Source organism: Sitophilus oryzae, unplaced genomic scaffold, assembly GCF_002938485.1.
Source record: "Sitophilus oryzae breed Bouriz unplaced genomic scaffold, Soryzae_2.0 scaffold_494_pilon_pilon, whole genome shotgun sequence".
Lineage (NCBI taxonomy): Eukaryota > Metazoa > Arthropoda > Insecta > Coleoptera > Curculionidae > Sitophilus > Sitophilus oryzae.
In genome coordinates, this window is record NW_022147078.1 from 16,404 (window position 1) to 88,492 (window position 72,089).

The 72,089-nt window shown below is 33.1% G+C and overlaps 2 protein-coding genes across 2 annotated transcripts; both read left to right on the plus strand.

Annotated features, from left to right (window-relative positions):
* Positions 1 to 9,835: 9,835 nt before the first annotated feature.
* LOC115886581 (serine/threonine-protein kinase tricorner-like) lies at positions 9,836 to 56,349 on the plus strand. Its single transcript, XM_030905814.1, is given in 8 exon segments — positions 9,836 to 9,993; positions 19,380 to 19,476; positions 19,479 to 19,572; positions 19,575 to 19,713; positions 41,552 to 41,859; positions 47,290 to 47,599; positions 48,937 to 49,124; positions 55,174 to 56,349. Coding segments are annotated over 8 exon segments (1,377 nt in total). The 5' UTR covers positions 9,836 to 9,868; the 3' UTR covers positions 55,290 to 56,349.
* A 4,560-nt stretch (positions 56,350 to 60,909) lies between these two features.
* LOC115886595 (integrin-linked protein kinase) lies at positions 60,910 to 71,217 on the plus strand. The gene is made up of 6 exons (XM_030905830.1): positions 60,910 to 61,132; positions 61,363 to 61,528; positions 61,582 to 61,837; positions 61,897 to 62,199; positions 62,259 to 62,541; positions 70,835 to 71,217. Exons 1-6 carry the CDS (start codon positions 61,044 to 61,046, stop codon positions 71,085 to 71,087), a joined length of 1,350 nt encoding a protein of 449 aa, XP_030761690.1. The 5' UTR covers positions 60,910 to 61,043; the 3' UTR covers positions 71,088 to 71,217.
* Positions 71,218 to 72,089: the final 872 nt, after the last annotated feature.

Below are 72,089 nucleotides of genomic sequence, written 5' to 3' on the forward strand. Positions count from 1 at the left end.
ACTCGTTAACCCATCATATCAGATCAGGGCTTTAACAAAAGCCAGTATCTAAGACGACTCCACAGAGGCCAGCTCGTGTATCCTCGACATCAGCCGTACCAAAGTTCATGGCACGAACGGTCGTCGTCTTGACGCACTCAGTGATAAGGTGTTCTGGTGTTTCCCCATTTTCCCCACAAAATCTGCATTTATCGTTGTTTCTCAGCTTCAGCCTACTGAGGTGTTCGTTGAGGAGACAGTGTCCTGTTATGTTTAGTTAACTTAACGCCAACTAAACTAAATTTTTGAAGTTGACGAGTCAGTAGAAAAATGGAATTAAGCCGAGAAAATTTTCGTGCAATATTTTTTTATATTTTTCGAAGACAGTTTTTCAGCAAGAATGTTTTCAGCACCACATCAGTCAAAAATTTTTCGCCGGTATGACGGTATAAAAATATAGTGGCGACATTTGTCTTAAAAGCGGGCCATGTAGCCACAATTCCTCTGCAAGATGAAAGAACTGTTGCTGCTGAACATATCTTCATCATATTTATTTGTTTGCCGGAAATAATTGCTGAGTTATCTACTGTTTTTTCTACCTGTATATGCAAAATATAAAATATATCATAAGCTTTATTATAAACCATATAATCATATACCAATACAATAGTTCATTAGTAGTCGTCCAAAAATCGGTTTACTCAAAAAATTTTAAAAAAGGCGAATAAATATGTAAAAATCTGTTTTATTTCTATTCTATTATTTTATAAAAAAAACAACTGCAGATTATTTTAGAATGAAGTAGCCAGTTTCTGTTGCAGTTAGACGAAGAAATGCTCCTTTATTTAGATAGTTCTCTTTGTATTCCATCAGATAGGTATTTTAAAGAGCATTCCTATTAAGATCGCCGATGCTAGTAATTCTCTATATCCCTGCTATTCGCAGTATGCACTTGCTTTGAGATAACTTATAGTTTCTAAGCAGCAGAATAACTGGAGTAGGACTTCAGTTAAGGGCCTTTTGAAGATGTGTTGCGCAGTGGAATCGATTGGAATGTTTTACATTTCTGTTAAATACTTTGCATTTTCGTGTACAGGGTGGGTCAAATTGGACGCTTTTAAAGGGAAACACCTTTTTCTATAGGAGATAGATGAAAACTAATATCGGTGTCTGGAGCTCAATTTTTATCAAAGACATTATGGTGAAAACCGCACATTGATATATGTTACCGTTTTCGGAGTAATTTTTTTAAAATTAATAATTTAAAAATTATCAACAGAAAATTTGATTTTTTATATGGGATACCCTGTATATTTTTAATTATTAATCATTGAATGAAATGATTCTTTGAAAAAAATAATTCATTGAAAAGAATTTAAAATTACCTTTCCAAAAATATAGCATGCGTGATATTTTTATATATTTTTATTTAAATATATCACGCGTGATATTTTTCTCGATTCCTCTTCGAGATATAGAGTTTTTAAAAATTCGCCCACTTTGAATAAGTATGCTTTGAACGGCACAGGCTGTAATGCAAAAAAAAATCTAGCTGTGAGCAGCAATTAAAACGAAAATAATATTTGCAATGATACATTGCGAGATGCAGAATTTCATAACTATTTAAACTATATTTAACAACATCAACACGTTTAAACTATATCTACTAACAATAAAAATTAATAGCAAACCAAGACATGAGATTTTGCAGACGTGACCGTTTTTGAACATTTCTCGCAAAATTCATTAACTCAGTGGGATGAAAGATACCATCGCATAGTCGCTAAGTACTTCTAATTCTTGTCTAGATTATGCGGGCAATTTATAAATAAGAACCTTTATTCTTCAGCAAATATAAAAATCCATAAGCACTAAGTCCGGCGGCCTCGACGGCCAACGACTGGGATCTTGGTTAGCTATTTAATTATTCTCGAAATTGACTGTGTTTTATTTTATATTTAAATTTAAATGGGTTGGTAAATCCATTGGGGCTGGTTCTGGTGTTTTATTTAGTTTAAGAAAGTAAGAAGTAATATTTAGGTAAATTAAAAGTTAATTGAAATTAAAGTAACAAAAAGAATTATTGTGGATGTTCGCCTACCTTATTTCCAAGTCAGTTCCTGGAACGTTCTTGCACTTTCTCGTGGATAAAAAGTCTTTTAATTTCTTCAGATATCGCGATACAGAAAATGACCAGTTGAGTCTGCGGCGGACTATATCGAAGTTACACTCGGAGTCGTAGTTTCCTGCCGGAGGCGCAATGACGCAGCGGACGAACATTTATTATGAACAAAAAAAAAATATGCGCGAAATTAAATTTATTAAATGAATACTAATAAAATACCGAACAAACTGCAAAAATTTGTCGCTAACTTCAGCTTTCTGAGGCGGTGCTTTATCTTGCTGGAAAAATATGTTTTCGAGTTCCATTAGGGGCAGATCATCAATAAGGCTACGACCTAGCCTAGTTAAAAGTGGCGAACATTTATAATTCTGTATTTTGAGGACTATAACAAAATATCAAGTGTGCTATATTTTTGGAAAGGCAATTTTAAGTTCTTTTCAGTTAATTAAAAATAATATACAGGGTGTCCCAAATAAATCAATTTTTCTGTTGATAATCCTTAAATTATTAATTTAAAAAAAAATATACTTAAATCATTAAATTCTATTTAAAAAAATGCTTTGAAAATGTTTACAAAAAAATACAAAAATTTTCATTGCAGAAAGTTACAGCGATTTGTTAAAAATGCACATTTTTGAAAAACAACTCGGGAAATGGTAACATATATTGATGTGCGGTTATCACCATCATGTTTTTGATAAAAATTGATTTCCAGACACCGACATTAGTTTTCGAGTATCTCCTATAGAAAAGGGTGTTTCCGTTTAAAAACGTCCAATTTGACCCACCTTGTACAGGGTGGGTCAAATTCACGCTTTTAAATGAAACACCCTTTTCTATAGAGATAGACAAAACAATATCGGTGTCTGGAGCTAATTTTCATCAAAATATGATGGTGAAAACCGCACATCATATCTGTTACCGTTCCGAGTTACGGGGTGTTTTCAAAAATGTGCATTTCTAACAAATCGCTGTAACTTTTGCTATGGAAAATTTTTGTATTTCTAAAACATTTCCAAAGCATCTTTTTACGTAGAATTTAATGGTTTAACTATAATTTTTTTAAAATTAATAATTTAAGAGTTAACAACAGAAAAATTGATTTTTTATTTGGGACACCCTGTATATTTTTCATTAACTGAAAAGAATTTAAAATTACCTTTCCAAAAATATAGCACACTTGATGTTTTGTTATAATCCCCTTCGAAATACAGAATTATTAAAAGTTCGCCACTTTTAACTGGTATAGGCTTTGGACCCCTTATTGATGAAATGCCCTTAATGGAACTCGAAAATATATTTTTCCAGCAAGACGACGCACCGCCTCTGAACGCTGAAGTTGTTAGCAAATTTTTGCAGCCAATTTCAAGAATAATTCAATAGCTAACCAAGATCCCAGCCGTTGGCCGTCGAGCCCTTAGTGCTCATGGATCTAATCCTATGGATATATTTGCGGAAGAATAAAGGTTCCTTATTCATCCGTATAATCGAGACAAGAATTAGAAATACTTAGCAGTTATGAGAGGGTATCTTTCACCCCCACTGAGTTAATGAGTTCCGCGAGAAATTTTCAAAACTGCCTATGTCGAACACTTGTAGCAAAATCTCATGTCTTGGTTTGCTATTTATTTTTATTGTTATTAGATATAGTTTAAATGTGTTAATGTCGGTTAAATATATTTTAAATTGTTCTGCATCTCTCATAACAAATATTATTTTCGTTTTAATTGATGTTCACAGCTAGACTTTTTTTGCATTACAGCCGGTGCCGTTCAAAGCCTACTTATTTAAAGCGGGCGAATTTTTATATACTCTATATCTCGAAGAGGAATCGAGCAAAATATCAAGTGTGTTATATTTTTGAAAGGTAATTTTAAATTCTTTCAATAAATTAAAAATATACAGGGTGTCCCATATAAAAATCACATTTTCTGTTGATAATTCTTAAATTATTAATTTTAAAAAATTATACTTAAACCATTAAATTCTACGTAAAAAGGTGCTTTGGAAATGTTTTCATAAAAATACAAAATTTTCTATAGCAAAAAAGTTACAGCGATTTGTTAAAAATACACATTTTTGAAAAACACCCCGTAACTCCGAAACGGTAACAGATATTGATGTGCGGTTTTCACCATCATGTTTTTGATGAAAATTGAGCTCCAGACACCAATATTAGTTTTCGTCTATCTCCTATAGAAAAGGGTGTTTCCATTTAAAAGCGTCGAATTTGACCCACCCTGTACATTTAAGGTTATATTTAAAGACAGTGTTTATGAAAGATAGATTAACCATATAACATTTGTTGTGACCCAACAAGCCCAACATACCATAATATAATCAGTATCTAATAATCATATACTTATATATACTTCTTGTTAAGATTTATTAGATATTAGATTCTCTCTCTCTTGTTAATAATTCTTTTAATAAATGATGGTCATTCTAGTGCATTCCTCTGTTTACATTTTGTTTTTTAAATCTTGGGTACATTCGTTATGTAGACTAAAATTTGTCTATATTGTCTCTGTTTCTATCTCATGTGATGTTATTATTTGTTTGTTTAAACCTACGAATTCATATAATCATATACCTAACTGAGAACTACTAATAAACCATTATTAACCGTACCTACATTAATTACGAAACTGGTTATGTAATACCGGAGAAAATCAAACAAAATCGACCTTACGCTCAGTACGTATTAGTCGAAAATTCTCCATTCGTCGATTTTCCATCGTGTTAACATCAATTTCAAACATTTTCGATTCTTCGTGTCGATGCCCACGCTCGCTGCCTCTCGCTCACGTATCCATTCTTGACATTTTGTGTGTCTGTTTACACATGACGTCTGTTTACCGAATCCGCCTTCAAGGGTAATAACGAGCATAATATTAAAATCCTGTCGATATTATATCACGGTTACGTAACTGAACAATATGGGTTTTCAGATTTATTTGAAAATTATTAAAATGGACGAAGGAAACGTTCATATGTTGTTACTAGCGTGTACCCGCGACTTCGTTCGCGTCGAATTAATCATTTATATGGTGATGATAAAGCAAAGCAAGAATTTCCATTAACATACAAACTGGATAAAATTTTCTCACATTTATGTCAGCATAAGATAAAACAATATGGCGATATTATTTGGTAATTTTTGAGGGGTAGTTTCATCTCGTTGGAATTTGACTTTCGAAAAATCCGTTTACCAAAAATAAGCTTTTTACTTCCAGCAGTTTAAGCGGAATCGTGGTTAATCAATTACCCAAATTTTTGGATCACCCTGTATGATTTTTTAAAAAAATTCAAAATATGTAAAAATACAAAATAAATTATGCGTGTCCAAGCGTTTTCCCGAAAGACTACCCTTTTTGTAAATAACAAATATTATAATATTCGAGGGGCATTTTCACCCTCTTGGAATTTGAAATTCGTGAAACCCCTCCTTATCAAACCTCTACACCCCACAGTCAATCCCGTTTACCAAAAATCAGCTTTAAACGTCAAGCAGTTTAAGCAGAATCGTGATTACTCAATGGTCATATTTTATGAAACACCCTGTATAAATTTTTAAAAAATCTTAAAATATGTAAAACAACAAAATAAAATATAACTACTAACTATACTAAGAGTTTTTCCGAAAAACTCACTGGTTTTCAAATAAAAAATATTCTAATATATGAGGGGTGGTTTCACCCCCTTAGAATTCGAGTTTCGAAAAATCCCTTATCGAACCTCTATACCCTAAAGTCAATCCGTTTTCCAAAAAGCAGCTTTTTACGTCAAGCCCTGTATGATTTTTTAAAAAAATTCAAAATATGTAAAAATACAAAATAAATTATGCGTGTCCAAGCGTTTTCCCGAAAGACTACCCTTTTTGTAAATAACAAATATTATAATATTTGAGGGGCATTTTCACCCTCTTGGAATTTGAAATTCGTGAAACCCCTCCTTATCAAACCTCTACACCCCACAGTCAATCCCGTTTACCAAAAATCAGCTTTAAACGTCAAGCAGTTTAAGCAGAATCGTGATTACTCAATGGTCATATTTTATGAAACACCCTGTATAAATTTTTAAAAAATCTTAAAATATGTAAAACAACAAAATAAAATATAACTACTAACTATACTAAGAGTTTTTCCGAAAAACTCACTGGTTTTCAAATAAAAAATATTCTAATATATGAGGGGTGGTTTCACCCCCTTAGAATTCGAGTTTCGAAAAATCCCTTATCGAACCTCTATACCCTAAAGTCAATCCGTTTTCCAAAAAGCAGCTTTTTACGTCAAGCGCTTTAAGCAGGATCGTGATTAATCAATGACCAGCTTTTTCGAAACACCCTGTATACATTTTTAAACAATCTTAAAATATGTAAAAAAACAAAATAAAATATAAGCGTTTTTTCGGAAACTTGACCGTTTTTTAAATAGAAAATATTGTAATATTTGAGGGGTGGTTTTACCCCCTTGGAACTGGAATTTCGAAAAATCCCTTCTTATCAAACCTGTACACGTACACCCTAGAATCAACCTGTATGCCAAAATTGAGCTTCTTAGGGTACGTTTATGTTGGAGCTGCGATAAACGATAAAAGCAGTGAATTAGCGCTGCTCTTATCGTTGCTCAACTGCCAAGCGTGTCTCCACGCGTTGCTCCAATATAAACACCTACATATATAATAATATTCTTTGATTCGCTACTATCGCTGCTCTTATCGTTTATCGCCGCTCCAACATAAACGCACCCTTACGTTGAGTGGTTTGAACAGGATCGTGATTGATCAGTGAGTCACTTAAAGATTTTATATATTAGTATAGATTTTACGTTTAAAATATTGAAAACCAAAATTGTTAATGAATCATTTTGAGGTGGGGAAATAATATTAGTCTATAATTTGCAATGCCTCAAGTCTATTTTTAAATATTCCGCCTTTAAATGGAGTTAACATAGAGGTAATCGAAGTACTCTACTTGTGTATAACGCCGAATCAGCCAGAGATACGAGACGTAGCAGGGTATGAAGTGGTGGAAATCATTTCAACTATTTGGGTTTTGTTTCCACAACCAGCCCATGGTGTGCAGAAGAAATTTTCAATGCTTTACAATGGCCAAATCAGCAACAGTGAAGCTAAAATCTTCTAAGACCACTAGCTCTTCTAAGACCACAAATCTCTTCTAAGACCACTAGCGCTGCAGAAACTTGGACCATTAAAAAAGGACTCGCAACGTGGAAAAACTTATAAATACTTTCAGGATTTGGATTTATTTTATTGCATAATTTCAATATGAATAGACAGTTACATTGCGGTTGAATAAATCAGTACATTGCAAATACTAAAATTTTTGTAAACAACTACTAAACTGAAAATTAAATGTTTATCCAATTTTAACGTAATCCTCATTTGCAAATGTATATTTATTATTTTATTTGGCTGTTTGAACGCTCCCATATTAGAACTAATCGTTTCTTCTTTTTTATTTTATTTTCCTAGTTGAACCCACCTTAAGTTGACAAAATCCTATAAAATATGCGTACAAACACAGAGCATAATCTCACTCTTAAATTGCAAGGTTTTAGTTCGTAAACTAGCCAAGAATCGTGCTATTATTGGGTGACTAAAACTAATGGAGTTATCATATTAGCCAAAATTATAAATGATTATTATACAAACTAACTAAAATAACTCGTTAGTATGAAAACAAAGCCTTAAGCCATTGAGATGTGGGCTGATTGTAGAATGCTACGCATACCCTGGAAAACACACCACATAAATATCTCAGCAAATAGAATTCAGCATCACAATTAGGCTCATTACAATTGTCAACGAAAGCATGCTGAGTGTTTTGGACCTATGGGTTCATGCAGAACATTATTCTTCAGTTAAAAAATATTTTACCGAAATTCAATTACCTCGGCAGTTTGATTTTGGAAAAGGCCAATATCGACTCTGAAATTCAGCACAGAATTAGCAGCGTCTCAAGAGAATTCTGGAAATTAAAAGATAGGGTTTTCTACAATCATGATTTGAGTACAAAAACGAAACTTGCAGTGTACCGAGCAATAATAATGCCCACCATGTTATATGGTAGTGAAATCTGGATACCGTACTGTCGGAACATGAACGCATTAAACAAGTTGCAACAGAGACATCTTAGACAACTGTTAAGAATCATGGTACCATGTCTCAAACGTATCGGTCCTTGAAAAAGCTAGCTGTGAGAGCGCTGAAGTCATGATTACTAAATCCCGCTTAAGATGGGCTGGTCACGTATGCAGGATGCAAGAAAACCGTTCACAAACCGAAATCCCTTCTCTACGGTGAGCTTATAGAGGGCAAGAGGAAACCGGGTAGACAACTCAAAAGGTACAATGATATTTTCCATGAAAACTTAAAGGGGATAAGCATGCAAAATCAGTGGGAGGAAGCAACGCACAATACAACGCAATGGACAAGAGTTGTAAACTCAGTTAACAACGACAACCAAAAAGTAAAGAGGCAACAGAGTAACGAGATTTTTGAACGTCCGGAGTGCGGAAGAGAGATAACATCACGTATCGGGCTTTTCAGTTACAGAAAAGCTCGTGAAAGAAAACGCCTTGCGTAACAATCTTCTGATGCTTGTCAAATACTCATCAGCGAGTAATGACAATATTATGTATGTAATAATATGGAATGGAGATGGGCAAAAGATTAAACGAGTCGCTCATTTGAAGGAGTATTAAAAATGAATCGTGCGATTCTATTCACCGCTTGGAATATGGTTCGTTCAATTAAATCGTGGCCAGCACGGATCCATAAAATTTGAACGAACGAGTCGTAAGAATTGAATCGGATCACACGGTTCGTTTGTTTCTACGGCTCATTCGTTCAAAGAATCGGAGAATTGATTCATAGCTTACAATACAGTTCGTTTAAAAAATAAATACTAAAATTATCTACTATGAGTTTGGGTACCCAAACGTTTTTAATATATTTAATATAGGTAATAGCAATGATATAAATAATAGATAATTATTATCTTAGTAATAAAATGTTATGTTCTATTATACCAATTTTATATATTAGTAATAAAATAAACTGTATTTTAACCCGTCTTCATAATTTTAAAGTTGCGTATTTAGTAGTAGGGTATCATCAAACAAAAGCACTAAACAAACATCATGAATATAAAATTCAAGCGATGTGAAAGTTATTTACAAAAAAAATATCTGTTTATACTGTGATACGCAAACTATGTTTGTAGTTTGTTCAAATGAACGGATCGTAAGAGTCAATTCATTATGAGAAACTGAATCGCGTGATTCGATCCAATAAAAAGCATCGTAATACCCATCACTAATACGGAATTTGCTGTTAATTCCTTAATCGTACCATCGACGCACGTGTTTTTTTTTTCTTTTGAATATTTCATTTGATTATTTGAATAGTGCAACTTTACAGTAAAAATCGATAATCGATATGTTTGACTATAATAAAACACTGGATTATCTTATTTCACAAAACAAATGAGTGGAGAAATAACAAACCAAAATTATGTCGAAAATTAATTTCATGACTTGTTTAATTTTGCAGTAGATTTAATACAATACTGTATACTGTGTTAAAGGTTAAAGCATTATACTACAACTCAGAATATCGGCCGATGTTTAAGGTTTATTTAGTTACTTTGTGCATGTTAACATTTAAAATGTGCTCGACATTAACCATTAGACGATTTTAATTAATTTTTTCCGTTCTTTTTTTGCAGGGGTCTTGGACATGACCGCGACGGAGAACACGATCCGTTTCAGCGTCCACACCCTGGACAAAGCCACCAAGGCCAAGGTCACCCTAGAAAACTACTACAGTAATCTCATAGCGCAGCATGTCGAGCGGAAACAAAGGTAAGCTACATTTCATTGTATTCATGAAAATTATCGAAGCGTTAATTCTTTTAAAAATAAGGACTGGCTAAACAGATTTTTATTTATATTTCCTATTATTTAATATCATCGTAATTTCCTGCTTTCTTAAGTCAATCAAAACTGTTAATCGAGATGATGAAGAATGTGGACAGATACAAAATTCCTTCTGGACGGACTAATCTAGCATGTAGAATATAGAATGAGTGGGAGGGGAGTTAATCACCGCGATATTACAGATCTATTGTGTCCCCCTTTCTTGAGTTATAACGAGTTATAACTCTTCATACAGTCCCAGGATCCTGACAAAAGCCATTACTATCTGAGACGGTTTTACAGAGGGTAGTACCAATATTTATGACACGAATGGTTGTCGTCTCGGTGCACTCAGTGGTGAGGTGTTCTGGTGTTTCCCCATTCTTCCCAGAGAATCTGCATTCGCCGTTTTTTCTTAGCTTCAACCTAGTCATTGAGGAGACATTGTCCCTTCCTATGAAGAAACTGCACTAGCTGGTACAGGGTACAAGGATAGGAGACTAGGTGCAGACATAGAAAGAGAACAAACACAATAGGTCCTACAGATTGCAGTGATTCCGGTATAGGACGGCTCCTTAATATTGAGAAAAAAAACTGTTGTAATGTTATAGGTCTCTCTCTCTCGGTCTTTCTATATGTCATAGGAAGCTTTTCTTAAATGCTATACCTTTTGATTTCCTAATGTGTTTTTATAATTATTATTCTGCCATCGATGTGAAATATATTAATATTAATGATAATAATAATAATTTCCTTAAATATTCTGTCATAAAATTTCTATTATTTTTAAATATTTTCTGCGATGATGGAACACATTAAATTTGTATATATCGTTTTCAATTTTTATCGAATCTCGGTTTTATAACTTCATGGCGATGAGTAATATCAAGTCCACATTGTTTACCGCAACATCTGCTGACCAGTTCTCCGAATGTTCTGTTTCTCTTGGCATTCGTCCATCAATTTACTGTTATTGGTTATAGACGTATTTATCTATTGCAAGCGGTACGTTCCACATCGTCCGCCAATCTGACGACCTTACAGTTTTATAGGTTAACAACATAACATCTCTTTTTATTTTTTTGTCGTATAAAAAATCATAAACTGGCCATATTTCAAGCACATATGCTTTTTTTCATTTTGATTTAATAATAATAGTCTTCAATATACCGGATGGCCAGACCGTCATTTAAGAATGCATTCGGTTCTGACGAAGCATGTTGCGTGCAAGATCTAGAGACTGAGCTATACAACACTGAAATATAGAAGAATGGGAGTCTATAGTATAAACCTTGTGTTGCGTGTATCTCGAAGTAACAGTTTATTTTATTTATAATATCCCTTCATATTATATCATTATAAAAATAAAATTATTAGTGATGAGCAAATGCAAGTCCAAAACAAAGATTCCGTTGGTCTTTGTCTTGCAGTCTAATAAGTAATCTTGAGCTCTTGCATGGTCCAGTCTTGCTGTAAGACTCCGACAAGTACAATTTTTTAATGTCTTTTTACTAGAGGCGCTTTCTATTCTACATAGAAAATCTTTATTAGATATTTACGATACAAGTGAGTTAACAGCTTTTTTGCGAGAGCTACCGGCGCTGCGTTAATAAAGAGATGGCTATGTACCTCAATCGAAAGACAGTATTTGCGATAGTCTTTTGTTTACACGGAGTATAGAAAATTTTTGCCGCAGCTTGTTTACTACCAGTAGTATTTCTGCGTTTTTTTAAATTATTATTAAATAGAGGGAAATGCGACCGAAAAGAAAGGTCAAAATTTAGTAGAAATCCGGATAAATGGAAGTGCAATATTTCCAAAAAATCTCGTGACGAGGTAAAATTACAGTCTACTGTGGCTATGATTGACGTACATACTTTATTAACGCAGCTCCGGTAGCTCTCGCAAAAAAAGCCGCATAATTCAAGTTTTTTTTAAGCTAAAACAATGCAATATTTTGAAAAAAGAACTACATTATAACCAGGGGATATCGGCAATGATAATGTTCTTGTCATTTGATTAAACTTCAGAATTTATTTTCTGTAAAAATAGCGCTAAAACTAAAACCAAAGCTGAACGTGCGCTAAAAACGCCGAGCGTTGTACTGACCATTTTTTTATTTATACTCGTTATTACTGCTAGCATAAACCGATAGGACCTAAATTTTGAATATGTTGTAACTAAATGTATAACTAATTAAATGATAGTAGTCATATCTGTCAGTTTTAAAATTTATAACAGAGATTTTTATCTCAAAGTTATAATATGCTCGGGCAGTGTAAACAAATCGAAAATATTAAAAATAATCCAGTTATTTAGGCTTGTCGGAAGCGCTAAAGACTCATGAGTATTTCTATGCAAAAATCAACACGATACGATAATTATTAACGAAATGACGGCAGGTTTAAAATTATTTATTTTGTTAAATCGGCGCGTCGCTGTCTCGCTTGCCTACTGGCCCGCCAGTAGCCACGCGCTAAGGTCGTTGTGCAATCTGGACGCTCAATTGTTATCAATAGAACAGTTTACTTGTATTTAGCAGGTATTTAATGCAAAATAAATGTTTTACAAAATATTTTTTTCTCTTTGGTAGTCATCTAATCAAGGAGTGCGGTAATGAAAATGCGTGAGTTAAGAAGCTTTTAACTCACTCAAAATGCGTGAGTTAAGAGCTTCTTAACTCACTGACGTAGATAAATAAGTATTATTTTGAGTAATTTAATTCAAATGAAACTTGGCAAAAAAAGAAACAAAGCAAATTAAAATGTCACCTTTTCATGGTTTAATAAAATTCATAGATTATTAATGTTTCCACCGAGCCCAAAGAATTTTCAATAAAAGATTAATATTATTAAACAAATTGCCTTCAACAATAGTAACTTCCAGTAATAAGAGACACAAAAAGCATCTCAAAACCTCTGCTTAATTCGTCGACCTTGGCTTTTCTTTTGTGGCGGATTGTGGACCTTTTGGGGAGCTCCGTCACGTTGGAACCCGCTTACAAGTAAAGATTTTCGATTTTGGCTTGTGTTATTAACTTTACAAACGCTGCAATTGATTGTAGTAAATTCAATTTTTTTGTGGCAACTAATAATTAGCCAGAAAAAGTAATCAATTGTGCGCAATGTAATAAAGAGAAAAATATTGTTTTAACAAAGGTCTAAAAACCTTCAAAATCGCTTGTAGTTTTATGTAGTAGCAAAAACATTCAGTTAAAGATCCTGTGGAATTAGTAAATTATAGTAAAATATGAAAATTAACATGGTTTGATTATAGCTTTTTGTTTTCTGTTATACCGATTCTGAATCGTCCTAGAACTCTGCAGCGCATGCGCAAATGAAATAATGTCTTCATATTTCCTTCTGCGCATACGCCCTCAATTCTAGGACGGTTCAGAATCGATATTAACAGGAAAAACGAAAAAGCTAATGTCTTTAGTTGTACCAACAAACCAAACGATTGCAATTGATTGTAGTAAATTCAGTTTTTTAGGACTAATAATTAGCCAGAAAAAATAAACAATTGAGCGCAATGTAATAAAGAGAAAAAATATTGTTTTAACAAATGTCTAAAAACCTTCAAAATCGTTTGTAGTTTTATGTAGTAGCAAAAAAATTCAATAGAAGATTCTTGGAATTAGTGAACTGTAGTAAAATTTGAAAATTAACATAGTTTGACATAATGTCTTTAGTTGTACACAAACTACAAACGATGCAATTGATTTTAGTAAATTCAATTTTTTTGTAGTACTAATAATTAGCCAGAAAAAGTAAACAATTGTGCGCAATGTAATAAAGAGAAAAAATATTGTTTTAACAAAGGTCTAAAAACCTTCAAAATCGTTTTTAGTTTTATGTAGTAGCAAAAAAATTGAATAAAAGATTCTTGGAATTAGTGAATTATAGTAAAATTTGAAAATTAACATAGTTTGACATAATGTCTTTAGTTGTACCCAAACTACAAACGATTTGAAGGTTTTTAGACCTTTGTTAAAACAATATTTTTTCTCTTTATTACATTCGCACAATTGTTTACTTTTTTCTGGCTAATTATTAGCAATTACAAAAATTGAATTCACATCACCTGTATCGTTTGTAGTTAATAATCCAAAAAAAAATAAGCCAAAAATCGAAAACTTTACTTGAAAGCGGGTTCCAACGTGACGGAGCTCCTTTTGGGGAGTAGTTTTAGGAGAAAAAAATGTAACAATGCACTCGACCGGCTTTGGCTTAAAAATGGTCCCAAATGGCCGAAAATTAGTTTTTCGCAAATATCTGTCAAAATATGCAATTTACAAAATTTTTCCTGAAACAAAAAATGAATCTTCAGTCATTATCTACGAAAAAAGTTCTAACACTTTTTTTCGTAAAATCGCAAGAAACCGGTTAAAAACGGCCCTAGAGTGTCAAAGAACGGGTTTTCCGCCAATATTGCCCGAATATGGCATGTAGATGATTTTCATGATCGCCAAATGGAAGATTGGGTCTTTAGCTGAAAATGATTCTGACACTTTATTTCGTAAAATTGTTCGTGAAACGAAACCAATTCGACTGATCGTAATTATGCAATTTTCTTTTGTTTATGACACTTTCCGGAAATCCCCAAAAAAGCGGAAAAGGCCACTCACGAATACTTGTTTTTTTTATTAAAATGTGATTAAACAAATACTTTAAACTTTTTGAGTTGCTTAAAGAGACTCTAAGAACAACTGTTAACTTAATAAGCTATTGTTAGTAAAAATATAAATAAGTTCGTAAAAATCTGAAAATTTTTGGGTTAAGGAATGGTTTGCCCGGGTTTTTAATTATCATAAAAATGAGATAAATTTCAAACAAGTTCCTATGTGATAGCTGTTGATTCTACCTTTTAAACGAACTTTGAATCATTTTTGTAGGTAATTACTTAATCTTAATTTTTTATTTCAAGAAAAATTTTGTAAATTGCATATTTTGATCATTAACTTTTTGACATGTAGTTTAAAGGAAGTAAACAAAAGCTGTCCTCCCTAGTCATAACTCTTTGGAGATTTGTGTTTGTGAAACAGATACATCAAAACTCGATTAGACATTTCCCCGCGGCTTAGTCCAACTTCGTATTGTATTCAAAGTTTAATTTTCAAGTTAACATTGCACGTATAAGGTTGAGATTTCCGTTAGTTAATATTAGGGTGTATTTGCAAGTGTGATTCAAAATAACTTTAGCAATGTACAGGGTGGGTCAAATTCGATGCTTTTAAATGGAAACACCCTTTTCTATAGGAGATAGACAAAAACTAATATCGGTGTCTGGAGCTCAATTTTTGTCAAAAACATGATGGTGAAAACCGCATATCGATATCTGTTGCCGTTTCGGAGTTACGGGGTGTTTTTCAAAAATATGCATTTTTAACAAATCGGTGTAACTTTTTTGCTATGGAAAATTTTGTATTTTTATGAAAACATTTCCAAAGCACCTTTTTACGTAGAGTTTAATAATGGTTTAAGTATAATTTTTTTAAAATTAATAATTTGAAAATTATCAACAGAAAATTTGATTTTTTATATGGGACACCCTGTATACTTTTAATTTGTTGAAAAGAATTTAAAATTACCTTTCCAAAAATATATCACGCTTGATATTTTGCTCGATTCCTCTTCGAGATATAGAGTATATAAAAATTCGCCCGCTTTAAATAAGTATAGGCTTTAAACGGCACCGGCTGTAATGCAAAAAAATTCTAGCTGTGAGCATCAATTAAAACGAAAATAATATTTGCTATGAGAGAATTTTATAACAATTTAAAATATATTTAACCTACATCAACACATTTAAACTATATCTAATAACAATAAAAATAAATAGCAAACCAAGACATGAGATTTTGCTACAGGTGTTCGACATATTGACGGTCTTAGGATTATGGACAGATGGGGCAGTTTTTGAACATTTCCCGCGAAATTCATTAACTCAGTGGGGGTGAAAGATACCCTCTCATAACTGCTAAGTATTTCTAATTCTTGTCTAGATTATTCGGAAGAATAAGGAACCTTTATTCTTCCGCAAATATATCCATAGGATTAGATCCATGGGCATTAAGTCAGGCGGCCTCGACGGCCAACGGCTGGGATCTTGGTTAACTATTTAATTATTCATTATTCTTGAAATTGGCCGCAAAAATTTGCTAACTTCAGCGTTCAGAGGCGGTGCGTCGCGTCGTCTTGCTGGAAAAATATGTTTTTGAGTTCCATTAAGGGCATATCATCAATAAGGGGTCCAAAGCCTACTAGTTAAAAGTGGCGAACTTTTAAAAATTCTGTATTTCGAAGGGGATTATAACAAAATATCAAGTGTGCGATATTTTTGGAAAGGTAATTTTAAATTCTTTTCAGTTAATTAAAAATATAGAGGGTGTCCCAAATAAAAAATCAATTTTCCTGTTGATAACTCTTAAATTATTAATTTTAAAAAAATTATACTTAAACCATTAAATTCGACGTAAAAAGGTGCTTTGGGAATGTTTTCATAGAAATACAAAATTTGCCATAGCAAAAAAGTTACAGCGATTTGTTAAAAATGCACATTTTTGAAAAACACCCCGTAACTCCGAAACGGTAACAGATATTGATGTGCGGTTTTCACCATTATGTTCTTGATGAAAATTGAGCTCCAGACACCGATATTAGTTTTCGTCTATCTCCATAGAAAAGGGTGTTGCCATTTAAAAGCGTCGAATTTGACCCACCCTGTACAATGTACGTTAGAATTTTAGTGGCGAAGTTTCGTAGTAAAGGTAATGGTTTGTAAGGGAGATACTAAATAAAGCCACAAATTGTTTAACTGTGAATACAGCGGCGCCGGCGTAGCGTGGCCTCAATACAAGGGGATGTAATAAGTAACTGCAATTGACATTTTACCGACACAATAAAGTTTTTTTCCTTTTTTATTAATCTTTAATTTTTTAAGTTAAACAAAAATAAAACAGTACAACCGGAAGTACCGCCATCTTGAAAATATTTTAGCCCAAGATTCCTCTGCGATATTTATACACTCTCTAATGTTCAGACTTCCTATAAATGTATTCTTTGCTATATCAATGTGTTGGTATTTCGTGACGAAACGCCCTGTGTACGTGCCAGATATACACCTCACACAATCATTCGCCATAAATGTATTTAAAAGTTTAAATATAAACACTGTTTCTGTTTGCCGCTTGAAAAAATACAAACCTTGAAATTTAAAAGGCATTTATTTCATTTAACACATGTAAAGTACATATGCATCTCGCTTGACCTTTAACATCTAATCGATGACACATTCAATCGATATGGATTTAGTACAATCCATGTTATTCCTTTTACATTTGCAACAAGTTATTAATTATTTCTAATAAATTACTCTTGTATTTTCAGTATTTTCTAACAGAAATCAGAAAATTTGTAACACATGCTTACTTAGTGATGTAAAATTACCGGGAATTTATATAATATATTATCGGTAATATTACCCAGGGGCAGATCCAGGGTTATGGACAGGGGGGGCTAGACACAAAATTTTACTCAAAGTACACAAAGTACTCAAGAGTGGTTTGTGACTAAAGAAATTAATAATATCGTATTACTTGGCTGAGAACCCAAGCGTGTATCCGCCACTGATATTACCGGTGATATTACGGTAACATTGGTAATTAATAAATAACAGCATACAACATTTTACAACATTTTTTAATAATATTTTTTTATTCTAAAACTGTAAAAACATTACAAAAAGGAAGGCAAGAACGTTTTCTAAACTAGTCAGAGTGTGATTATACTATAATACGTAATAGAGAGATAATGGTAAATCATCCTCAATCTGGTTCTAATCTCGTTATCTGGTTCATCCTCATCTCGTTATCTGGTTCTTCTTTTTCTTTCGTTAATTGAGTCGTGTATTACTTCGTAATCGATATTCCTCTTCTTCCATATCTTTCTCAGCAGCTTCTACCATGTTTGGATGTTCTTCTCCATTTAGTAAATTATAATTATGGGCAATATAAGAAAATTTTCCAGCCCTTTCCACGGTAAGTTTGTTTCTTCTGGTCTGATGAACAAATCCATAGATTATATTAGATTCTTCGAAGTGGCTGTCGGTATTCTCCAAACCTATCCTTTTCACAAAGTCTAGCAACTTTGAGACGGGACCTTTCATGTAGCTCTCTGGCAATGGCCTATTACCGAGAACCGCACACTTGCCAGACTGTCCCACCGATATAAAATATGTTGCCGTTTCTTCTTCAGATTGACAGAACCTGCACATAGGTTCGTCCGTCAATCTCATTAGCTTTAGATGTCTATTGACATTCTTAAAATGCCCTGTTAGTAGATCCTCTACAGCTTTTTATTGCGTGGCGAGTCCTGAGTTTTTCGGTCTTTGCATCAGGTCTGCTGTAAATTTTGGCGAATGTTTTACTATGAACTTTTTCGCCCGTCTCTGTCGTGGTGAGTTTCTCCATCATTCTAGAGATTTGTTAGCCAGTACAAACAAGTTCATAAGTACTAAAGGTTTTTTCGGTTGCGGCTGTTGACGATGATAAATTTAAAGTGTCTACAGCCAACATACTTATTTTGGACCTGGGCAAATGAAAAAGCGTAGAGCGGAAAAAAGCAAGATTTCCAATGTTATTGACCTTGCAGTAATATTACGTAATATTAGAAAAATTACCGGTAATATTACCCGTTACATCACTATCCTTGGCCACATTAATAAAATCACACTATTGTTGTTGTGATCCTGAGTTGATCCCACCGCTGCCACCAATGTTATGATCCTGAGTTGATCCCACCGCTGCCACCAACGTTGTGATCCTGAGTTGGACCACCGTTGTCACCAAATGTAGTAATCGTTGTTGAACCATCGTAACCATTTCTTAAGTAAATAGAACCAGACATCCCGTCTGAAAGTAAATGGATTACAAAGGAAAACTAAAAATGACGCATCTAGTTATGACTATTTTATCTTAAGCTGTTTATTTAAGTCTACCCATCTTTCTGAGAACAATAATAATGTTAATCGTTTTTAATATCTTAAACTCTTTAGGTATAGCCGTAGTATAAGGGTAAAATTAATATTTTATATACATAATTTGTAGAATATACATATACATAATATAACTATATTAAATATATGTTCACAACATTGTGTTCCATTATTTCCTATTGTATTCGTAATTTTGAAACAAATTTATTCAAAATATGTTCCTTTAGTTAAAAATGCCGGCGTTTTATAATATGCCTAGTCTTTTTGCAAAAAGCCGAATTATTCGATACACCTGTGACATATATGCATTAACTAACCAATCTCCTTTACCGTTGCAGGCTGGCCAAGCTGGAGGAATCCCTCAAGGACGAGAGCCTCTCCGAGGAACAGAGACACGAGAAACGACTGCAGCACGCCCAGAAGGAGACCAGGTTCACCTGCGCCTGAAGCGGTCCAGGCTGGGGTGGAGGACTCTCGAGCCGCTCAAGGTGATCGGGAGGGGGCGTTCGGGGGAGGTGCGGCTGGTGCAGAAGAGGACACGGGCCACGTGTACGCGATGAAGATCCTGCGCAAGGCGGACATGCTGGAGAAGGAACAGGTGGCGCACGTGCGGGCGGAGCGGGATATTTTAGTCGAAGCGGATCACCAGTGGGTGGTCAAAATGTATTATAGGTAAGAGAGAATATTTCTTTCTAGTTTTATCGAGATGGCACCATGAAATTCGGACTTGTACATCCTGGAAGTTTATTGTACGATACTAAGCTCATTATTTTAAGCAGAGTTGAAACAAAACTCTCAATCTACTCCCTCTCAAATGTACTCCTATGTTTTATGGTTTAAGACAGTTTTTAATGTTTAAACTCTTTTTTTAAATGGTATAGTGTAGATGTTTTTCAATATTAAGAAGTAGATGGGGTATTGTAACTACCATAGACTTAAAATAAAATATAGACTGAGCATCTCATTCATAAATAGCTGGAACATGCGGTCAGACACTGTCTTGTTATTGTTGTGTTATTGTTTTAGGTTATAACGAGTGCGACACGAGCGATAGATAGGTTGTCTCTGTCGTAACGGTCGTTCCCTGACGACTCTGCCGAGAAACACAACACTGTCTTTCGTTTCTCAAGTACACCTGAACTCTCCGTATCATAGCCGGGTAATTTTTTTATTTTAATGAAGCTATAATTAAATTAAAAATATATCGTATTTAAACTTTTTTATATTTTATTAAGATTTTTTAAATAAAAGTTTAGAAAAAACAATTTAGAGTCCAAAAAGGATAAAAATAATAAAATACACGTTATAGAAGAAATTTTATCATCGAAATTAGGTAATTTTTGAAATTAATAATAAATTATTAATTTTAGTCAAACATTTACAACCCCTAATATTAATGAAAACAGGATCTATTCCACAGATATAATAGAATCGGCGACAGAGAGAGAAAAAAAAATATGATTGTTGTAATTTTTTTTCTGGTTAAGTGATGTCTTATTATGTAAAATAGAGAAAACATAAATCTGTTCCATTAAAGCAAGGAAGGTGATAGGAAGGGGATAAAATGAAAACTACATTTATTTAACTCGGTACTGTCTTTATTATACCGGGTGCGTCCCAAAAGTGGCTCAACCCCATAATTTTTTTATATTTTCAAATAAAAAAACAAGATTTAGTATGTTAGTATATGACATAAATTAGGATTGATTGACGCATTCAATTGTTTTTGGTCACTTTCTGTTTCACCGGAAATGACTATAACTTTTAATTTTTAAACGGCACCCTCGGTATATTTCTACTTTATTTGATAGAAAATGACACTCTGAATAGAATGACATATCATATGTCAACTTTTGACACTTTCGCATATGGTTTAATTGTAATTGTAACACGTGGTTCATAACGACAATTTGACTCGAAATACCAAGTGTGTGGTATCAATATATTCATAAAAAAATGCTTTTTCCAAATATGCTAACGAGTCACCCTTGTTCCATTTGAAAAAATTGACATATGTATGATTAAAAATATGATTTGTACATCTTTTAATCGGCCTAGACAAGACACGAAACCCATTAGACGATCAAAACTATTTTTCCAAGGCTCCTTGATTAAAACTTAGTGTTTTTAACAACACCATGGCACCCTGGATTGAAATTTATAATACGATTTGTTTTTAAGCGACAATGTCAAAAGTTGACATATGATATGTCATTCTATTCAGAATTCTATTATCATTTTCTATCGAATAAAGTAGAAATATACCGAGGGTGCCTTTAAAAATCAAAAGATGTAATCATTTCGGTGAAACAGAAAGAGACCAAAAACAATTGAATACGTCAATAAATCCTAATTTATGTCATATACCTACTAACATACAAATCTGTTTTTTTATCTGAAAAAATAAAAAAGTTATAGCGGTGAACCACTTTTGAGACGACCCGGTATATTAAAAAATATTGTCTCATAATGTAATATCATATTAAAATTCTTGTATGTTATTTTAGATTCTGAAGATAATTTTAGAATAAACCGGAATATATTTTTAATAAAAACATTATTAATTATTAACAGGGTTATAATTATGATTTTGTTACAATGTAAGTAAGTAAATAATGTAATATAAGAGAAAAAATTCAGATTTTACATTTTACTAAAATATTATCTAAATAAGCGCCTTTCTACAACAACGCCACTGACTCCCAATGGGTAAACTGAGAGTTGCCAACGGTCAAAAGTCGTTTCAAGACTTAAATGGATTATTTAAGTCAAATTTCTTGCAAATTTGGCACTGGCGAACCATATTTTATAGTTCTTGAACAGAAAAAGTCAATAAAATAAACACTTAAGGACTACAAGCTAAGAAAATGCGTTAATACAGCCGGGAGATAGCGGCAACAAAGCTTTACCGCACACGTCCGACACGTACTACAAGGTAATAAATGAATGAATAGGCTCTCTCGCCTCTAATCGGTGTTGTCATATTGTAAAGAACTTATCCTTTTTAAACAGTATCCGACTTATAATTTAGTAGTATAAGGACTATTTAATACATCTCTGGAATATTAAAACCTACTTATTAAAAAATATTGTTAATATTAAAGACGTGACAACATAGGCTGGATGAGGAAGGCTCGGTCGACTGTACCCAGAAGTAAACATGTGTACAAAAAATATTGTCTGTCCGCGTTGAGATGTAAATAGTGTAGTCTATATTTTATTTTAAGTCTATGGTAACTACTGTTGCCATCTTAGCGGTTTACCCGCTATAGATCTAGCGGTTTATTTTTCGGTTTAGCGGCTAACGGTTTCTTTAGCGCTTTAAGTTTTTCAATAATAAATATTATGTAAAATTGACACAAAAATATGAATAAAGCTTCATTCAGAACCTCGCAGTTAGTGGTTTCAATTACACTTTATACTTTAGTTTACGATCATTCACAATATTTAAAAAACACAATTAAAGTTAATATTTAGCTTATAAAACGCCTAAAAATAAAATAAATAGCCTAATATTTAGCTTATAAAACAATCAACTTTTCTAACCACAATTTCTCTTGACGAAAGATAATCAAAGGCCAAAATGACATTTCTCGCACAGTTTGAAGTATAATTACTGGAAAAGTTCTACTAATAGAAAATGTCTACCACTAATTTTGACGTTCTGAATGTTTACATTGAAATTAAAGATTATGTGGTTCTGAATCAAGCTTAATTTTCTGAAAATCTGAACATTTTTAGGTCAAGAAATGTTTGCCCTAAGTAGTCATTGGGCCACTTGAGCCAGACAGACAGCCAGATATCCGATATGGATAAATAGGAGTGTGATGTAAATCAGGTAAGAACAGTTAAAATACGCTAATAAACAAGAATAAACAGGTTAGAACCACTTTGAACCGCTTTAAAATAGAAATAAACAGGTTTGAGCAAAAAATGAACAGGTCTGTCGTTTTAAGCTAAAAGCGGTTCAAAGCAGTTCAAAAACGGTTCAAAGTGGTTCTAACCTGTTTATTCTTGTTTATTAGCGTATTTTAACTGTTCTTACCTGATTTACATCACACTCCTATTTATCCATATCGGATATCTGGCTGTCTGTCTGGCTGCTGGCGTATTATCGTCATTTTGACAAATTTGACAAAATTCAAACAAATTCCAAAATATGATAGCTGTTGATTCTACCTTTTAAATGAACTTTGAATCGTGAAAAAACATTAAATTTTAGCCGAGTTATTAAACAATTTGTCCTATAAATCAATGATACGCTTATGAAATCTATCTCCGGAGCGTTAAGACTTGGAGAGAAAATTCAAGGATCTTCGTGGCGGAATATCTCGAAAACTACTAATTCTACGTAAAAACTGATAAGGATCATTTTTATAGGTAATTATCTAAGCTTCATTTTTTTAAGAAACAATTTGTAAATTGCGTATTTTGGCAGATATTTGCGAAAAACTGATTTTTTGGCCATTTGGAGCCATTTTTTGCGGCCGAGCGCTGCATTTTTTTTCCTTAAACCTTCTCCCCAACAGGTACACAATCCGCCTAAAAATTCATGGTCGACGAATTATTCCGAGACTTGAGACTTTCATGTCCTTATTTACAGGACTATAATGTTATTTTGATAATTATTATAATATACATGTTGTTGATGCTTGTGTCTTGTGTCAATAGTCAAGTTTTGATTATGATTCGTTTTATTCGTTTTAATTTAGTTTGGACAGACATTCTCGCAAATGGAATAGGAAGGGAGTGCTTGGGTGGTTTTCTTGCTCGTGCTTTTTTTGCCCTCCCGGAATTTAGCTGTAACAATCTGGTAGCCCTAGCCTCCTCAAGTGATGAGAGTGTTGGCACTGTAAGAGATTTGTTGGGTACTCCGAACTATTGCATAATTGCTCAAAGTGCATTTCTCATCCTTGTTTACAGAGTCGAAGGCTTTTGTTAGGTCGATGAATGTAACAAACGGTTTACTCTGCTGCTCCCGTAGTTGGTGAAGGGAGAATATGGAATCAACGGTACCGCGGTTGGTGCGAAAGCCCGTTTGCGATTCTGGGAAGATTTTTTCTGTATGTGGGTGCGGACGGTTTGACATAATTTTTGCAAGAACTTTTCCTCCGATAGCCAGTAGTAAAATTCCCGGTAGTTTCCGCATTCTGATGCACTCTTTCGTTGTTCTTAAATATATTCACTATATTTACGTTGCGAAAGTCTGCTGAGGTAAGTTGTACATTCTTGGTATGCCATCCACTAGGAGTTACAGGAGTTAAATTTTCCTTTTGAGGGTGTTTTCCCAGCTCCTGAGCTGAGAATTTTCCCACTACTGTTTCCGTCAATAACCATTCCAATCATTGACATATCTAACATTGTTTTTTTGTGAATCAGAGGTTCAATGTATGTTCTAACTAGCTGGACAGTTTTTTCCTCCAAACTGAATGTTTCTTCCTATGCAAATTCGAATTCCTTATTTATATTTTTAGTCAACTGTAATTTCAATTTCCATAAAAACGCTATTAAAACTTTCTCATTTCCTCAGTGTAATTGAATACAACGTATTCCTCAGTGTAATTGAATATTTTACGCAATGGATTAATACAATAACTTTATTAGTAGTAGTCTAAAAGCAGTGTTTCCATTTTAAATTTGCTTGTTCCGAATTTCCGGGATGCTTTTCAGATTTGCAACTCAAAAAAAACTAAAATATAAATCAAATTATTCTGTTCTCATCCGATCCCGTTTCATATTTATTAAAAAACTTTAGTACACGTGCCGATGATGGGTCATGTTATTATAACATTCGCGGTGAACGAAACAAAAACTTTTAATAAGCAGGTATTGAATTTCAGCGATGTAACGAAACGATTCATATCTACCTGAAGAATATTTAGATATTACTCTAAAAATACACGATGATTGCTATCGCCGAAAATAAGTATAAAATTTTAAACTAAAAAATTGGGGACATGAATTGTCTATTTATTTTAACTTAACAATATTTCGTTTAGATGTTATCACTGACCGTTATTAAGTGTAAACCATCCATAGATTTATGAAGTTGAGAGTTATGTTCTTTGTGGACAACCTGATCTTCCCACCACTTTATATTGTGCTGCTTGTACCACACATAATCTGCAATATACCTGACTTCATAGTTTCACCTCTTTGTATATTTTTTTTTTATGTTCGTTACATCGTACATTTAGAGGACGTTTAGTCTCTCCAATATTCGACTTACCTCATTCACAGGGTAGATGCACCCTTTCGCTTGTTTCTATGTCTCGTTTTTGTTAGTACCCTTTTTAGAGTCATTGCAGATTTGAATATTAAATCAACAGAATTTTATTTTTAACAATTCAAGTATGGAAATATATGATACAATATTATACTAATGTATCCCTTCATCAGACTGATGCTCTGATTAAGTCTAGGTTAGGTTAGGTTAGGTTGCTGGGATTTGGGATCCTGTTTGAGCCCATTGCGATACTCCTGTTATTATTGTACGAAACCTTCCTCTCGTTCTTTCTTTGCGTTAAAGCACTTCTCCAGCTCTTTGCAAACTTCCCGATGTTGCTGATGTTCGCTTCTGCTGTTTCCTCTACTAGACCCTCCAAAAAACCTTGCACTAAAGTTTTAAGGCGTCGGTAGTCGGTATTCCAGTACCGGACGGGGATACAGCAGGTTTATTCTTCCTCTCCGCATTCTCTGCAGTAGTCGTTAGAAATCTTCCATCTCACTCTCATCTTCCAGGTTCTTTTTTTGCTCTAGTAGTTGTTTTGTCTTTTTGCTGTCTATCATTGGCCACAGTATTCCAGCTGTGGTGCAGTCCTCATGGTCTTGCCACGTCTCTTTCTGCTTGGCCTTGATTGTAGTTCCTATAGCTTCCTTCAGTGTGTTGAACGTCACAAGTGGTGGGTCATCTGCTACGGCTTCTCCCCTGGCCCACTCTTTGGCGAGTCTGTCCGCTTCTTGGTTGCCTACCACATTTCTGTGACCTGGCGCCCAGCACAGAGTGAGAAAGTTCTACGTCCCGCTAGTCAACTTGCATACCCAACAATGTTGCCGTTTCTTCTTCTTATCATGCCCTTTCCTGCCGAAGGTTGGCGATCCAAATGGCAATTGTGGCTCTGAAAACTGCAGCCCGGAAGATTTCCGGGCTGCAGACGAGCCGTGGCAAACGAGCGTCCAAACCATCTCCTTAAATCTTTTAGCCATGAGTTCTTGCGTCTTCCTACTGATCTTTTCCCTTGCACTTTGCCCTCTATTATGAGGCGCAGTATTTCGTATCTATCACCTCACATCACATGACCCAGGTATTGAATTTTTCTTTCCTTGATGGTGTTCGGTATTTTTTTGTTTCTGCATGCGCTGAAGTACTTCATTATTGGTTAGGTTAGGTTGTGATCCTTTGTACCCATGAGATTCGCAGTATCCGTCTGTACACATACATTTCGAAAGCTTCTATTCTCTTTTCGGTCTGTGAATTTAGTGTCCAGCTCTCACATCCATAGAGTAACACAGAGAAAACGTGGCATCTGGCCATTCGAGTTCTGAGTTCGCCACTGAGGGTTGGCGGTCCTTTTGTAAAAATTGATTTCCATACTCCGGAGATTTTTTCTCGCTTGCCTCAATTCTTTGAAATATTTTTCTTTGTCGGGTACGCACTGCACTATATAGATAGATATAGTTCTAAATACTTTACTTTAGGCTTAATTGTTCGATTTGTCTCCTGTACCTTGACACGCAGGCGGTGTACACTCGTTATTGGAGTCTTTAGAAAAGAACCATGTTACTTGGTTGGATACATTGAGATGGAGTCCAAACATTTCACTATAGTGGACTACGGAATCTATGATGCTTTCGCATATCTTCCGATGTTGACTGCGTCATCTCAACTACCGCCGCGCCGTTTGATGCCAATAAAGTTCTGATATGAAACGTAGGTCTTGTTCGTCAACTCCGGTTGTTCTTAGAATTTTGATCATCTTCTGATGATTAACACAGTCGAACGCCTTACGATAGTCTATGAAGCATTGCAAGTACATTTCTACGAAGGTTCTACGTCCCACTAGTTAACTCTGTATACCCACAGTGTTTTGCTGTTTGCTGTTGCGCCATAAGCCCTATTTTTATGAACAGTTTTAAGAACGGCGGAAAGTAACGCCTAGCTATAGCCAATTTTGCTTTTGTTTCAAAGAGCAGCTGTGGATCCATTGGTAAGGCCGTCGCGCGTCGCTTCGGGAACGAGAGAGAGATAACCGCCAAACCTCTATAGTAGTACAAACGGTTTTCTGTAAGTTTTTGTTGAACTTTCAAAGGCCGGTTCAGATTGACTTAGGAATTATGTTAGAAGTTTTTTAATAAGTCTTTTAATTACTTTATATTATATCTTACATCCCATAAATGGTATAGAAATTTATTCATGAAAAAAACATGCACATAGAGTTGTTAAATTCCTTTTTTCTGTTATAGCGCTAATAAACTATCGTTACTTATTTTTATATTTAAAATACAGACTGTCAACTCGCAAGCCACGCGATTGCAATATCAATAATTCTATAAAAAAACTATTATAATATGAAATATAACACATCCACTTGTGAATCATAAATTGCCGGACTACTTGTATTTTTATTAGAGCTTTCACTGCATATATTTCGTAATGCCAAGACGGAATTATTTATAATACTGCTGTACTAACCGAGTACACTTTGTCATTTGTAAAGTATGTATTAAAATATTCACTTACGCTTTGCTTGTTCGAGAAAACACAATTTATTTTACCATCACTTTCTAGCGAATACATATTACCCACTCTTTCTTTAACATTCTGCATTAATTTTAGTTCTATTTTTAAATAATTTTGCTTAAAAAATAAAAAATTTTTTTTTGTTTGACATAAAAAAATATAGCAAATATTTTTTTTTTAGATTTTTACAAAAAGTTGAATTAATAGAATTCTTTTTTAATAAATAACTTACAAAAGTTAATACATAATATTGTAAAAAAGTTTCCTTACAGTGCTTGTTGTTCCTATTACTCTAGTCTCGGTAATTAATTGTTACGCTCGGTTGGTTTTTGACTCGCTTGGCTAGTTTGGTCATATTTATATAAATGCTCAATTTCTAGATATTAGTTTAGTTTAAATCATCTGCTGATTAAATTTTAATCATAACGAAACGCGCGTCCGCCGTTAAAAATAAAGTTTGTTTCGTGTATTGGTGGTGAATTGGTTGTTATTATTTTGCCATGTATTGGTTAGTTTTTTATACCGCGAATCAACTAAAAAATTAATCGAATAAATGTAATATTGAAAATCACAAGATTGTGAGATAGCAGTATTCTACTAGACGACTAATTTTGTTCATAAAGCACGCGATTATTTTGCGATTGTCGACTTTAAAGCTGAGGCCACAGTGCAAGCAAGTTACCTTGAGGGTAGTGGGTATCGAGGCGCCAAGCGACCCTCCAAGTAACCCGCGAGGTATGTTTCCGTAACATGCGATTTTAAACAAACCAGCCGCAGTGCAATCCCCCACCAACTTAAGCAACAAAGCAACTCGCCAAGCGAGCCACTTGAGGATCAGTCGTGTTCGATATTTTCAGCCAGGCGTAAAGTAGTTTTGATCTAAAAATGAAAAATTAATTGTTTGCGTTTTTTTAAACGAAAAGCTATATGGGATCCAGCAGACGAGTTACAGAAAAAACTCAAAAATATTGAAAAACATTGTGGATACTCAGAAATGCCAAGGAAGTAAAAATAAATTAATTTATTAATAAGTAGAAAATCAAATACGATTTTACACTCAGACGTGCATAATTAAATAATTTGTCAGGGTAATTTCGCATTTTCTTGTAAACTGGCAAATATTCTCCATCATGGTCTCTATGCAAGTTATACTGATGCACCCACATCTTCTTAATTTTCCATATTTACATATTCACATAAGAATTGTCACAGAGCAGAAGCCTTCTGGCAAATTTTGAAAGGGCATGATACCAAGTGATGGGCAAAACTGTATTTTTAGATAAAGTTGAAACTGTTATAGTTATTTTACATAAAAAACCAGCTTAAAAATAACAGTTCTTAAAAATAACAGGTTTCTTTATTTTACTGCTAAATATCTGAAAGTTATGAGCGGTCACGCCAGGCGAATTAACGCAGTTGCAAGTTGCCACAATGACGTGCTCGGTGGTAGTATTTCCAGGGTGTCAACACATTTCTAAATATCGATTGTTATCTAAAATACCTCTCTAAAAACGGTTGTTGTTTTACAAATAAGGGCTGTTTTACAAATTGCGATATAAAAAGCCAAAATTCCGCAATCGTCTATACTCTATTACATTCCATCTACCTCACGCCTGCCCCCTTCGATCCGCGTAGATCCTGTATTGAGTAGCAGTGTACAGGGTGCATCTTACTCGACGGGCGAGAAGCTCTTAGTTATGATTTTTCCATTTGCTGGTCCAAAAAATAACAATATAAGAAAATGTGGTAGTATATTCTTCACAAGTAAACCAACTACACACGAGAGTTCGAATTAATTTTACACTTAAACTAGCGTGTACCCGCGACTCGTTCACGTCGAATTAATAATTTCTAAATTTGGTGATGATAAAAGCAAAAACAAGACTTCCATTTTAGACATACTTAGACTGGTAAAAATTTTCTAACATGTGCCAAAAATAAGCTTTAAGACGTCCGGCAGTTTAAGCAGAATCGTGGGTTAATCAATTACTCAACTTTTTTTGGAACACTCTGTATGATTTTTGAAAAAAAATGTCAAAATATGTAAAAAAAACAAAAATAAATTTATACGTGTCCCAGACGTTTTTCCCGAAAAAGACTAACGTTTTTTACATAACAAATATTGTAATATAATGAGGGGCGTTTTCACCCTGTTTGAATTTGAGATTCGAGAAACCACTCCTTATCGAACCTCTCCTTATCGAACCTCTCCAGTCAATCCGTTTGCCAAAAAATCAGCTTTAAACGTCAAAGCAGTTTAAGCAGAATAGTGATTACTCAATGGGTCATATTTTATGAAACACCCTGTATATATTTTTTAAAAATCTGAATATATGTAAAACAACATAATAAAATATACGTGTTTTAAGAGTTTTGCCGAAAAACTCACGCGGGTTTTTTAAATAAAAAATATTCTAAATAATTAAGTTTCCACCCCCTTAGAATATCGAGTTTCGAAAATCCCTTGTTTATCGAACCTTTAACCCTAAAGTCAATCCGTTTCCCCAAAATGCAGCTTTTTTACGTCAAGGGCTTTTAAGTAAGGGATTATACATTTTTTTTTAAAAAATCTTAAAATATATTCTGAAAATTTTTCAGAAATAAATAATACCTAAGTATTGAGACTTAATAAGTAAGTATGAAACATACAGCGCCATAATATCTCGAACGCCGTTCTGTTATGCTTGTAACAGGTTGAAAAAAATGTAGTATCTAAAATAACTGATGCGTTATTCTCCAAACTGTTTCGAACCTCCATCGACAATCGACCGAATTGCGGCAGCGTTACTTTTCCACTCCGATTATCTCGACCACGGCCCTGTTATGCTCGTAACAGGTTGAAAAACAACGTATCTAAAATGACTGCTTCTCCAAACCGTTGCGAGCCTCTATCGACAATCGACCGATGCAGCAGCTTTTCCTTCCCACTCCTGTTATATCTCGACCGCCAGGCGTAATGCCCGCAACTGTTTCAAAAAACCGGCTTCTTTTATATCCTATTATTTTTTAGCTGTAAATCGGACCGAAGCAGCTACGTTCGCCGTAGCGCATTCCCCACTTCGTTGTCCGTTGTCTCGCCGCCTGTATCGATGGTTGACGAAATAACAAGTTTTCCCATCCTTACTAGTTGTTTTTTGGAAATGCTTCGAGCAGCACAGAATTTCGTGACGGTGCAGAACGCCGACTTCGTTTTTCGTTTCACGAGCGCCCGATCTCTACGTGTCGTTATTTTATATCTGTTATTTTTTAGAAGTAGTAACGGTTGCGTTATGTTATTTATAAATAATTGTTATAAAATAACAGATAGTTAAATAACAATCCATCACTACATGATACTAAAGACACTCACGGGAGCTACAATTTGCAACTGAACTTGATTAGATTGGTTATTGTTTTAATGATTTTCCGTCCACTACTGCGTACAAGGTATATTTACCCCTCTACCCATTAACCTTCACCCTCTACCCGACAAGCTTCCCTCCACCCGTCAATAGTGCCCGTCTTGGCTTAAGTGTCGCGGGGAGTGCCTGGATCATAATATAAATAAATGATGATCTAATATACATTGGATTTTATAATATACTGTTCTAACTTCTATTTAAGTACTATGTAATTTCTAAAAATGTTTTTTGGTATCATCATCATTTTCAAGTTTATTCCAGTCATTTCCAATTGTGGTGTAGTCTGCTTCACCATATTTAGATAAATATCTTAATATTTGGACCTTGGTTGTCTATTGTTGGCCAATTGCCGGGCCCCAAGTTTATCCCTGCTCAATTTCTTTATATTAATCCGTCCCATCCTCAGGTTTGGTCTTCTTCTAGTGCTCTTAATTCCTCGTGGGTACCGAGCTGTTATCATTTTTTGTAGTCCATTTGTTGTCTATCTTTCTTGCCAGGTGTCCTGTCCATTGGCACTTGAGAGACTTAATTCTGTGGATGACATCTATTACCTGGGTCTTTTGTCGTATCCACTCTATTCTTTTACGGTCTTTCTTAATTATTTCCAGCATATTTCGTTCCATTGAGCGTTGTGCGACCTGCAGTTTCCTTATAATGTCCGTTTTAAGTGTCCAAGTTTCGCATGCATAGGCCATGACTGGTAGTACACATTGGTCTAATGTTTTCTTCTTTAGATAAAGTGCCATTCTAGATTTGAATATGATTGATTTTCTTCCATAAGTACTCCATGCTAACTTAATCCTTATGTTGATTTCTGGTGGTAGAGGTCTCGAGCTCTCTATGTTAGTTGTCCCAAATATATACATATATTCTTCTATTTCCAGTTTTGTGTTATTTATTAGAATGTTTTTTTCTGTCTACTAGTTTGTTGTATATTACTTTAGTATTTCTTAAATTTATTTTGAGACCTACTTTATTGCTGGCTGTATTTAGTTCGTTAATTTGTGCTTGTAGTTCTTCAGGACTATTGGTAATTTGTTATTATCTTAGATAATTAAGATATTCTTCATCTATTTTTAATCCTTAGTTGGTCCAGTCCAGTTGACGGAAGATTTCTTCTAGTGTTGCTCTAAACAGCTTTGGGGATATCGCGTCTCCATATCGTACTCGTATCGTTTGCCAGTTGGGAACTCTGAGATTGTTTTTGGAATAAATATAGATATTAATTTGTTTAATACTATTTTTTTCTGTGGTCTGTGGTCAGGGGCGCAAATTTCAAAAAAAAATGTGCTAAAATTTTAAGAACCACTGGATCATTTCTGGATTTTCATTCTTGTAAATTTAATCTAATACCTATGTTGCCCTATTATCAAGAAATTATGTTTTTTAACCAAAAACTAAAAAAGAAATTCGAAAATATTTTTCAAAAAATTTCGAATTTTCAAAAAAATCTTTTTCATGAAAAAAACTTCTGGCGTGTTTCTGGGGTTAAACTATACTGCCAGTTAAAATACTTGCACTTATTTATATACAGGGTGGGTTAAATTGGACGCTTTTAAAGGGAAACGCCCTATTGTATAGGAGATAAGTGAAAACTAATGTCGGTCTCTAAAGGTCAATTTTTATCAAAAACATGATAGTAAAAGCCGCACATCGATATCTGTTACCGTTACGGGGTGTTTTCCAAAATGTTCATTTTAACAAATCGCTATAACTTTTTTGCTATGGAAAATTTGGTATTTTTATGAAAACATTTCTAAAGTACATTTTTTACGTAGAATTTAATGGTATGAAGGAGCAATTTTTTTAAATTAAGAATTTAAGAGTTATTAACAGACAAAAATGATTTCTTGTTTGAGACACTCTGTATATTTTTAATTAACTGAAAATAATTTTAAAATTACCTTTCCAAAAATATAGACACACTTAATATTTCCGTTATAGTCCCCTTCGATATACAGAATTTTTAAAAGTTTGCCACTTTTAACTAGTAAGCTTTGGACCCCTTATTGATGATCTGCCCCTAACGGAACTCGAAAACATATTTTTTTCAGCAAAACGAGGTACCGCCTCAGAACACTGAAGTTATCAGCAAATTTTTCCAGCCAATTTCGAGAATAATGAATAGCTAACGAAGATCTCAGCCGTTGGCCGTCGAGGCCGCCGGACTTAGCGCCTATGAATTTTTCTGTTTGCGAAAGAATAAGGGTTCTTATTTTCATATTGCCCGTATAATCTAGGCAAGAATTAGAAGTACTTAGCGGTTATGCGAGGGTATCTTTCATCTCCACTGAGTTAATGAATTCCGCGAGAAATGTTCAAAAACGGTCCCGTCTGTCCATTACAGAAGACGTTCATGTCGAACACCTGTAGCAAAATCTCATGTTTTGGTTTGTCATTTATTTTTATTGTCATTAGATATAGTTTAAATGTGTTGATGTAAATGTATAAATTGTTATAAAATCCTGCATCTCATTGCAAATATTATTTTCGTTTTAATTGCTGCTCACAGCTAGAATTTTTTTGTATAACAGTGAGCACCGTTCAAAGCGTACTTATTCAAAATGGACGATTTTTTAAAATCTATCTCGAAGATAGTATATTATATCTTTGGAAAGGTAATTTTAAATTCTTTTCAATGAATTAATAATATACAGGGTGTCCCATATAAAAAAAATCCAATTTTCTGTTGATAATTCTTAAATTATTAATTTAAAAAAAATTATACTTCTATCATTAAATTCTACGTAAAAAGGTGCTTTGTAAATGTTTTCATAAAAATAGAACATTTTTCATATCAAAAAAGTTACAGCGATTTGTTAAAAAAGCACATTTTGAAAAACACACCGTAACTCCGAAACGGTAATAGATATCGATGTGCGGTTGTAGTTGTAGTTGTGTTTACCGTCATGTTTTTGATAAAAATTAAGCTTCAGTACACCGATATTAATTTTCATCTATCTTCTCTAGAAAAGGGTGTTACCCTTTAAAAGAGTCCAATTTGGCCCAACTTGTGCATACGCTTAATCTATGGACATTTTTTTTATGGACATTTAGATTTATTATTTGGAAATTGGTTAACAAATTATTTATGACGTTAGAAAAAAAATGCATGTTCTATTTAGAGTAAAAATTACTTTTTGTGCCTCACCTAAAATGTCAAACGTACGCAAAAAAAAAACATTTTTTCTCAAAACAATATCAATAACCTTGGTGATCAACCATGAGAACCTGACGATTGTTGCTCAACTTTGCTTGTATAATCGCACTATATCACGTGGTTTTATCTTTGAATAAGAAGACTAAGGAAGGAGCATATCAAAAATCTTAGGTACACCGCGATGGGCCTCAAATATGGCCGACTTAAATTCCGGTTTATCAGTGCCGTTCTAATTTTATTTAAAAAATGTAAAACTATGATGTAGGGTAGACGTGGGGTAGACTCAATAATTTGTTATTTTATTTTACGTTGTGAATAAATGTTGGTAGTTATTAAAATTGTTATAAAATATATAATTCTAATAAAAATAGATAAGTTATAATAGTATTTATTAACACAAACATCCGATACGCTACTGAAGCAGGTAAGTCAAATTAACGTATCAACATTCTTTTGACATCTGATCTTTGACAAGTAGTAAATAAAAGCTAAAATGCAAGAAAATATATAATTTTAGTTAATTTAAGTGAATTTCAGCAAATGATCGGTTTACTACACGTATGTATATTATATAGTCACTTACTAGCGAAAAGTTGTTCCATTATTTCACTCAATTTTTGCCGAGATCTACCGCACGCTACACAACCAACTATTTTCTTCAAGAGTCTTTTTCGATAAATCGCGATAATGTCACTGTTAATTTAAGTTCTGCCACAATTTCCATCTAGATTTACTACCTTTATACAACTATCAGTAGTAGAATAAATAATAAATAACATAAAATAAGTCTGGGTAAAGACTGACAAATACACACAAATTTCAAATCAAATTCAAATGTGTCAAATGAATCGTCAAACAGAACTGTCAAGGATCCCCACCCTAGAGAGCTTTTTCCGCCCACCATGCATGAATACATGGATAGCATTATGCTCCTTCCTTAGTCTTCTTATTCAAAGGGTTTTATTGAATCGCACCAAACATCTGGGAGGGCTAATTTTGAGGTTGGGGGCTTCAATCAAAATGTTGCAGTGTTTTCATAATATTTAACGTAAGAAACTCATAACGTGTTTTTTCCTATTCAGTAGAATAGCAATCAGTTTTACCTTGTATCATTAAATACACAATGTCTACAACATCAAAACAAACACACTTTAATGAAAATTGCATTTGCATTATCTTCGACAGTGATAAATAGCTGAAAATGTTAGCAACCTTATCTAATCGAAATGAAAAAATGTTAGATATCAGTATTTTTTTGATTGACAGGTCGTTTCATTAAAATGTACTGATATCCATCATAAAATCTTTGAATTAAATTTCAATATAATACATAATAAATGACAACTTAGTAGAGATATTTCCGGCATTCTTGGGTTCAAAGTATTTTGATAATTTCACTCATATCTGCGCTAGCCCTCAGTCTAAAACTGATTAAGATAAAAACACGAAATGTAGTAAGTAGAGTTTAGTTTCGTATTCCACAGGTGCTGCTACTAAAAGCGAATAAAACATTTATTTAGAGGCTTTGCAAACTGGCGCGGCGGTACGGAATTACAGTAAACCTCTATCTCGAAACACGTTCTTTGGGCCATTAAATTTAAATTATCTTCAAACCGCCTTCCGTTATTATGGGTGCAGTGTAGCCAAATCAGACGAGAATACATTTGTATAGAACAAATAGAGAGGAATACCATAATAAGTTTACATTTGCCTTAAATTGGGTGGCCTTAAGTCTGAGATATTCTGTCTAAATCAAAACGCATCATTTTTATTACGGAGTTTTATCACAGATTAGGTATCCTATAAGTATACAGATAAAAATCTTGTCCCTAATTCGTGGTACGAAAATTGTTTTTTATGACGATGTGCAAACGAGTAAAATTTCCTGTGCGCAAAAGTAAACTCGCGTAAAATAACAATAAACAGCCTAATAGAGAGATATCGCTAAACCGAATAGCGTGCATGGACGTTAATAAGGCCCGGTGTTATTTCCTCTACGTGAGGTGGTATTAACTCTCTTCAGTCTCTTCATTTATAGTTATCGGATCGGAAAGAATTTTGTTCGCGTCGCGTCCGCTATTTAAACTTAACCTAACTTGAATTTAAAACTTTGAAATTGTTTTGTTTACTAGGTATTTTAAAACTAAAGGGCTAAAGTGCTTATTTCCAGTGCTTTGTTCAACGTCTGCCAGTGGGTTTAGGGTAACAAGCAACAAATTCTCTTAGAAGGGCTAAGTCGTCACCTGCTGTAAATCTAAGCCTCTTTATAGGTTCTTTAAATATTGGAAGAGGTGGAATCCATATTTTGGGCCATATTTATTTAATTAAAACTAATCCCTGCTACGTAAATATCAAATTACCTAATAAAACTAAAGTAATAATTCAAAACAATTCAAACAAAACCTAAAATAAAAGATCTCGCCGGCCGGCCCCGGTTGTCAAATACCCGCACATGTCCATTTAAGCAATTTTAAACATTATTTAGAAATAGCGCTTGGTGTAATGATCCGCAAATTACGTCAGGCGGTAACGTTATTAGCGGGTGTTGCGTTAAAAATTGACTCGCGCATATCGTGACCATGATAAGGTACGCGTAAATACTGCATGACGCTATTCGGTTTTCCGATATCTCTCTAATAACTGTGCCGGTCAGGCGCTGTGCACAATTTTAGAGGCCATAAGTGGGCGTGCTATGTGCGCAAACTAGTAACCTTAACTAGTGCCCGATTCCGAAAATTGGAACCACGAAAAACAATAAAGAAAAAACAAAGTTATAATAATCTGTGTATAATTTCATATTCAATATATTTAGAAACAAAATTGATGGGAAATGGAAAAATCTAGAAAGATGTGGAAATATACAAGGTGGTCCGGACTGTAGCCGGAAACTTCGGCAGCATATTCTATAGATAAAAATAAGTAAAAAAGTTCGTCCAATGTATGCCCGAAATTGCTTAGTTTCGGAGATACTTACAGGGGGTAGAAGCTTCATTTTTATTTCGATTTTTTCCAAATAATTTCTGGAGTAACGTCAATTTAGGATGAAAATTAGTATCTGGGGTTTTTTGACATGAGAAATTTGATTTTTATGTCAATATGACTCCTATTTGTAGGGGGCACCACCTACTTGTGTTTTAACTAGTTTGAAAAGTAATAACTTTTCGTCCGTACCTGTATAAAACTAATGAGTGAAAAAATATAATTATATTTCCGTGATTTTTTACGTAAAAAATGTCTCTTGGTAAAAATCGCTACAAGCAACAGTTCTCAAAATATTTAGAATGGAAATAGTCAATATATGTCATTATTGACAAAAAATAAACCTGTTGGGTAGATAGTTATTTGACTGAAACGATAAATTTGGGAACTTTTTAAATTAATCATAAATTTTTCTTCGAAAAAATGATGATGAAACAGTTTCTGTTGAACTTTTGGCACAAAAACATTTCAAATTTATGATTTTAGTCTAATAACAGTCAATGACGACAGCTATTCATAATTTCGATTCCAAATATCTCGAGAACCATTACGTAGCGATTTTTACCAAAAAAACTTTTTTACGTAAAAAACGTCGTAAATGTATATTTTTTTACTCGGTAGTCTTATACAGGTACGGTCAAAAAGTTATTAATCTTCAGCCCAGTACTACCGTTACTTCAGAAATTATTTGGAAAAAAATCGAAATAAAAATGAAACTTCTACACTCTGTATCTCAAAAACTAAGCATTTTAGGACATATATTGATACGAACTTTTTTACTTATTTTTATCTGCAGAATATAATAATAATAATAATAATAATAATAGTTCTTTATTTAGCTAAAATGCTACTTAACAACAATTTTTTACATATATGTAATTTCACTTAACTATCTAAATTATCAGCGTAATACTTAGAAACTAGTTTCTTAAATGTATAAATACTATTTGCCAATTTAAAATCGTCTGGTAGTTTATTATACAATTTCAATCCATCAAAGAACAACTGTTTTTGAAGTTGCGATGTAGATACTTTAGTTATATTATATTTATTTTTATCTCTTATATTATAATATATCAAAATACTTAGGCAACAAGCCATGCTCGATCTTGTAGATTAAAATCAAATTGGAAATTTGAACACATTGCCACACCGAGTTGCACTGCAAAATGTTTAACATTGTTTTTAGAGGTGTGTATTTATTACACCCTATAATGATTCTCATACACTTGTTCTGCAGTAATTGTAACCTATGAAGATCTCCCCTTGTACATGCTAATAGTAATGAGTTACAATATTGAAAATGTGGATAGATTATTGTATTGTAAACAGTTTTTCTAGTCCACAGAGTAAATTCATTAGACACTCTTTTAAACATTCCAATTTTTTTACCTAACTTTTTACACATATAGTCAATGTACAAGAAGAATCTCAATTGCGGGTCCAAAACAACACCCAGATACTTAATTTCCGTTACAAGGTTTATTTTTACTTGATTAATGTGCAATAGAAAATTATTATCTGTAAACTTCTTACAATTTATATGCTGCCGAAGTTTCTGAAATATAGTTCGGACCACCCTATAGAGAAAAACTTGAATCGAAATATAAACAAAAGTATAGAGAATAAATGTGACAACTGTCAAAGCGTTGTAAAAAAATAAAACCGTTAAAAATATTTTGCCTGTGACTTTAAATTTGACCTCTATGTTTTATTCTAAACATTTTTTTAGTAACTGCTTTGTCAAGTTTAGAAAGTTAAACTAGGGTTGCCAACCGTCCTCTATTCCAGAGGACAGTCCTCTTTTTGATCTCAATGTCCTCTTTTCTCTCACGTATTGAAAAAGTCCTCTCAAAATCGAAAAAGTATTCGTCTATCGCCACAATGCTTTAAAAAATTGTTAATCTGTGTCTTTCGCTACTCCCACTCGTTTGCATAGAAAAAAAAATATGAAGAAATATTTATGTACAGGGTGTCCCACTAAGAATAGCTCTCGGCTGTATCTCGGAAAGTATTAGTCGTAGAGCTTGCGGAAAAAAATATTTATAATTAAAAAGAACATGAGAAATTGCTGGAAATTATTTTCAAGTTTGTAGAGCAGCCGCTAGAGGGCGCAACTGCTATTAAAAATAAGAAAAAGGAGTTTTTACACAATTTTGCCTAGATAACGGATACTATAAATAATAGATTCATAATCTTCAGTAAATTTTGCATATTTTTTGTTAGAACCATTTTTCCCTATCTGCCAAAATAAAGTAGTGGGGGAAGGTTAGGTCTGTTTTTATTTAAACATTAATAACTCTGGATTGGATCAACGGAATCTAACAAACGGGGGCTCGTTTAAAAGAGCGTTTCTTACTCTATATTATAGCGTATAAACAATAATAATAAGCTGTTGAATGTAGACGCTAGGGGGCGCTGTCTTACAATTTAGCAAATATTGCGCGTTTTTTCAAAAAAATTAAATGCGATAGTATATAATATATAATTTTAGCTGATAGTAAAGAGTAATAAAAGTTTAAAAAGTCAGCGAAACCCGCATCTTGGTATCTTCTTTCAAACCGAAGATATTAGCAAAATTATAATAAATACGAAAAAACAATCCCTTAATTACCTTATTTTTTTAACACGGTTACAGTAGCCCTCTTGATTATGACTATTCTAATAAAAAAATAAGATAGAAATGATTAGTTTGTTTTAAAATCGACAATATACCAGAATACGATAATACCAGATGTATTAATATCTAATAATTAAGATATCAATGACAGTTAATAAGAAACGACGCCTCAGTGAAGTAATGGTAGGCTTTGGAAAAAGATGCTTTTGACGTAATAGTATAAACGTCAAAGAGTTATTAAATCAACATTTTGATAAATCTTAGCAGCGTTTTTTCTCTTTTGAAGAAAGGCATTTTTAGAAAAGCAATCAAAAGAAAAAAACGCTGCTGAGACTATCAAATTGATGATATAATAATATTTTGAGTTTAAACTATCTCTTTAAACGCAACTTTTTTCCAAAGCCTACCATGAATTCACCGAGGCGTCGTTTCTTAGTCACTCTAATTGATATCTTAATTATTAGATATTAAGACACCTAGTATTATCGTATGCTGGTACATTGTCGATTTTTTGAATGAAATAAACTTTTCTATCTTATTTTTTATTAGAATGGTCATAATCAAAAGAGCTAGGGATACCGTGTTAGAAAGATAAGGTAGTTAAGGGCTTATTTTTTCGTATTTATTATAATTTTGCTAATAACTTTGGTTTGAAAAAAGATATCAAGATGCGGTTTTCGCTGAATTTTTAAACTTTTATTACTCTTTAGTATCAGCTAGAATTACATATACTATTGCATTTAACTTTTTCGAAAAAACGCGTAATGTTAGTTAAATTGTAAGACAGCGCCTCCTAGCGTCTACACTCAAAATCGTATTTTTATTGTTTATATGGTATAATATAGAGTAAGAAACGCTCTTTTAAACGAGCCCCCACTTATTGGATTCCGATCAACCAGTTCGGAGTTATTAACATTTAAATATAAACAGATCTAATCTTCCCCCACCACTTTTTTTGGCAGATAGGGGAAAATGGTTCTAACAAGAAATATGCAAAATTTACTGAAGATTATGAATCTATTATTTATAATATCCGTTATCTAAGCAAAATTGTGTAAAAACTCATTTTTCTTATTTTTAATAGCAGTTGCACCCTCTAGCGGCCGCTCTACAAACTTGAAAATAATTTCCAGCAATTTCTCATGCTCTTTTTAGTAATAAATATTTTTTTCCGCTAGCTCTATGACTAATACTTTCCGAGATACAGCCGAGGGCTATTCTTAGTGGGACACCCGGTACAAGAAATCTTAGTGGAAGCGATAAATATGTTACTTACTGTTAGCTTAAAAGCGTTTTGAAACAAGTTTTGTTGAAAATGGTTTGTTTTATTTTAGCTACTTTTACTTTTTTTAGTATAAATATTTTTAAGAAAGTAAGAAAGACCATCAATGGCATACCATTGACATAACTAATTTCTAGACATTTGGGCGAAGTTTCAGAAAATCTTTCGCCTGTGCCTCTTTTTTACCCTCTTGTCCTCTATTTTTTGTTTTGAAAGTTAGCAACCCTAAGTTAGACCACTTTACTATTGATCGAATTTCGTATCTTTTAAACTTCGCATATCTTTGATGCCAACTTTTATTGATGTCTGTATGTTTTTACGTTTTCAGTTTTCAAGATCCAATCAACCTATACCTAATCATGGAGTTCCTGCCGGGCGGCGACATGATGACGCTGCTCATGAAAAAAGACACGCTCTCGGAAGAGTGCACGCAGTTCTACATCGCGGAAACGGCGCTGGCCATCGACTCCATCCACAAGTTGGGCTTCATCCATCGAGACATCAAGCCCGACAACCTCCTACTGGACGCCAAAGGCCACCTCAAACTGTCCGACTTCGGACTGTGCACCGGGCTGAAGAAATCGCACCGGACGGACTTTTACAGGGATCTTAGTCAAGCCAAACCTTCCGATTTTAGTGAGTATATTGCTTATATGTGACTTAGTTCAGTCACTGGGGATCAAAAAAGGGGCCTGCTTGGAAAAAAGTCCGGAAGTTTTGAAACTTTGCAGGTTTATAGGTTTTGGGGCCCCTAACTTAAAATCCATAAAATGCACATTTCCAGACTTGCCAAGATGGCGCCCAAAATCGGTATTTTGTGAATATCTCGAAAACTATGCGTTTTTCGCGAAAATTTGAGGAGAGCAAAATTAAAGAGAATAAAATTTCCTATAAAAAAGTTAACCGTTTAGGCATAAAATCCCTGGAAATTTTACAATTTTGCGTAAAATATGATATATTATGTATAGTCGATTTTCCGAAATCAAATGTCGATTAGGGTTCACTAAAACTAGTTTTAGTTTAGTTTCTTCAATTTTATCATAAAACAGTGGCGTATCATTAATTCGCTCATTAATTTATGAATAATTAATTGTCGTGCTGGACAGCATTCATTGCGAACTTACCACCAGGTTAAGCATTGGTCTGGTTGTACCAAAGATGCTGAAGAATGGGGTTGGAAGAAAACAAAAACAGACATTACTCCATTCACAACGTCGAAAGATCCAGCTCCAAAATCCCTGTTGGCATTTTTATCCTGTAAATGCAAAACCAACAACTATGGTAAAGCCTGCGGATGCAGAAAAGCAGGATTAAAATGTTCAATGATTTGTGCATACTGCAATGGAAAATCCTGTGACAACTTGAGTGTCACTCGACGAATCCGATGAAGAGGGGTTGGACTTGCCTGTAGATATCCCTCTGGCGGCTGAAGGTGAAGAGTTGGACGTATTGAGAGACCACCCTGATGAGCCCAGCACAGCAGACACGATCGACTTTGATATCAATGAGCCCGATCCGTCGGGCTTGTGCAGATAAGTTAAAGTTTTAAATTTTGTCGAATGGAGTAGGCTTCCGGGGAGACCACGTTAAAATAAACGCGCCATATACTTTACCTCTTGGGTGGTGTGGAAACAAGTACACATTTTCAATAATCAAAATTAATTATTCATAAATTAATGAGCGAATTAATGATACGCCACTGTTTTATGACAAAATTGAAGAAACTAAACTAAAACTAGTTTTAGTGAACTCTAATCGACATTTGATTTCGGAAAATCGACTATACATAATATATCATACTAGTTGAAGCCTGGCGCATCCGCCACGACATCAGACAAAAAAAAATACTTTTTATTTATTTTTTTTTTAATTAAATGAAAAACAAAAAATCCGGCGACGACAGTTTTTAGAGGTGCAAATTAGCTATCTTTTAGTAAAAAAAGCAACTTTCTAGAGCAAGTCGTTACTTCAGTAGAAACGACACAGATAAACATTAGCATTTTATATATTGTAGATTTTATGCGAAATTGTAAAATTTCCAGGGATTTTGTGTCTAAACGGTTGACTTTAGCGAAAATTTTCATTAAACCTTTTTTATAGGAAATTTTATTCTCTTTAATTTTGCTTTCTTCAGATTTTTGCGAAAAACGCATAGTTTTCGAGATATTCACAAAATACCGATTTTGGGCGCCATCTTGGCAAGATGGCGGTGCCGGCGGCAAGACTGAAAATGTGCATTTTATGGATTTTAGTTAGGGACCCCAAAACCTATAAACCAAAACTTCCGGACTTTTTTCCAAGCAAAAATCCCCAATGACTGAACTAACTATATTGTTAGAAAAAAATGAATGTGTTATACAGGGTGGTCCGAACTGTATTCCGGAAACTTCGGCAGCATATTTTGCAGATAAAAATTTTCGTAGATACAAGCTGTAGAAGTTTAATTTTTATTTGGATTTTTTTCAAATAATTTCTAAAGTAACGTCAATATTTGGATGAAAATTGGTGTCTGGGAGTTTTTTTGGCATGGGAAATTTGATTTTGATGTCAATATTACTCCTACTTGTAGAGGGCGCCACCTGCTCATTTTTTAACTAGTTTGAAGAGTAATAACTTTTCGTTCGTACCTGAATAACGATTGAGTAAAAAAAAATATACATTTATGACGTTTTTTACCTAAAAAAGGTCTCTTGGTAAAAATCGCTACGAGTCATGGTAATCGAGATATTTGAAATCGAAATTATACCTGTCATCACTGACATAAATTAAACATGTTGGCTAAATAGTTACTAGACTGAAATCATAAATTTGAATTGTTTTTGTCCCTAAAGTTCAATAGAAACTGTTTTATCATCATTTTTTTGCAGAAAAATGTATGATTAATTTAAAAAAAATAAAAATATCCCAAATTTATTATTTCATTCAAATATCTATCTACTCAACGTGTTTATTTTATGTTAATAATGACATGTATTGACGATTTCCATTCTAAATATCTTGAGAACGGTTGCTCGTAGCGATTTTTAACAAGAGACATTTTTTACGTAAAAAGTTACTGAAAGGTATATTTTTGCCTCTGTAGTTTGTAAGTTTCTAGTTTCTAATCATCTGCTGATGATGCTAACATGGTTAGCGAAACGCGCGTCCAGTGTAAAAGTAAAAGTGTTTTGGTGTATTGTGGTGATTAAGTGTTTTATTTTGCTGTGTAACACCAACGGTTCCAACCCTCAACTGTAATCTGTAGTTTTATACAGGTACGGACGACAAGTTATTACTCTTCAAAACAGTTAAAACACATGTAGGTGGCGCCCCCTACAAATAGGAGTCATATTGACATCAAAATCAAATTTTTCATGTCAAAAAACTCCCGGACACAAAAAATCGAAATAAAAATGAAACTTCTACACCTTGTAACTCCGAAACTAAGCATTTTAGGATATACATGAATACGTACTATTTGAACCAGTTGCATGATAAACCCTGTATACTAAAATAAAAAATAAATCAAAGTATCTTAATAGAAGACGATCTTATTAATTTATATTTTCGGATTTCCACTGAGGTCTGCTTAGAAACCCAAATATAATTAAGTTTAAAGCACTTAAGGAAAGATTTCGGTAAAAGGTTGTCTGGGAGCGACTTTCAGGGAGATGCTTTTAAGGAAGTTTTTATTACACTAATTCCAAGACCCTTTAGAATAAGATTATAAGTTTGTATTATTAAATAAATTGAAAATATATCGTTTTAAGGGTGTTTTCAAAAAGTTTAATGTCATTTTTAAAACTGATACCTAGATGGTATATTATTTTACAGTTTTATTCTAGTACTCGCAATGATGTCACTGCTAATTTAAGTTCTGGCACAATATTCTTATAGTTTTACCACCTCTAAACAAAACCAGTTGCAGAATAAATTATAAACAATATGAAATATGTAAGCTCAAAAAAGTTCAACAAACCCGCAAAATTTCAAATGTGTCAATTGAAATGTCAAACGGAACTCTAATGCCTGAATACATGGATAGCATTATAATGCTTAATGCAGGAGTATACTCCTTCCATAATCGTTAAAATTAAAATCAATTTGGAGATACTTACATAAACTAAAAATTCTTTTCGTCCGTTAACTCTCGAAAGAGTAAGGTGACATCATCTCAAAGGTGACATCATCGTCTCAATCGCGCTGATCGTTGTTCTTCATCCCTCTCTATCTTGAGCAGCTGGAGAGCTTTTTGCAGACCGTGACCAATAATTTATTTAGTTTAATCTCTGGTTTGGTCCGCCCAGAGCGTCGGAGACCCTCCTCTTGGTCGTTTGCCATTAATCTTCCATTCGATGATGATTTTTTCCAGTCCATCTGTTCTTCTTGAAATGTGCCGAAAGTACCTAAGGTATTTCTTTGAATGTGGTAGACAATGATTCTTTTTCTTCTTCCTTCTTCATAATAGGCGAATCGCCTGTTTGGTTTCGTCGTTTCTACCGGTTAGACTGACAAGTTGTCGCTCCATCGTTTTCGTGGACGCCCTAAGCTTCTGCGACCTAGTGGTGATTTGTCGCGTGCAACTCTCACTATCCTTTTGTTGTCCATTCTGCTGATATGCTCGTTCTATTCTTCCTTTCTGCTGAGTGTGAATCCACTGATTTACATTTTCCATCTTACATGCTCTTCTTATGTTTTCATTTCTCTCCTTGTCCAGAAGCGTCTTTCCAGCCATTCTGCGTAGTACTCTCATTTCGGTTGTCTCTAGTAGTTGTTTAGTTTAACGCTGTATCAGGTCGAGTTTCTGCAGTGTATGCCATTATTGGTCGTACCGTTGCCTTGTAAATTCTCGCTTTGAAAATGATTCAGTATTGAAAATAAAAGAATATCGGACTTCCGTGATCTATTTATTTCGATTGACACAATGTCATCAGAGGGATCACTGACCGTTATCAAGTGTAAACTAAACTAATTCCTAAAACTACTGAGCTTTTATACTGCGGTGGGCATTCATCTGTGAAAAAGTTGGGTGCAGTTAACCGTGAGGTTGTCCACTTAGTTAGAATGCCTGCATTGCAACGTTTTATCAGTGGTTAGGTATTGCGGTACTAGGGTTGCTGAAAATGTTATTATTGCTTGCTATAAAAACTGCTTTTTTAAATTTACGTTTTTTCTAATAAGGTTCCCTGTGGACAATCCGAGCTTCCGACCTCTTTATAATGTGCTGTTTTGACCAAACATGGTCCGCAATACCTGACTTTATTGTTTCACCTTTTTGAACATGTTTTTTGTGCTCACTAAGTCGTACATTTAGAGGACGTTTAGTCTCTCCAATTTACGGCTCACCTCATTCACAAGGTACCTGGTACATGCACTCTTTCTCTTGTTTTAATGGTTCCGGATGCTTCTTAGAGTCGAGAGTCGATCCAGATTTGAAGACAGTTTTAATGTTATACTTTTGGTTATTCGCTTGATCTGTTTTTATGTTCCTTTTACATATGGAATAGTCAAGAGAGAGAGCATCCTCCTCAGGTCGATGAACCAATGAATCAGTTTTACAAGTTGATATAATTTTGTCTACGAAGTTCTCAGGGTAACCATTTTAGTCCTTTTAAATCCATTTTAATATTATTTAATTCAACGTTAAGTGTTACTTGATCACTGCATATGGTGTTTGCTCGATGACATAAAGTTTTAATTATTCCTTTCTTAGTTGCTTCAGAATGGTTTGTGTGCGTGTGGGGGGGTTTTCTGTATAAGTCTTAATAGATCCTTCATTTCTACTAAAACGGACATTTAGAAACATTAGACAGAGGTCTTTCTCTTAGAGTAATTGATTTAAACTAAAACTATAGCACTCTAATTACATTTTTAACATTAAGGACTATACAACGTACAGATAAGTTTCCATTGGATAAAATCACATTTCTCTAACAGTTACTACGGCAAACTAATGAAATACAATCTGAATATATCCAATTCCAATATTTTATACAAACAAATTAAACCTTCTTATGCTCTATAACCTGCATAGTTTTAAATAAAACTACATATTTTATCTAACATATATTCCCTTTTTATTTATAGTTATCACCTCATCACCTATGGACTCGAAGCGACGAGCGGAGAGTTGGAAGAAGAACCGGCGCGCACTCGCTTATAGCACAGTGGGAACCCCCGACTACATAGCGCCAGAAGTTTTCTTACAGACCGGTTACGGACCGGCCTGCGACTGGTGGTCGCTGGGGGTCATTATGTACGAAATGTTAATAGGATACCCTCCTTTCTGTTCTGAAAATCCGCAGGACACATATCGCAAAGTGATGAACTGGAGGGAAACGCTAGTATTCCCCGCGGAGGTACCTATCTCCGAGGAAGCCAAGGATACGATAGTCAAGTAAGTAAATGAACAAACTTAAAAAAAATAAGACTTAAGTTTGTGACGTAATATTGAATCCGTTCTAAAATTTAGTAATACTGCCAAGGTCAGTATTCTTCTACGGCCAAGGTCAGTATTCTTCATCGCTACCGATCGCTATTTAGTTACAGAGTTCCATACCAGGTTTCGCATGCATAGGTCATGACTGGTAGTGGTAGTATACATTGGTCAAATGTTTTCTTCTTTAGATAGAGTGGCTTTCTAGATTTGAATATGATTGAGTTTCTTCCATAAGTGCTCCATGCTAAGTTCATTCTTCTGTTGATTTCTGATAGTAGAGATCCCGAGCTGTGTATTAGTTGTTCCAAATATGTATTTTCTTTTACTATTTCCAGTGTTGTGTTATTTATTAGAATGTCTTTTCTTTCCACTAGTTCGTTGTACATTAGGTACTTTTGTTTTTGCTAAATTCATATTGAGACTCACTTTAATGCTGGGATGTATTTAGTTCATTAATTTGTGCTTGTAGTTCTTCAGGACTATCGGCAATTAGGACTGAATCATCGGTGAATCTTAGATGGTGAGGATATTCTCCATCTATTTTTAATCCTTTGTTGGTCCAGACTATAATAAATTTTGCGAAAAAGTTTTACTCCAGGTTAGAAAAATGTCGCCTATGATCCTTTGACCCCTAAGGAAAATATTTACTTGTCGTCTTTGCACATCATGGTATGGTTGATCAAACAAGGAGTTCTTGTGAAAAAAAAAAGGAGTTCTTGTGGGTCCCTAGATTAGACAGATTTTCCAGATTCAACGTTTATTGATCACCTGAATCGAAGATAATAAAGAGCTTGGTTGGGATTCCAAATCATCATGTAAGAACTTTTTGGGCAACCATGAAAGTGAAGATTATGACGCTCAGGTCGAGGAATTGCTTAGCGTACCAGGTCATAGAATCTAACATGTCACTAAAAGTGTCTTTCCCTCTATCGCACATAGACTTTTTCTTTGAAAATTTAGGGGCAGCCTCGGATGAACACGAGGAAAAGTTCCATCAAGACATCGCTAAGCTGAAGAAGATATTTTCAGAGAACTCGGATGCAATAAAATAGAGAGGGCTCTCCTAAAAATGGTGGGTGGTAGAAGAAAACGGGAGCTATATTTGTATTTAAGACGTCATTTTACATCAGTATTAGCAGGAATAGTAGCAGGGCTCGAGAAGAAATTACTTTTTGTAGACCAGTTTTTAGAGAATTTAATTTTCAGAGAAATTAAATTGAGGATAACCATTATGGTTAATTGTGAACATTACGCAACTGCTGTTTTTTGTATTCTCATAGTATATTTTTTTTCAGATATTGCTGTGAAGCGGAGAGGCGACTAGGATCTCAAAAGGGTCTGGAAGACCTGAAACTGATCCCGTTCTTCCGAGGGGTGGATTGGGAACATATCCGGGAGAGGCCGGCAGCTATTCCCGTAGAAGTTCGATCGATAGATGATACGTCCAACTTTGACGACTTCCCCGATGTCAAGCTAGAAATTCGTAAGTATTATTTAGTATTTTAGCGTATTAGAGCCTTAGCTCACATCTTACGGTAATCGCAAAACATTTTCCGATGCACGTCATCAATCATATCGAAATTGACACTAAAGCCTATAAACCTAACTAAATGAAATTTTGGAAAAAATGTTTAAATGTTGTATAATTTAAGATACAGAGCAGCTCTTCATTTTACTTTATAGAGCATATCGTCAGTGAAACGTGATAACCTGCTAACTCCATTTTTTACGTTAATAAGTTTTTTATACCATTAGAAAGAGAAAAAAATACTCTATAAATAGGGAAAGCAAATACATTTTTTACCATTAAAGAAAGTTTGCTATTTTAACTCAATAAAATCTGCTAATTCCCAATGATCGGAAACAGCCACCGAAATGCTGCTATCTCCGTAATTTCCGTTACGATCACGCTAAAGCAAACACACGGATTCTTATTTGTATGTTTCTTTTGTACAGTACGTCGATCCAGGGTCGCACTAGGCCAAAGGGACCCGGGTGGCAATGTAAAGAGGGGCCCTTGTGGATTTTTTTGCGGATTTTTTCGCATTACGTTTTAGTAAATTTTCCCTATTATATACAGGGTGAGTCTTAAATAAGTGCAAATATTTTTACGGGTAGCATATTTCGACCCAAGAAACACGATTATGAGGTTTTGCGCGATTCTTTTTTTGAAAATTTGGATTTTTTTTTAATTTTTAGTTTAAAAACATATTTTGTTTATAATATGGCAACATAGGTAGTAGATTAAATTTACAAGAAAGAAAATCCAATGCTTCTCAAAATTATAGCAAAAAATTGGAAATTTTAAAAGTGAAATAACTCGGTTGTTTTGGATTTATTTGAAAAAACGGTAAAGAGAAAATATTATGTATCTTTTATCGAGATTTACCAGCCCTCAAAATATTTGCACTTATTTAAGACTCGCCCTGTATAGAAATCAGGGAACTACCCTAATCTTTGAATAAGAAGACTAAGGAAGGAGCATATCAAAAATCTTAGGTCCATCGCGATGGGCCTCAAATATGGCCGACTTAAATTCCGGTTTATCAGTGCCGTTCTAATTTTATTTAAAAAATGTAAAACTATGATGTAGGGTAGACCTGGGGTAGACTCAATAATATGTTGTTTTATTTTACGTGGTGAATAAATGTTGGAAGTTATTAAAATTGTTACAAAAATATATAATTCTAATAAAAATAGATAAGTTATAATATTTTTTAAACACAAACATCCGATACGCTATTGAAGCAGGTAAATCAAATTGACGTATCTAAATTCTTTGACAAGTAGTAAATAAAAGCAAAAATGCAAGAAAAAATATATAATTAGTTAATTTAAGTGAATTGCATAAATGATCGGTTTACTACACGTATGTATATTATATAGTCACTTACTGCGAAAAGTTGTTCCATTATTTCACTCGATTTTTGCCGAGATCTACCGCACGCTACACAACCAACTATTTTAGAGTCTTTTTCGATAAATCGCGATAGTATCACTGTTAATTTAAGTTCTGCCACAATTACTATCTAGATTTACTACCTTTATACAACTATCAGTAGTAGAATAAATAATAAATAACATAAAATAAGCTCCGTAAAGACTGACAAATCCACAAAATTTCAAATCAAATTCAAATGTGTCAAATGAATCGTCAATCAAAACTGTCAAGGATCCCCACCTTAGAGTCCTTTTTCCGCCCACCATGCATGAATACATGGATAGCATTATGCTCCTTCCTTAGTCTTCTTATTCAAAGACCCTAATGCAAGGTAAACCAATGCAATGCAAATGCCATAATGCAATGCAAAAGTAAATATTGTTAAGAATAAATAATGAACTATAAAGGGGGCCCGGGAAGGCTGGGGCTCCCCTAATAGTTATATATATGTATATATATATATATATATATATATATATATATATATATATATATATATATATATATATATATATATATATATATATATATATATATGTAAATGGGAAAAACGAAATTCTCTATATACGAGCAATTCATCGGCGTGCTAAAAATATTTTAAATGATATTACTTAGTTGTACAAGAATTTCCATAATACCTAATCAGTTTTATTTTTTTCGACGTTTTTCCACGTAAATGATACATAATTTATATAAAAATTAAAAAAATAAGGAGAAAAGTAATAAAAATTAATTAAAATCACGCACTGTTTTTCAAGCTCGGTCTACTACCGTTATATAAAAATTAGGATAAGCATGGAAGGATTCTACCATATCTTCTAAGAATTATAAGTTTAATTTTTATATTATTTTCATATTCATTAAGTCCAAAATGCTGCTACTTCAGTTCTTTAAAAATTTATTCGTTTTTGGACTTGTATGTTTCGCTTCTAGACCGACGATATTCTAAATACATATATGGTTATGAATATCATATTTTTTAAATTTAATTAATTATTTCTAAATCTGTTTGGGTAATATTCAATTCCTTTTTCAAAATTTCAAATAATAAAGGTTGCTATCTCCGAAGTATATTTTTATTTCTTATTTCTGCAAGACGAATATCTGCTATCTACCTATTGTGTCTGAAAAAAATTATGTAACACGAAATATTGAGTTTTATTATTCCCCAGCAAATAAAATTCTCATCTCTTTATCATATTAACACATGAAAATACTTCCTACATGTGTACAGGGTGGATCAAATTCGACGCTTTTAAATGGAAACACCCTTTTCTATAGGAGATAGACAAAAACTAATATCGGTGTCTGGAGCTCAATTTTTGTCAAAAACATGATGGTGAAAACCACATATCGATATCTGTTACCGTTCCGGAGTTACGGGGTGTTTTTCAAAAATATGCATTTTTAACAAATCGCTGTAACTTTTTTGCTATGGGAAATTTTGTATTTTTGTGAAAACATTTCTGAAGCACCTTTTTACGTAGAATTTAATGGTTTAAGTATAATTTTTTTAAAATTAATAATTTAAGAATTATCAACAGAAAATTTGATTTTTTATATGGGACACCCTGTATATTTTTAATTTATTGAAAATAATTTAAAATTACCTTTCCAAAAATATATCACACTTGATATTTTGCTCGATTCCTCTTCGAGATATAGAGTATATAAAAATTCGCCCGCTTTAAATAAGTAGGCTTTGAACGGCACCGGCTGTAATGCAAAAAAATTCTAGCTGTGAGCATGAATTAAAACGAAAATAATATTTGCTATGAGAGATGCAGAATTTTATAACAATTTAAAATATATTTAACCAACATCAACACATTTAAACTATATCTAATAACAATAAAAATAAATAACAAATCAAGACATGAGATTTTGCTACAGGTGTTCGACATATCGACCGTCTTCTGTTATGGACAGACAGGCATTTTTGAACATTTCTCGCGAAATTCATTAACTCAGTGGGGTGAAAGATACCCTCTCATAACTGCTAAGTATTTCTAATTCTTGTCTAGATTATACGGAAGAATAAGGAACCTTTATTCTTCCGCGAATATATCCATAGTATTAGATCCATGGGCACTAAGTCAGGCGGCCTCGACGGCCAACGGCTGGGATCTTGGTTAGCTACTCAATTATTCTTGAAATTAGCTGCAAAAATTTGCTGATAACTTCAGAGTTCAGAGGCGTTGCGTCGTATTGCTAGAAAAATATGTTTTCGAGTTCCATTAAGGGCATGTCATCAATAAGGGATCCAAAGCCTACTAGTTAAAAGTGGCGAACTTTTAAAAATTCTGTATTTCGAAGGAAATTATAACAAAATATCAAGTGTGCTATATTTTTGGAAACGTAATTTTAAATTCTTTTCAGTTAATTAAAAATATAGAGGGTGTCCCAAATAAAAAATCAATTTTTCTGTTCATAACTCTTAAATTATTAATTTTAAAAAAAAATTACTTGAACCATTAAATTCTACGTAAAAAGGTGCTTTGGAAATGTTTTCATAGAAATACAAAATTTTCTATAGCAAAAAAGTTACAGCGATTTGTTAAAAATGCTCATTTTTGAAAAGCACCCCGTAACTCCGAAACGGTAACAGATATTGATGTGCGGTTTTCACCATCATATTTTTTATGAAAATTGAGCTCCAGACACCGATATTAGTTTTCGTCTATCACCTATAGAAAAGGGTGTTCACCATATCACCATTTAAAAGCGTCGAATTTGACCCACCCTGTACATATTTTTTTGTACCGTGTTTTTGCTCTCCTGTAAAATTAGAAATAATGGAGTTAGCAGTTTATCACATTTCACCGACGATATGATTTTAACAAATATTTTATTTAGATTAAAGCTGCAAAAATTAGTTTAAGCCAAATTTTATTATCGCTATGTTGGTCACATTGCGCCGTTCAGCAACGTTGTCGTTTATTATTTCACAATTATCATAATGACAATCATTCTTTTGTATAATATCGTGTTGCTGAATCTTCTCGTTTTTTGTCTTTTTTAAAAATTGTACTTTTAAGCACAAACAGTTCTTTTAAGAACTAAATTTTCGACTTTTTGTATTGCATTGTAAACAAAATGTGACATCGAATTTGACAATGACAAAGTCACATTTTTGCTTGTATTTTACGACATAGATAAAGGAACAATTTTAGATTGGAATGCTCGGCTTGCCGCCAAAACTTATAACTGTTTTGGAGCGCATACGTTGTAGGGCGCTGCTAAGAACAACCGCAAACAAGAACAGAAATAATTTTTTCTTATCAAAGTTAGAATATGAAAAAATTATAAAATCTTTCAAAATTTAAACCGCCCTCGTTGAAAAAATACCGAAAAGTGTTTAAAGCGTCCATTTTCAAAGTAATTATTGCTATCTTGTGAGTTTAATTTAATTTAAATTTTATTTACTCAAACCCGTGATAATTGTAAAAAAGTGGCATTAAAAACTTAAAAAGCTGTGTGAACTGTGAACTGCAAAAACCATCGTGGATCTTGGCATACCGCCGGTTTCCAATGTTTCATAGGTGTTTCATACATGTCCTTCTATAAAAGAAAGTTTCTTATATGCAACCCACTGTATTTTATGTAGAAAATTAAAAGAAAATAATAAATTTGAATAAACTTTTGGCGACATAATTCCGAAAAAAGCTGAACCGCTCTGAAATTATCAAAAGCTTTGGACAGCGGCCATTGCAAGAACAGCGCCAAATAGTATTTACATTATCCTTATTCATCTGATATTATGGTATTCTGATATTTCGTCGATTTTAAAATAAACTAACTGTTTCTATCTTATTTTTTTGTTAGAATGAGCCTAATCAAGAGGGCTACTGATACGGTATTGTAAAAATTAGGTAATTAAGGGCTTATGTTTTGGTATTTATTATAATTTTGCTAATATCTTTGGTTTAAAAGAAGATATCAAGATGCGGTTTTCACTGACTTTTTAAGCTTTACTACTCTTTACTATCAGCTAAAATAACACATACTATCGTATTTATTTTTTTTCAAAAAACGCGCTATGTTTGTTAAATTGTAAGAAAGCGCCCCCTAGCGTCTACGTTCAAAACCTTATTTACTATTATTTTTTTGGTGTAATATAGAGTAAGAAACGCTCTTTTAAACGAGCCCTCGTTTGTTGGATTCTGATCATCCAGTCCGGAGTTATTAACATTTAAATAAAGATAGATCTAACCTTCCCCCACCACTTTATTTTAGCAGATAGGGGAAAATGGTTCTAACAAAAAAATCCAAAATTTACTGAAGATTATGGAGCTATTATTTATAGTACCCATTATCTAGGCAAAATTCTGTAAAAAATCTATTTTCTTATTTTCCATAGCAGTTGCGCTCCCTAGCGGCCATTTTACAAACTTGAAAATAATTTCCAGCAATTTCTCATAGCCCCTTTAGTTATAAATATTTTTTTCCGTAAGCCCTATGGCTAATACTTTCCGAGATACAGCCGAGAGCTATTCTTAGTGGGACACCCGGTCTCCCGCGTTCCGATGCACCACACGATATTTTTTTATTGTCAAAATAAATACACTAAAATTTCACTTTTCTTTTCCAGCTGCGGCACCCATGCCACAAGACGGCGAGATCAACTACAAAGACTGGGTGTTCATCAATTACACGTTCAAAAGATTCGAAGGATTGACGCAAAGGGGCACCCCCAAGAAGAACTAATTCCAACCACCAACCAGATTTCTGAGTAGTTTTTATTTGGAAAGGGTTTTCTTTCTGCACCCCGTCACGCCGACCGTCGCAATTTATTTAATTTAAATTGTGTCTGTAATACCTCGAACGTCCCTAGACGGTGGGACCAGGGGGGTGAAGTCCTAACTACATCTGTACTCGTATAGGTCTGAGCAGTTTATGCACTGTTTGCTTTTGAGCTGTGAAAAAATTCGTGAGCTCGGGTTGGATTCGAGCCTGGATTTTGACCGTTTGTTGTAAATATCGAAACATCTAGGAGGCGCAGTCGCCAGGACCAACCCGAGCAAGTTCAGTGTGTGTAAAATGTTATTTTTTGTTTTAATTGTTACAAAGTGATACTTTTTATTATTTAAGATTTTGTTTTTAACTTATAATAGACACTGTGAAGCTATTTTATAATAGTAGTAATATCTAAATTTACGGGCACCGTTTAGGTCAGTCTGCTTCTGTCAGTGAGATCATACATTCTGTTTACTTTGGCTAAAATAAAATTTTCAAAGTCTTTTTGAAAAGTGTACGACTGTAGGTATGGGAGCTCAATGTGTTTGTGATCCGATTCGAAAGTTATCTGTTAACTGTATCTATTTTACGAATTAATGAAATTATAATGATGTTCTAGATAAAGTAGTGGGTATTTAAAATGCTCTTTATAAGTATATTAACTGATATTTTAATAACCTTTTTGATATAACCAGAGCAGATTATATTATCATTAGGAATTGTTGTAATTAAATGACGTAGCTTCTTTTGTAGGTGACAATGTTTTGTTTTCTAACATATCAAAACTTTTCAAATGTTGCATGCTGATCCTAATAATGTGCAATTAATAATGAAAAAAGAAATCTTTTTAGTTTGCTCTCTACAGTTTAACCGTTGAGCATTTATGACAAATATGATGCTCCAATCTGTTAATAAATTACAATTTGTTACTTTTTTATTAGTAGCTGGTCTCGCTAACAGGACTTGTAAATATATTTTCTTTCAGAAATTGTGTAAAACTAAAAAACTATGAAATAAATTATATTATGTGCTTAACTGCTTCTTTTTTTATTCCCTACTATACCCCAATATCGTGCGATCGAAAAAAACGGCGTTCATTTGGCTTCGAAATTACTATGAATGGCATTCCCCATATAATTTTACATATAAAATGACAGCGATCTTCATTTCATAGCCAGTGCCGACGCCGAATTAATGTAAATATGAAAAAAAATTATTTTTTGCAATTTTCCATTTAAATCCAAAATAGCCAGTAATCAAAGTTCATTAATAGGCTACAACTTTTACCTCCTGGCTCTATGTACCCCTGATACAAATCTCTAGTATTTCAACCGTTTTACAAAAATTGCACGAAATATTTTGTCTTTTTTAAAAATTTTTTTAATCCGTATCCAAAATTACATCTCTCACATTTCTATCAGGAACATATAAGCATTTGCTTAAACAGTTTTTGCTATTATCTCAAAACAACGTTTGTGGGATAAGGAGGGTTTTGCAATTTGACGCCTCAAATACAGCATTGATCAACGATATTTCTGTTGACTCTAGCATTTCGACCTCGTTTCAAAAATTAAAGACCAAAGATCAGGTATACCGGGGGCATCTCTTGAGCCTCCGAAGCCCTCCCCATCGATCCGCCACTGATGGTATATCTAATGAATAAGCTCTAATCTAATACTGATGATAAATCCCAAAAAATTGTTCCAAAGCAGTACAACATCCCATTCAAAAACTCAATTTTAAAACGAATTAGAATCGGAAACGAAAAGAAAATGAATTAGAAAATAAATCCTAAACTATACACAATTTAATAATATACAATTTTATGCAGGCAATAATAGAAATGAGAACAAAAACTTATTAGTCTTAGAAGGATAGCAGTAAAAGAAGACATTTAGAAAATCTATATAGAAGAGATATAATTGCATACAAGGAAAATGAAATTAACTTTTAATCTTGTATGGTATGATTTAAAAAAAAGTAATGGAAATTATTCAAAAATATCAACTCTATAGACTATAGAGACAATAGAAATAAACTGCCTTAGAAGTCTTGACGCAGAATAACACAATACAAAATAATAAAAAATGATTCAAGTAGATAAATGACGATTTCAGAAATGACCAAACTCATAACGACCAGAATTCATAACGAAATGATCAGAATTCGTAACGAAAAGACTAATAACTTAGAAATATATAAATTAAGAGATTTCATAGAATGAAGATAATATGAGAAACAAATAAATGAAAAAGGGGAATGCGAGATACATTTAGAAAAGTTCAGAAGAATGACACAAAAATTTATACAATTATATACATTTAAGAAAATATAATCAATCAAATAGTTTATAGAATTAATGAATGGTTAGTTGCATTCCCATGAGGAAGAAAATATAGGAAACATATCAACAATAATGAAATAGAGCTGTGCATTGAAAAACTGGCAGAAAAATAAAAAAATATATAATTTTGTATAGGTCATAGAAGTGACGAAATATGTTCTAGAAGAGTCTCAGAGGAATGATACAAAAAATTTATACAAATATATATAAAAAACTTGAGAAATACAATCTCAATGGAAGAGTTTATAGAATTATTAATAAATGATGGCATTCCCATAGTGAAGAAAATTTGGGAGACAAATAAATAGTGAAAGAGATAAGATGATTTGAAAAATGGCATAAAAATGGGAGATAAATTGGGGAAAATCTTATGAAAATAGGCAAATAGGTATATAAGACAGTTATTGGAAGAGTATAATATATAGAATTGTTAAATATTCAAGTAATAAAGAAAATATGACATACAAAAATAGACTGAGGCAAGCAAGATGAAACAAAAAGTGTTAGATGATATTAAAAAAATAAAGAAGTATGTTTAAATTTTGTATTTCAATAATAAAAAAATTGGCACCGGGAGGCACGTAGTATAGCCGCCCATACTAAAATATGTTAATAAAAAGTTTGTAGGTAGTAGTTCTTTTAGTTTCAAAGTAAAGGAAGAAAATTTTTTCCAATTTTGGTTCGCGGTTATTTCCCCTATCCAACACCTGGGGTAGCGTCCGATGGGAGTTTGGAGTTCTCCACACGGATTTTTTCTCAAAAACGGACTACGGAAACACGGAATATCTCAAAAGACTTTGACTGATTTTGACGTCATTACAAATTTTGTTGCAAATATTATTGCTAATCTTAAATTGAAAATCGCGTTTCGCTAGCTACTGCAATTTTGGAGATTTTTTTTATTTTTTTTTACCATTTTTAAACTCTACCAAAAAAAAAGTTCAAAAAATAAGGAATACCTCCAAATATGCGAAGCATTATTCTAAGTATCTATATTTTTAATATACAATAGAGACCTCAAGGAACGTATTTATATTCCCATACACTCGATTTTGAATAAGAAAATTATGTAAATATGAAAAATATATCAGCTTTAATAATGATGTAATTGAAATAATTAAAAGAGAAAAAAACCATAGAAAACATGCAAACTAATGGGTACTTACATTTTCAGGAGATTAAACAAGGCTTAACGAACAGAATACACTCAAATAATGTAAAGAAAACTCACTGTTTCCAGCTTTTTCTATAAAAAAAATCGAAAAAATTGTGAGAGGACACACGAACACGCTAGCTGCCAACGGAAAATGTCGCACTGTCAACGTTGTCAGATTGAGTATTGAGTTAATCAGTTGTTGATTATATAAAATAATCATCTTTTAGCAAAGAGTAGATAAGACAAGAGACGACAGTGAACAAAGAAGTCGAATTTCGCGAGAGAGACGCAGATATATTAAAATTTAAAGGTCCCGTCAAGTTCCATTTTGTCTGTTGCCAAGTATATTTCTTTGAAAAATAAACAAGATTTTCTGAAAATAAATTAATAATATAAGAAGGATATAAGTAACGTATGTTAAAACGGAAATGTAAATTTTTAGTTTAGGTTGGTTTAGGTTCTTTTTTCGCAATGTACTGATAATATCAAAGAAACAGAATGACTAAAGTTGATCGATTTCAAAGATAAACACATAAAATCTGAAAATCTGACAACGGCGCATTTTATTTATTCTAACCTATGATTTTAGGACGCTAATCAGCTGTGCTAATCAAGCTTAAACATAAACAAATCTGATTAGTTGTTTTCTTGAATTTTTGCCTTTTTAAAGTGTGTTTTCAGAGTTTTTCGATATATTATTGTTTTGAGAGTTTTTAAGGTTTAATTTTAGTATCGTTTTTATTGCGTTCTAATTTGTAAATATTGTTAAATATGAATACTGAACAGGACACGAGTAGCAGGAAAAGACGAGATGGTGGCAATGTGTGTGCTTATAAAGACTGCAAAAATAGGTCTTATTCTTCGGCAAACATAATATTTCACACTTTTTCAAAGGATCCTGAAAAGTATTTTTATAGAAATATACTATATAATTATGTTATTAAACTAAATGTAATCCATAGATCGAAGACATGGTTAGAAGCTTGTAATTGCCAGGATTTATTAAATAAAAATTGAGCAACTCTATTTTTTTGTACATAAACTCCACATTGTGATATTACACTTGTTCAAGTCCATATGTAAAAAAATACACGTAAATAAAACATTTCTTACAAATCGACTTGGTCGCTTTCTCTTGTTTACCAACGATATACAAAGTATTGCTTTTGTTATCTTTATTCCTTCTAATTATAATTTATTTTATATAATATTTAGAAAACTCATTTTTTCGTTTCTATTTATCTCTTTACCCATACAGTAACTATTTATAAGCTATACAGGCAAATTTTAATAAAAGTCTATTTCAAATTTCCCGCGAAAAAATTACGAAAATTTAAAGGGACAAGCGAGACGAGGTCACTCTCCCCACCACTCAAACATGAAAGGTACCGCGCGAACTGTCGTCTCTTGTCTTATCTACTCTTTGCTTTTAGTGTACATCTGGTGTACATACATATAAAACGCTCTTAAATTTGTAATTTGGGAAAAAAAAATATATTTATAAAGCTGTAGAAACATTTCTATGAGCTAGCAACTTTGATTAAAATTTAAATAGACATATAATCTGGCAACAACAACGAGGTACGCATGCGTACTATTTATGAGCAAATACAGCAAATAGACGTCTCCAGTACAGCTTAAAACTTTAAACACACAATTCTTTACATATTTGAAAAATATTGGTGAATAAACAAATGAATAAAAAACATAATAATCGTTTGTAATAATCGCTCATTAATAGCCATCTAGACAAGGAAAGAGAGAATAGCCATAAAGGAGCATGTCGTAGATCGATTCTATCTTCATTCTACTTCTGTCTCTGTTGCGGCATTGCCATCTAGTGCCAACGAATTTTTCTGAGCTAAATATCCCAATGCCAAATGAAAATCATAAAAAAATCTCTCCAACGCGTGAAGAGATCATTTTAACAGATAAAATATAAAAATTGACAAAAAAATTATTTATTTTTGAAAAACCGGTCTGTCAAGGTGATACCTTTTACATCAGATTTAAGGAATTTTGACAAACATTGGTAACGTTGAGTGTTTTTTTATTAATCACAGACATACTCCTCCCTATTTGACAGTTGACAGCTGAATCTGGGACTTGTCTGTCGCGTAAAAATAGAAACAAGTTCAATAGAGTTGTGTATGTGTTATTTAAGTGGTAGCGAGTATACGCCCAATTGTTTATTTATAGTTGTTATTTTGCATTATATTTTGCAATGGAAGATATTTTCCAGTGGTGTAAAGAAGGAAATGCCCTACAAGTGAGAGTATGGCTTGATGAACCTGAGCATGACATGAATCAAGGGTAAAATAGAATCAGTTTAATATGTAACCAAGGACAAATGGGACCAATTACCATATTTGGCAATTTATTAAATTAAAATTTGTTTAAGAAGGGATACTCTAGTTTTATACTTAAGCAACACATCTATTAATTCATAAGCTAAAACAAATCTATGGCTAAAACTAACAAGTTATAGAATCTGTCATGCAATTTTAATCTTTACTATGCTATGTTTATTTAATCAATTTCAGAGACGACCATGGGTTCAGTCCTCTCCACTGGGCTAGTATGAAAGGTCATACAAAAATTGTCGAAATGCTATTGCTTAGAGGTGCCAGAGTTAATGCAACAAATCGAGGTGATGATACACCTCTTCATTTAGCCGCAGCCCATGGACACAGAGAGATTGTTCAACTAGTAAAGATCATTAAAACTATTCAAAATCCACATAATAATTTCTCATATTGTAGCTTCTTCGTCAAAGAGCCGATGTTAATTTTACAAATGAACATGGCAACTCACCTTTACATTATGCATGCTTTTGGGCTTATGAGGGAATTGCCGAAGATCTTGTACATCATGGCTCAAAGGTTGCAATTGCAAACAAGTATGGAGATACACCTCTTGATAAAGCTAGGGGGAACTTAGCTAAAATTCTACACGACATTGCTGTTGAAGCTGGTCAGGACCTGAAAAAAATTAAATTCAAAGATCAGAGTTGGTTAGGTAATAATTTCTGTAAAAAAATGCTGTACATAGTATTCATTTATTTTTAAATATTATAGGGTTAAAAACTCGTTCAAGGGATGCCACCCTGTCACGCCACAAAGGTATTAATTTTAAAGAGCTTGATTTAAAAGGAAAGATAGCAGAAAGTCACAGTGGTATAACTTATAAAGGACGCTGGCAAAACAATGATATTGTAGCGAAGGTTTTGAACATAAAAAACATTACAGCAAGGATTTCAAGAGATTTCAATGAAGAGTTTCCTAAACTAAGAATCTTTTCTCATCCCAACATACTGCCTGTTATTGGGTGTTGCAACACACCTCAAAACTTAATTGTCATAAGCCAATATATGCCTCTAGGTATGCTCTCTTTTTGCAGAATAATAATTATAAAATTTACATGTCAATTTACATTTTAGGTTCACTATATAATGTTCTTCATGAAGGACATGGCAACATTGTTGTTGACACATCTCTGGCTCTTAAGTTTGCCATTGATATTGCAAGAGGCATGGCTTTCTTACACAGTCTCGAGCGTACTACTCCAGAATATTTTTTGAACAGTAGGCATGTTATTGTCGAGGAAGATCTGACTGCAAGGTTAAACATGGCCGATGCCAAATTCTCCTTCCAGGAAAAAGGCAGAATATATTATCCTGCATGGATGTCGCCTGAAGCACTGCAGAAAAAGATTAATGACAGGTAAATAAATTCAGTAGGTAATTATTGGGAAAACTGGAAATCGTCCGATTTTCACCAAAATTGGTATATACACTATTTTGAGGTCGTAGATTACGAATCTGAACTTTTTTCTTGGCGGTCTCTTACCGTTTTTCAGAAAAACGGAAAATATTTCAACATTGAATTTTTCTTTATTTCGGCCCTATAAAGTAATAATTTCACTATATTTTCATTATATTAGAGTTTATCTAATAGCTACACTTGATTGGGGATAGAAAAATGTCCGAAATTTTACTGAAAAACACTTTTCTTAACAAAATAACAAAAAAAATTGAGACCAGATGGAAGTTTGACATTTGATATATCCTTCTTTCTCTCTCCTATAATGAGAGAGACAAATATATTCTAGACCTAATCCTTGTATATATATTTTTAAAGTAGATCAACCTAAGACGTTTATGGACTAAGACTACTAGATGGCAGGACCGGTTTCCCTACAGAAAAATATTTTTTGTTGCTCTGAATTTTGAAGCTACCAATAAAAACAGAGAAAATAAAAATCGATAATTTTCGGACTGTGCCAATTGGTTACTAATCGACCAAATACTTTTTGTCTATTAAATATGCTATAAAAGCTGGCAATTATACAATTCGACCATTGTAAATACCCAACAAATTCTTCAAGGCCGACAAGGCCGATGCTTCTCACTGATAAGAAATAAAAATGTTTGTTTAGATAATTTTCGAGGTATTTTTTCTTTCTGAATGCACATTTTAAAATATTTTATATTCTTTGTCCTTTTGACCTATTATCCTGGTTGCACGTATGAAAGTTCTGTTTCTTCTAGTTTTAGAAAATGTTCATATTTCTTTTTTCTTTGAAGGTGTAGTGTAAAATTAGATTAATTTATTAAGTTTAATTATAGTGTTTAGTGTAGCATGTTAGTGTAGTCTACCAAAAATAGTTTAGTAGTGTTTTTATAGTTTATTTTGTAGTTAAGTAGTAGGTGAAGGGATAATTTTGTTATTTTTTTTTTGTTTGATAAATTAGTAAGTTTGAGAATTTGTTCAGTGTAGAATACAAGAATAAGTAGTTGTGTAGTGTTTTTAAGAGATTATATTCGTTTATTTTTTAGTTGAGTAGTAGGTGAAGGGGTATTTGGGTATTTCTTCTCTTTGTTTTTCTTGTAATAATTGTAGTAGTTCTATTAAGTATTATAGATACACTATATCTTCCTTCAACTTCGTTGGAAAGTGCGTTATCATATAATCTTGGTTTACAACATTATGTTTTTTTAGTAAACCATAGTTGGCCATGACTTCATAAAAAGCGCCATTTTTTTATGCTTTTCAGCGATAGGTATAATATATTTTTTTCGAAAAATTACAAGTTATAGCCAATTCTTTTCTTTCTTGGCCAATTTCCATAACAATAATACCATGCCAATTAGTTAGCATCAAAAATGTAGAAAGTTTTATGTTTTCAAAAAAAAAATTTCGTAAAATTCGTAAAGAACTCAATTTAGAATAAAATAATCTAAGAATGAAATGATTCTTTTATAAACCTGCATGTAACTTTTTTTAAATATTAATAACAGCCAATTAGCATAAAATTATCATAAATTATAAATAATGTACCAACATATCGAAATAATAATTTCTTTGTTAATACGGTTTAGAATTCTTAAAATAACAGGCAAAAATAATCCACAATTTACAGTAAAATAAAAGTTTCGTTTAAATTTCTGAATCAGCTGATCACTATTAAAGTTCGCAGATACCCGGGCTATATTATTACTTTACTCTGAGGAAAATAACGAAAATAATCGATATTTTTGACTCCGCCCCGAAAGGTTCACGATTTGTCCTCCAGTTAGCAGCGTATTTTGTCTAGTCGGTTGACCAACTGTAAGAATATATAAACAAGGACCTAATCTAGAAATTTGAAAATTTACAACGTTGTCATATCTTCTATTTTTTCGGGTGATTAGGGATTTTAAATAAGTTACCTATTATGAGATCAACAATAATTAAATATACCTACCTATATCCACAAAGTTTCGCAGAAGAATTTTGATTGCATTGGTTTCAACTTCTATGCGGAGGGGGTTAATCTTTTGTTGTTATATTATATCAAAAAAAGATTAATGCCCTCTGCAAAGAAGTTATATAAAGACTATTTATAACCACGAAGTGGCACGAAAGAGTTTTGATTGCATTGGTTTTAACTTCTTTGCGGAGGGGGTTAAGCTTGATTTTCATGCATCCGTTTTCCGACGATATGATATTAATTTTATTGGTTGAATTTAAAGACTTCGATTAGTTAGAAAAAGTTATTCAATCGAAGGTTTTAAATTCAGCCAATAAAATTAATATTGTATCATCGTATCGTCGGACAACGGATGCATGAAAATCAAGCTTTAATCTTTTTTTAATATGATATAACAACAAAAGATTAACACCCTCCGCATGGAAGTTGTAACCAATATCAAAACTCTTTCGTGCAATTTCGTGGTTATAAATAGTCATTAGTCATCTCGTTGGTAAAATAGCAATTATGGGAAGGAGCCGTTCTTCTGGCGACCGCCTTTCGTAATCCCAGAATGAGCGAAAATAATACGCTAAATTTAGGTTTAGCATTGGCAACGTTGCTTTAAATGCTAGAAACACATAACCCAACATTTTCAGATTGTTTACAAATTTATTTTAGCAAATGTTCCTCTATTATGCTTAGAATTGGTTAAGAAAGTAACAGAAAATAGCAATAACATCATTGTTTATTGAATACCTAACAAAATATGTGCTAGAAAACCAAAATATGAGAAATTAAGAAAAATTCGATGTTGAAATAATTTTCCGTTTTTCTGAAAAACGGTAAGAGACCGCCAAGAAAAAAGTTGAGATTCGTAATCTACGACCTCAAAATAGGATGTATACCAATTTTGGTGAAAATCTGACGATTTCCAGTTTTCCCAATAATTACCATTCAGTATTTTATAAATGGCATAGTATGCTGTGTATAACCAAGTACAAGTATTTTATTATTTTATCTCTGGATATTAATATATATGGCTGACTTAAATGCAAGTTTGTCAGTGCCATTCTAATTTTATTTAAAAGGTGTAAAAATATAATGTATGGTAGACTCAATAATTTGTTGGTTTTGTTTTACATTGCCAATAAAGGATATATGAGGTCTGTTCTCAGAAGAATCCCTGATTAGTCAGCGCGTTTTTTATTGGTTGAAATGTGTAGAAACCAGACTAACAATCAGGTTTCTACGCATTTTAACCAATAAAAAACGTGCTGACTAGTCAGGGATTCTTCTGAGAACAGACCTATGGTAATCGCAAAACAATTTCTGATGCACGTGATCAACTTTGAGTGACGAGCGATGGCGACAGCGCTGCCAGATTGTGATGGATTTATGAGATGAATCTTAATTTAAGAGTGACAAATAATTTATGTCATTTTTCAAAGATTTTTACGTTTTATTTTTAATTTAATTACTAATTTACTAATTACTAATATTTTAGTAATCAATTGATTTATTTGTTTTATAGCTTATTTTACTTATTACATATTGGCAAAAACTAGTCCATTATGAAGATTATTCTAAGCGTTATTATGGGTTATTTATTTATTTATTGATGTACATCCTACAAAGCCATAAGTGGTAATAACAAGTAATAGGGTGCTATTAATGCACAAACTAATAATCACAGAATTTAATAAAAACTAATGAAGAAATAACTTTGAAAATGGTATAATGTGCTTATCAATCAAACTTGCTTTTCTGACTGCAGTCAAGGGCAACAAAGGACCTTTATTGTCAATTGTCACGGTTTTGTTCAAAATAGTTTATCAGGGAAGCTACAAGCTCTTTGCTTTGACTGTTTAAATGCTTGGCATATTTTCAACACACAACTTCAAGAAATGTAATACAAAAACTGGAAAATTTAGTTAAAGAACTGTTTGTGCTTAAAAGCACAATTTAAAAAAAAACTATGAAAATAGGCAAAAAAACGAGAATTACTCACAAAGATTCAGCAACAACACATAATACAAAATAATGACTGACATTAGGATAATTGTCAAATAATAAACGACAACCTTGCTGAAAACGGCGCAATGTGACCAACATAGCGATAATAAAATTGGGTTTAAACCAATTTTTGCAGCTTTAATCTAAATAAAATATCTGTTACAATCGTTTGCTCTATAAAGTAAAATGAAGAGCTGCTCGGTATCTTAAATTATACAACAAATTTAAACAATTTTGCGAAAATTTCATTTAGTCAGGTTAGTGTCAATGTCGATATGATTGATGACGAGCATCGGAAAATGTTTTGCGATTACAATAGTTTCAGTATGTACAGGGTGTTTCAAGAAATATGTGCCATCTCTCGTAGAGATATTCTCACTTAAAAATAAGATTTATTTTTTATATCAACAAAGATTCAATTTTGCTTTGTTTCATAGCTACAACAGGAACCCTTCTAGGAACAAACTTCTACGCTAATTGAAACCACTAATTTATTCCACTAATTTGGAGGTTCTGAATGAGGCTTAACTTATTAATTTTATTTTAAATTTTATTATGATTAAAAAAATGCGTTTATCTCATCAAGGAGATTGAAATCGACAAAATAAGAAAATACAACTTTTTATCGGTATTAAACCGCCGACACCATTTTGCTAACAAGAAAAAAAATAGTCAGTGGCGCACGTGTTTTCTTTAGAAAAATATTCCAGTGATAGCCCATATGCACATTAATAAAATAGATGTTTTAATAATTATTTAATAACATAAGTACTAGATACGCTACTGAAACATCTAGTGAAATTGACGTATTCTAATTATTCTTGACAAGTAGTAAATAAATGCAAAAATGCAAAAAAAATACCCTATGACCGAAAAAAAACGGCGTCCAGTTGGCTTGGAAATGACGATCGATAATGACAGTCCCCATATAATTTTACGTATAAAATGACAACGACCTTTTTTTTTGATCAGGTTTTTTTGTGTATCTTGTATTAATATCAGTCTGGTATTTTATCATTGAGAGAGTCATATGTAATAAAAAAGCGAATATTTAAAAGCCGTTAAAATTTTTGAAATAAAATATAAAATATATTTCCTTTTAGCAATACCATCATTTTTCGCCACATTCCAAATTTATCTTATCAGGTGTTTATTTATAATAGGGACACAAATATTTTTGAAGGGACATAATGACATAAATAAAGAAATCCAACATAAAAATTGCACATACAAAATTATTTAAACAATCGTCTAATTATTTCTTATTTCTGGTTATGGTAAAGTCACACTTTTATAATGTAGTCTGTAGCAAAGTTTAGTTTACGAATTTGGTTTTGTTTTTCTAATTTTAATTGTCTAAATCCCTGCGTAATAAATACTAGTTGAATGAATTTATATCAAATCATGCTGGGTGCTAATAAAAATATCGTTTACAGATACGATTTACGTTTTTATCGTTTCAATTAACGATTACAAATTACATTTCTCTTAAGAACAATAAAAGAACATTGCTTTTAAATAATGTCCGTAGACCATACTTTTGTTGACATCGGGACAATTAATAATTTTCCCAAGTGAATATATTCATAATGTTACCAGTATTACTCATCAAGCAATACTACTCTTTATATTAATCAATTAAGGCCATAAACAATCATATCATATTATATACTAATTCATTATAATAAAATTAAGTCATAAAAATATTTTAATTATATTCCTGCAGTTTAAGTGAAAAGTTTTGTTCCTAAATATTTACTATACATAAAATAAACGCGTGTTCTAATACGAAATATCTTCGTAACAACGGCTGTTTTAGAAACGTCTAGGTTTACTTATTTCACTGAGATTTATGAAAAAAAAATCCTTTGCCTTGGATACAGATACCGCCACGTTTTGGAAATAGCTCAAAACAAAACAAAATTGAACGAGGCAACAAAAAACGCCAAAAAAAATCGCCCCTCGCCCTCCTCACGAGTAGTTTTCATGCGCTTTTAAGAATCGAAAGTAGGTCGAGGCAAACCGAAGTGGGCCAAGACAATTGGAAATTAATCGAAATGCGTCAAAGTTGGGCGACGAAATGGGACCTTGACATGTTTCGAAGAGTTTCTCGCATAGTGTAGACGCTGTTTTAGACTATTAGTCTTTTTATTCAAAAAGATTAAATAAGAAATTTTACATAATTTTTTTAATGACAATAGTCTGGAAGATAATTTGTAGTAGTCTAGGAGTTAGCTCATGTCACGTGTGCCGTTGTATGTCTCCTAAATTTTGTTGCGGGGATTTGTTAAGCACCTCTAGGAGTAATTGACAAAATTGGTCGCATGGTCCAGAATACGGTCATTTGATCGCCATATTTAAAAATGGCTGCCAAATTCTAAAAATTTTTTTGACTATATTTCCGTAAAAAGTGCTCCGATTTTGCTTTAACAAAATCTGAAAAATCGCAGCTGGTTCATGAACTAGAAAAGAAGTTACAAATACCGGCAAAATCCGAAACTCCTCAATCTGCGGCTAAAGCAACAATCATAGACTTTATGGCTTTTGCAAGGAAGCTAAATCTTTAAAACTGAAAACATATGAAGAGTTTGTGGGAAGCATTTGAAGTACCATATGCAAAGCCTCTCTCACAAGTGAGCGCATAGATATTATTTTTGACGTTTACAAGGAAAAAAGCGTGAAAGGATTTGAGAGGGCTAAGCGATCGCGGAAACAGCCTGTGGAATATGGACCACCAAATGACAACACACCCCTTCCTGTGGATTTTGACGCTTACTGGGCCTCCTGTCAAAACAAAGAATTATTGCAGTCATACCTTGTTGATTGGGTATCCCGGAAAAAAGATTCTGTCACTGCATCTATTCCCATTTACCTGGGTGGCGTTGTTAAAGATGGTCAGCCAAGGTGTTTCAGTATAAAGAATGGCAGAATTGAAGAAGAACGTACGTTGAAATCTGATCATGAAGAAGCGGATGACAGAATGCTAACCCATATTTCTCACATGACACTGACTACAAACGTAAAGAACGTAGTTATTTGTTCTACCGATACTGATGTTTTTGTTAGTGCACTTTACCACTACTTGCAGAAGTGGAAAAGTGCAGGACTTAAAGAGCTTTATGTTGCCTTTGGAATAGGAAAAACCTTGCGGTATATTCCACTTCACTCGTTTGATGGCAGATTACCAATTAATGTTTGAACAGGTTTACCTGCTATTCATTCTTTAAGCGGTTGCGACACTACAAGCAAGGTTAGTACAAAATTAGCAGCTCTGAAAGTAGCAGAATCGTATGCTGAAAAGCTCTTGTTAGAATTTGGTAAAGAGCCATTAAATGAAGAAATGGAAAAACAAGCAGAAGAATTTTTGGTTCGTGCACTTTCATCAAACTTGAGTGCAGTGGATAAGTTGCATTTCCATCAGTCCCATCATAAAAAATTAGGAAACTTTCAAGATTTGGCCCCTACTTCAAGATCAATCCGTCTTCACATAAAACGGAGCTACTTGCAATGCTACAAATGGATTCATGCTTTGGAACCATGTGAAAAACTTAATCCGTTGAACTATGGTTACATAGAAAAAGATGGTATTTTGATTCCACAAGTAACAGACGACCGAAAGGACCCTGAAGACTTTCCTAGTCCATGTAGTTGCCAGATGTGCTTCAGAGAAACTGTATGTCCCTGTAGAAAAATTAAAAATTAAATAATGTGTTGCGACTTTTGTACATGTAAAAGTAGTGTTTTAGACCATTGCAACAACCCTCATACATAAGTTAGTAAGTTTTCTGCTTCTGCTTAAACATCTTAATTTTTTGCATTTGAAAAATCATACTTGTGCGTTTTTTGCGAATACGTCTTATGCATTTAAATATACTTTTATTATTTTGAAACGAATTTTTATTAGTGCTTAAAACGCGAGGTTCCAGATTTTTAAATTATACTTTCCTCAAAAGAACTACAGTTAAAAAATATATATTCACAAAATTTGTTTGCTGTCAAAAAATGAGTATAATAACCTTTAAAACTAAAATCCCGACCGTTTGTTAGGAAGATATTAAAATATATAAGAAATTAGTAACATGTCGGCCATTTTTAAATATGGCGACTAAACGACCACGATCTGGAGCGTGTGACCAGTTGGTTTTAAGCTCTTATACATATTTAATAAAACGCCGCACAAAAACTTAGGGACATATATAACTGCACACGAGACATGGGCTAGCGCCCGCACTACAGTATACTATTATAAAAAATCATATTTCTTTTTAGAAATTGGGAGGCATCTGACATGTGGAGCTTTGCCATACTGTTATGGGAATTAGCTACCCGCGATGTCCCATTCCCCGACCAGAGCCCTATGGAGGTGGGCATGAGGATCGCCTTAGAAGGTCTGAGAATAAGCATTAAGCCAGGCATTTCGCCTCATCTGTCCAAATTGATTAAAATATGCATGAACGAAGACCCGGGTAAAAGGCCTACATTCGATATGATTGTGCCCATCCTAGAAAAAATGACGAGATAATTTTAACGGACATTCATTATCAGGTCTCTTAAAATGATATTTACTCCTAATCAGAATACTCTTTTAAAGTGTGTACTCACCCAGGGTAATCCTATTTAAACAGTCTTCTGATATGAATGTGTTCATTAAGAAAAGAGCTTTAATTATTATTAATTATAAAACGATCGAATATTTGCGATAATTTTGGTGTACCGGCTTCACTAATATTTAACTCTTAGGTTTATTTGTAAAAAAACTTTTTTAACCTTTTCAGTATATTTTCCCCAATTTGCCTCTTCAAAATGTCTTAAAATATTTTAAAACAACTTTTTACTTATAAAAATATATTTTTACAGTCGGTATTGCAGACGGGAATACTTTCAAACATGGGCGTACGCTATTTTATTTTTATTTATATTAAATTTAGATTAATTTTTCTTTAATAATTGCTAACAATATACTGTTTGAAACTGAAAGGGTTAAATATATAACTATATAACATACCATGGGCATAATTATATTACACTATAATCTGGAGCCTGACAAAAATAATTTAAAAAAGTGACATATCGTAAATATATTTTTTGGCATATCATTTTATAAAGACGTTCGAGTGCCTTAAAAGATGCCTTACAGTGTCGACGAAATAAATTATTAATAATTGAATAATATTATTGACTTTTTACTCTTCTGTTTTTTTAACATAGTGCTTGATTGTTTATGTTACTTTTAACTTTTGTATTTATTTATTGTAAGTAAAATGTGATCTGTGTAAAAAAAGATAACTTTATTAATTAATAAATATAGCTGTAGTAAAAATAATGTTATTTGATTTAAAATTTATTTATAGGTATCAAATATGTGGTGTTTTTCTATTTGGATAATTGCTTTAATGTGGTTAATCCATCATTTGATTTGTGAAGTCATATTTCGGAAGCTGACTTAAGACTTTTAAGTTTAAGTCATTTTCAAAATGACTTGTGACTTTGATGTCTTTATTTCGAAATAAAAAAAGATTTAAGT

Excerpts from the sequence above, each read along its gene's own strand:
- LOC115886595 (XM_030905830.1), top strand. The coding sequence starts at position 61,044 with ATGGAAGATATTTTCCAGTGGTGTAAAGAAGGAAATGCCCTACAAGTG. Across the intron at positions 61,133-61,362 it reads GAGCATGACATGAATCAAGG|AGACGACCATGGGTTCAGTC; the intron begins GTAAAATAGAAT and ends AATCAATTTCAG. Across the intron at positions 62,542-70,834 it reads CAGAAAAAGATTAATGACAG|AAATTGGGAGGCATCTGACA; the intron begins GTAAATAAATTC and ends ATTTCTTTTTAG.